This window comes from Sorex araneus, chromosome 2, assembly GCF_027595985.1.
Source record: "Sorex araneus isolate mSorAra2 chromosome 2, mSorAra2.pri, whole genome shotgun sequence".
NCBI classification, from domain to species: Eukaryota; Metazoa; Chordata; class Mammalia; order Eulipotyphla; family Soricidae; genus Sorex; species Sorex araneus.
The window spans coordinates 225,055,736-225,116,321 of NC_073303.1; the positions used below are offsets into that span (position 1 = coordinate 225,055,736).

Below are 60,586 nucleotides of genomic sequence, written 5' to 3' on the forward strand. Positions count from 1 at the left end.
TACCTGATGTGTTCTAACTGTTCTCTACAATGTGGACAGTCTCTCCCCATGGAAACTCTTCACTCCTTACCCAGAACTTTCCTGCAAGAGGCAGGTGAGTTCTGAAATCTAAACTCACTGATTATTTATTTCCTATGTACCAAGGAGAAAAAACGGACATAAAACAACTGACTGGAAAATTATTATGGGGGACTGAAGAGACAGTATAATGAGTAGAGTGCTTGCGTTACGTGTAGCCAACCTGGATTCAGGCCCTAGCACCCAATGTGGCCCCACAAGGCCACCAGGAGTGATGTCTGGGTACAGAGCCTTACAGAGTAGTAAGCCTGAGAACTGCTGAGTGTGGCACAAAATAATAAGAAGACAGGGTGCAAAACAGTATTCAAATATTTCAGCTAAATCTGGGGCAGGTTGCAATGGAAGACAAAAAAGAAACTCCAAACCCGGCATCAAAATCATTGTAAAAACGTCAGAATCTATCCAAATTTTGCAGGAGCCATGAAAAACAGCCAAATATTTAGTTTACAACAACCAAGCAACCACCTAATCAAGAAAATTCATGTCTAAAGTTACAAACTTTGAAAATGCTTTTTCAACAGTTGCCCTATCCTCAACCAAATGTAGTTGTGGTCTCAAATAGAATTCTGCCTAGTTTCTACTCTATCCCCCAATACCCATCACACCCACCCACCCCTCAGTCTACCCTCTCCCCCAGCACATGAGCCTTGAACTAAAAGACATTAGCTGCTGATCCAATTTGCAGGTTATTGTGTAAGTCTTTTCTAACATGCCTGGGAAGTCTTGATAGGCTTATGCAAGTTTTTCCTTTTCGTTTTGCGCAAGTACAAATACAGGCAAGAGAAGCAGCGGGCACAGCTAGTAAAAACTACAAGGCAGACTACAAACCCACAGAGAGAGGCCTGAGGCAAGATATTGTAGGAAAAGACCATCTGGACATCTAAGGTCTAGAGGCTAAATGCGGGTAAGACTCTTTGGGAAATGAGAACATCCCCAAACACCTGCGTATCCAAGAGAATTTAGAAACCCATGTATCTGTCCAGGCAAGACACATGCTCATAAAAGTCTTGAGAAGATCTTAAGCATTCACCTTAAGATGACCTCTAAGTTCAGAGCAAGCCCTGCTAAGTGGAAGGGGTATAACAAGGACAATATACAAACACAGGGAGAGGTAGTTGTTTCTGTCTTGCTATTTTGCTGTTGATGTAATTTCAGCTCTTGGCATACCATACTTTTCTGTCAAAACAATTGCTGAATACAAGCTAAAAGAGCAGACTAACATTAAAGTTTCACTGAACACAAGGTACCACTGATTCATCTGATACCATTGAATCAATGCAAATGGCAAGTTTTCCTGTGCAAATTCAAGAGCATTTTGCTAGTAGTAGTCAGAACTTGGAGTGTGACCCTCTTAGGCAGATCCAAATCTGTCGGGAAAGTTCAGAAATTCAAGATAATTATTCAGAATGCCTATTAGCCTATTTGTAATCCCCATCACACTCACCTCCATCACCACCCACCATCAAAATACCTTCTGCAAATGGCCAAGTTAAAAAAAATTTACCACATTCTAAGATATGAAAAGATCAGAAAGGAACCATTCCAGAACCCATAAAAATAATAGACACCTAAAAATAAAATTAATAAGAAACAAAAGGCAGATAATAATTATACATCAGAATAGTCACCATTAAATGTTGCCAAGAAATTAATACAAATCCTCTATAAAATTAGAGCAAAGCATAATAAGACATCTTCTTGACGTCTATTCCAATACATACTTATTTACAGAAGTGAGGCATGAGGCAGACAAAGCAATATAAAGCCAACATGGATATAAAGGTCAACTATTATCAGTACAAAAACCAATCGGTATTCTTAGTGTAATTAAGAGCAGGCAAGAAACGGCAGAAAGCAACATGAAGTGGAGGTCATATGGCCTTAAGTAAAGGCAAAAATATCTATAAATAAAGAAGATCCAACACCAGCATAATTGGAACCCCTAAAGGACGTGTGTAGATAATCCCTCCCACATAAATGCACATAAACAATTCTCACAAAGCATAAAGCCTAATCCCAAACATTTGACAGATAAACATGCACTACTTATTCATTTTTAATATTAAGATATTATCTCCGCAATATGAAGGTATCATCTCATACCAGTGAAAATGGCATATATCAAAAAGTGGGGATGTGATGAGACAAGCACCCTCATTCACTGTTGGGGAAATATTGTCTGGCTCAACCTCAACAAAGTAAGAATAGAGCTCCCACATGACCCAGTGAAACCACTTCTTGTCATCTATCCCCCAAACACAAAAACATTAATTTGAAAGAATATATACACACCAATGTTTGTTGCAGCACTTAGTACTATAACCAAGATATGGAAACAATCCAGATGCCCAAAAATTAATGGATCAAGAAGTAGTATAATATATATATGTATATATATATGTACATATATATACACACACAATGGAATACTATGCAGCTGTAATAAAGTATGAAAGCATGCAATTTGTTCCCACATAGATGAAACTAGGAGAAATTGTACTGAGTTAAGTCAGTTAGAAGGCAAAGGATATACACAAAATGAACTCTCTCATACAAGGAATATAAAGATACACAGTAAGAGAGCATCAAAATCTAAAAGTAACAGAACTGTAGAGCTTGTCCATAGAATTGAGCAAAGGGGTGTCAGGGAGTGAATGGGAGGGGCCTTTGTGACTTTGGTGGAGGGAAGTGAGCACCCTGGTGTGGGTGTGGTGTTGGAACAAAACATCATTATGGTATTGTACATCACAATATCTCATTATGTTGCGAAAATTCTCCCTGAACCAGAAAAAAACCAAGTGGAGTTCTCTGAGAAGTGAGAGGATTCAGTTTTAATTATTCTGGCACTGGCAGACCTAGCAGAATTCCCGCGTGATAGACTGGGTCCTTCACAAAGGCAAAAGCTCTCACTGATGGTGGGTGTAGTATTCGTAGGCAGCTGGCAGGAGAGGATAGAGACAGAAATTTCCAAGCATGTTATTTTGCAAAAGAGGTTCTGGACCACCTCAAGGACGTGAGCACATTAGAGGCCATCCCCAGGTTACCAAGGGTACAGAGGGAGGCTAGGACCATCTCAGGACGTCCAGAATGCACTCCATGGTTCTCTCACCTTGTCCACATTCAGCTGCCCCTTGAAAGCTCCCACTCTCTGGTGCTGGCCAGCTTAAAATTACCCAGTCCCAGTTTCAAATGTGATCCAATTGGATTTTCCTCATCAAATACAGATGGGAGGGGGTGAAACCACAAAAAAGTGATTTAAGTAACAAGATACAGTCATATAAAGTTTCATTCCAACTACTGATAAAGTTTAAATACACAAAATGCTCTTACTTTACTACTTGATTTAAATAGCAGTGTATAGGAATACAAAGGGAAGAATAATAAATGACACCAGGAAATGCGATCATAAAAGCAAAAGGGGGAAATCTACAAAACAATTAGCTCAGTTTATTTAAGAAATTTAAATAAATCAAGTTTAAATTTTAGTTTATTTAAGAAATGCATTTTAAGTGGGAAGAAATGAAGACATGAAGAGGGATATAATTTAAAGGAAATAGTATGGACATTATTTGGATCCATATTTGAACAAATTGCAAAAGAAACTAGGGTAAATTGGATTTTCACTCGACACTTAATGAAGCTAAGGAATTACTATTAAGTTTTTGAGATATAAAATAATATTTGGTGATTTTTTTAAAGAGGCTATCATCTTGACATTAATATTATATCACTTGCTAATGAAATTTTATGGTCTTCTAGAATTTCCTTCCCAAAGACTTTGAGAAAGTAAGTGTATAAAATAAAGCTGGCCTTGACATAATTAATACTTGCAAAATCTGGGTGACAGCCATTGAAGGGTCTATTATGATACTTTCATATTTTATCGGTTCAAGATTTTACATGAAAGGTAAGACAAGACAACATGTGTGCAGTCATTGGGGAAATGTCAACATTTCTATTATGACATGTGCAGTAGACTTCCTTTCCATTTCAAATTTTATTTTAGCTGGTAAAAGAATCAGGGTGGAGAGGAGCAGTCTGAGATACAAGCAAGACCTATTAAACTTAGGTCTGAGACAATGACTAACACCTATCTCAGTGAATTGAAAATAGTCTTATTGTAATGGGCACATTGGGTGGTGGTGAGATACAGTAACTATACGTCAAAACCTCACCACCATATTATTGTATATTATTATTATTGTAAATATGTTACCTGAACAACAATAATTTTTAAGAAGAAAATAAAATGATTTTATTAAGATCAATTAGATAGGAAAGGTGCATTTTTCCCTGCCTAAAAGAAGCTCCAAATAGAATAATCATATTTCATTCCCTTTCTATCAACCTGCATATGTTCTCACTGTTTTAATTTTTTTATTTATTTTTTGCTTATTTATTTGTTTGTTTGGGGAACACACCTAGCAATCCTCAGGGCTTACTTCTTTTTAATTTTAAATTTATTTATTTTTAATTAGAGAATCACCGTGAGGGTACAGTTACAGATTTATACACTTTTGTGCTTATACTTCCCTCATACAAAGTTTGGGAACCCATCCCTTCACCAGTGCCCATTCTCCACCACCTGTAAACCCAGTGTCCCTCCCACCCTCCCCAATCCCATCTCCCCCCCACCCCACCCTGCCACTGTGGCAAGGCATTCCCTTCTGTTTTCTCTCTCTAATTAGCTGTTGTGGTTTGCAATAAAGGTGTTGAGTGGCCGCTGTGCTCAGTCTCTAGCCCTCATTCAGCCCGCAACTCCCTTCCCCCACATGGCCTTCGACTACAATGTAGTTGGTGATCGATTCTCTGTGTTGACCTTTCCCCGGAACGTGAGGGCAGCCTCGAAGGCTTACTTCTTTTTTTAATTTAATTTTATTTTTATAAAGTTGTTCGTAATAATTTAGTACATTCAATATGCCAACACCAGTCCCACCACTATTACACCTTCCCACCACCATTATTTCTAATTTTCCCACCACCACCCTAGCCTGCCCCCAAAGCTGGTCTTAAATCATTTATTTTGTATTGCTTTTTATGAATAATCTGCTAAAAATGATCCCCAAAATTTTCCTTAGTGGAAAATGAGTGAAGATTGTTGTATCTCACCCTGGAGCCATTATAAGAGATTACTAACATGTTATTTCCGGTTGAGCCTTGTAATATTTTTTGCTAACATACATCTTCTTTTTTATTGAGATTGGTTGCCTTCTACTTTATACCCCCTCAAATTTGGTGTGCTACTCTTGACACATCAGTGGCATAGAGTATGAGAAATTCTAAATTTTAAATAGGGCTATACAGCTAGAGTTAAATTTTTAACTGGATGGTGACTTTGGGGTCCAGAGGCATCTCTGCAGCTTGTTGTTCTCTTCCAAGATTTTTTTTTGTGAGTCTCTGGGTCATGTCCATTGATGAGCTTACATGGTACCAGAGGCAGTTTGTGGGCATGACTGCCAGGTTCCCAGAAGAACAGGGAGGTGGAGGGAGGTCACCAATTCCTAACTCTGTGAGAGCCTGGAGATTTTGGTCACAAAACCTGCTACCTGGGTTTTTCAATAGATTCGTTCCGACAGGTGGGACTCGTTCAGAGCCTGTGGAAATGGACTTTGAGCATGGTGGCAGTTGGGTTCTGGAGCTTTTCAGCATCTTCTCTTTGTCTGGATACTCCTTCTCCTCTCACTCTCAGAACTAGAGCTGGAGTTGTCTTGTCTTTATTTTCTCTGTCTTCCCCTGCTGAACTTGTGCTTCCTCTGCTCAGGATGTCAGTCAAGTGACAGACATTCTTTTGACAACCCTCTAGGAAGGAAACTGTCCTGAGAAGAAAATGACCTATTCCCTTCGGAAACCTGAAGGTGGGTCTGGATCATTTGTAGGGTGGGGGAATCTTCCCTTCAATGTCTAGTTGTCCTGCCCATTAAAGAAGTCCTTAAGAATTCCTCCAAAGTTTGACTGTCACTGTCACTGTCATCTCATTGCTCATCGATTTGCTCAAGCGGGCAACAGTAATGTCTCCATTGTGAGACTTGTTGTTACTATTTTTGGCATATCAAATATGCCATGGGTAGCTTGCCAGGCTCTGCCATGTGGCAAGAAACTCTTGGTAGCTTGCTGGGCTCTCCAAGAGGGAAGAAGGAATCGAACCTGGGTCGGCCATGTGCCAAGCAAACGCCCTACCCGCTGTGCTATGACAAATCATCCTATTCCTATTCAGCGGCCCTGGGTGATGGCTGATACCATCCACTCTACAGTTACATCGGTTGATGGTTTCTTCTGCTCTCTGCTTTCTTTTGTTGAGCCAATTAAAGTCAATGTTAAACAGAAAGGTTTTCTGTTTGATGGTATTTCCAGTAGTGGTGTGTTGGTTCTAAAACTGTCTCATCCCACACACTGTTCCTCATCTTTGGAGAATCATCTCTCAGCCCCTCTGACGACATCCTCTGCTTCATTCCCAACCATATCAGTCAACACGATGTGATTCTTAGTTATTCTGTGGGTGGATGACTGCCAACAGCTATTCAGCCCTCTTAAACCCAGGGCTCTTTCTCAGAACAAAGTCTTCTTCAGAACAGTTGGAAAGAAAGGGGGTGAGAGACCTGGAGGCTGGTGAGCAGAATCTAATCATCGAGCATTGATTCTTTCAGCACCCCCATGATTTCTGAGATTCCCTCAGAGATTCTGTCCTCAGCTCCCCCAGTCGTCAACACAGTGTGCAACACTGATCCAGCTGCAGAAAGGGAAGTCGGGAGGAAGGGGAATACTTAATTCCTCTCTGTTACGGTTCAGACTTTGGGGGGGGGGGTTGTTTCTTTTTGTTTGTTTGTTTTGGTTTTTGAGTCATGCCTGGTGATGCTCAGGGGTTACTCCTGGCTCTGCACTCAGAGATCACTCCTGGCAGAACTCTGCATTCCATGTGGGATGCCAGGAATCAAACCTCAGTCAGCCACATGCTAGGAAAACCCCCTTTCCAGTGTACTATCTCTTCAACCCCAAAACAGTTTTGTTGTTGTTGTGTGCGTTTGGTTGGTTTTTTATGGGGGGTGGAGGGGCATAGGGGGTGGGAAACACTTGTCATGCTCGGCACTTACACCTGGCTCTGTATTCATGGATCACTCCTGGTAAACTCAGGAGACCATATGGATGCAGGGGATCCAACCCAGGCTGGCTACATGCAAAGCAAGTGCCCTACTCACCGTACTATTTCTCCAGCCCTGTAGTTTAGGCTTTTGCTATCGAATTATTGCTTTGATCCAATTATCTGATATTTGCCATTGGAATAAATTGAGAATTTCGTGGCTGTATTTAAAGCCACAAGTCCTAAATGAGTTGAAATTGATTCTCTTTGTACCCACAGATGCTTGAGCTCCAGTGAAGAAATTCTCTCGACCAAGGATGGCCAAATTTCACAGAACCATACACTCACAAACATAAAGCCTTTGACAACCTATTTCACATTTCAAAGTGAAGTTCTCATAAAAGTCAATAAAATGAATAAATAAAACCTCCAAGTTGCCTAGAGTGGGATTTTAAATGATGGTGCAAAAAAGGTGAGACTGAGGTTGTCCAGGTCACAGAAGACATCTAGGTCAGCTTGGAGGTTGTTCTGGCAGGAAATATTCTCTTTTTGTGTGATAAAATATACAAAAGAAAGTTTCTGAGGGCATGTGTATGAAAATTTTGAAAAGAAAAAGTCTATGTTGGAGGTTCATTCAAATCTTCTGTTATCAATATCAGATCGCTCCATCTTATAGAATCTACGTAGGCATATACTCCGTCCTTCAGGACACACTTCATCTTCATCATCATCATCATCATCATCATCATCATCATCATCATCATCATCATCATCATCTCCTCATCTCATTGATCGTCGAATTTCTCGAGCGGTCTCAGTAATGTCTCTATTCATTATAGCCCTGAGATTTTAGAAGCCTCTTTTTACTCGTCCTTCCCAACAGTGCCGCATTGGAGGCTCTTTCAGGGTCAGGGGAATGAGACCCAGCATCATTGTTACTGGTTTGGGCATATGAATACGCCACCGGGAGCTTGCAAGGCTCTCCATGTGGGCAGGAAACTCTTGGTAGCTTGCCAGGTTCTCCCAGAGGGAGAACTAGGCTATAAGATGTCTTCCGGGAGTTTGGTTTTAAGACTCTGGATGTTGGCCGTTGGTGGGATTACATGGTGCTGGGGGCAGTCCCTGGGTGTGACCACCTAGCTACTGGAAAATGGGAAATCTGGGCACAAGAGGACACACTTACACAAGTTTATTCTCGAATCTGGCTGATCTGACATTCCATACAGGTTTCTATTTGTGTGTGAAGGAATAAGAAGCTGGAAACTTGCTTGGGAACAACAGTGACGGCTCGGTTGCCACTATATGTGGCTAATGTGCAGCCTGCCAGAAGCTCTCCCCTGGGTCCCGGAGCAGGTGAAGATCTGGTGTTCCCCACAGCTGCCTGTCTGTGGACACCCAAGGGTATTGCTGCTCAACAAGTGCCTGGGCAGAGCTGGGAGATGTCTAAGGACCGGGAGCCTCCTGTCTTCTAATGCAGATCTAGAAAGGAAAGTTGAGGGCAGGGTGGGATCCAGCTTAGAATTTTCAAAGTCTTGGGTTGAAGAGACAGCACAGCAGCTTCCTTGCACGTGGCAGACCCAGGTTTGATTCCCAGCATCCCATATGGTTCCCTGAGCACCACCAGGAAGGATCCCTGAGTGCAGAGCCAGGAGTAAGTAAGACCTGAGAATTGCCACGTGTGCCAGCCTCCTCATCCCCTTTGGAAAGAACTTCCAGAGTCCCAGAAGCTGACAGAGAAACTTCGCCTGTGAGAAGCTCCCTGCTGACAGGTTGTCACCAGGCCCCTCATCACTCTAGACTGAGGGCCAGATGAGGCACAGAGAGACCCTTCCTCTCACCCATCAGCATGGCCACCATGATGAAACTGAGGATGTGCAGTTCAATTTGCATGTCTTACTGTGTCTTGAACATTGCTCGTGCTAAAAAATATATATATTTATTTATCTGGAATTTGAATTGAATTGCATAGTTTGTCTTTTCTTTGCTAAACTAGGAAATCCTACCTGTGAAATGCATCAGTTCTCACACTGAACTACAGACAAAGGCCTTGGGGGTCAGCCTGGACCCCTGGTCTCTATGATAGAGGGGAAGACAAGAGATTGGGGCCAAAGGTAAGATCCTTTCCTGCTTCCTTGGGCCTCAGTTCCAGGCTGCGGCTACACAGCAACCCCACACAAACCAAGTCACATAGCCTAGAGCTCCCCTGGGTCTTCCCACAGTTCCCGTGCTCGGTGTCTCCTGCCCCCAAGCCTGGTATGTGTTTCTATGGTTTCTCAGGTTGATCTATAGGAAAGGAGACAGCAGTAGTAGCTGACGTGCCATCATCACTGGAATTTGAACCATGGGTTGCTTGTAAATGATTGTGTTTATCGTTGTTAGTGTGACTTATGAAGAGACGTGAATATCTCCAAGAGTGATGCTGGCATACCACTTGTATTGCATTTGAACCCATCCGTCTTCTCTTGGTTCATTCTCTTTTTTGTGCCATAACATCATCGCAATTGCTACACTTTCTCCTCCTTGAATGTTTCTGACACAGCAACTCCTCTCGGTGTCTATTTGCCAACACTCTTTGTTTAACACTCTTGTTTAGGTCTTATTGCTGCAACTCGGTATCATTCTCATAGATAACTTGAGTGAGGAAACTAGACACTTTTCAGTCCTACTTTCTAATTACTTTGAGGAAGTACCGGATAATTATCAATTTGTTCCCAACCGCCTTGCCAAACCTTAGCCGGGTTATGGCGATGCAGCCAAGTGATCCGAGGTGAGGCAGAGGCAGGCCTGTGTCCTCGCAGAATCCAGACTCTTGCCCAGCCGGGGGCTGTGGTCCTGCCCACTGACTGGCTCTGTCACTTGCCCTCTGGCCTTGGGACAAGGTGCAGGTGCCGGGTGAGGAGGGACTGCCTGGCCTTCCCACCACCCCGTTCAGTCCTAGCTTCGCTTGCCCCCTGCTGGAACTGCCACTTCCCTGGGGTGGGCTCCGCACCCCAGCGGAGCATCTCTGGACGATGACATCAGCTGGTGACACACTCGCTCCGAGGGTAAACACCCAGCAGAGTTGTCCTTCGGCTTGAGAACTGCAGCCCACACGGGAGTAGCAGGAGGGCAGCTCTGCCTGGGCTGGCACAGGGCCCTGCTCTCTCCTCCCCCAGCTCTGGGCTCCATCCAGCATCATCGCGCCTCTCCTCTTCCCTAGAGCCTGACCAGTCTCCGGAGCCGAGTTCTCCCACTCGGACTTCTCTCTTCGCATCCCCGATGGTGGAGGAATGTGTGGAATGGGACTGTCTTGCCCTGCCTTCCCTTCATCTCAAAACGTGTCTTTAAAAGGTTATTTGTTTATCTGTGCCCTCTGTCCCTTTTCGAGCTGCAAAGCCACTCAACAAGGCGGGGTGGAGGGGGCACACTCTAGCACAGTGGGGTCCAGACACAGCAATGAGTGTGAAGAAACATGTCTCACCTGCATGCTTCGGTGTATGTTTCAACTGGGTAATGTGCGGACTTGAAAACAGCCCTCTGGCTGCTAGACACACACACACACACACACACACACACACGCACACATGCACACGCACACATGCACACTCACACACATATACACATGCATGAGTTTGCATACACACATACAGGTAAATCATCATATTCAGCATGAAAATCTATGAGCAATGGCAGGTCCCACTTGAGAGCTAAGCAAATGTCGTTTCATTTTATTTTATGTATGTTTTGGTTCTGGAGCCACACCCAGCAGTGATCAGGGCTTACTCCTGGCTCTGCACTCAAGAATCACTCCTGGTGGGGCAGCGGAGACTGTATGTGGTGTTAAGAATAGAACGCAGGTCAGCTGCAGGCAAATGAAAGCCCTACCCTCTGTACTATTGCATTCTCTAGTCCCAAGGTGTTAAAATTATTTGTTTAGTACTAAACCCACAAAATAGCATGATGCCTAAACAACTTTGGTGTAGGAAATGCAGGCACCTACCTCACAGAGGATTAAACGGGAAACAAAACAAAACACAATCTATTGCAAACCACATGCCCTGAAACAGTCGGGAAAGAATCTACAGAAATCTCACAACTTCTCTGCAGAGAGGGTTTTCCCGGAGGGGCACAGAAGCCCTTTTGATCCCAAATTGAGTTCCTCTCTCTGTGGTCCGCATGACTTCCACGGGGCTATGACTGTGGAGAAACCACCTGGGTCCAGGTGACACGCTCCCTTTCCTCATACCTCCTCTTTCTCAACCCACTCGGCACGTCATTAGGCTCTGGGCTCTCTCCAGGCTTTGTATTTTGCTCCATGAAGCAGCTTGGGGAAAGAGGAGAGCCCTTTGAAGCATCCCTTTGAAAGGAGCTAGTGGTTCCGAAATCCAGAGTAAGCCTGGTGGGCCTGGCCCACGGCACAGTGGAGACCGCCAAGCCCTCCAATCCTGGTCTGTCCAGGAGTCCAGAGCTGTGTCTGCATAGGGCCCCCTGTACAGTCTCAAGAGATTCCAAGGGGGCCACCGGTGAAAATGGCATAAGGGAAGGGGATAGGTATGGCATGAGACTCGGGGACCCCAGAAGGAAGTGAGCGTGAAGAAAATACTGAAGTGACCAAGGAAAGAATACAGTTGAGAGGTAGGGTAACCCACAGAGCCACACGCCGGCACCACACATCCAGCCAGAGTCCAGTGCTCGCCCTCCAAGAGAAATCTTGGGCACTTGCCAGCACACTGCCCCTATTTGCAGCCTTCTGAGCTCAAGGCACCGAGAGTCAGCCATCTGCCTCGTACCTCAAGCCACTCACTCGCTCTCAGCTGAGTGGTTCCCAGTTGGTTCCCCAACGCCAAGGTCATCGCCACCCTTGGTATCGTCAGTGTCACTGCTGTGTGTTCAGGCAGCCCGGCGTGAGGCCTGGGCTCTGAGACTGTGGGGCTGTCCGGTAGCTCCTGACCCAAGACTCCCAGGGCGCGTCACTGCCGGCTCAGCCCAGGTGGGCGTATGCACGGCCCCGCGAGAACCCACCTGGAGTATCTGCCCAGGGTCACTTAACCCTGAGAAATGCTGAGCCACGCAGCTGCCCTGGCCGCCCACTGCACCGTGTCCTCGTGAGCACTGCAGCCGTGGGCTGCGATCGGGAGAGAGGGCTCACCCTCGGCACCCCTTGTGATTCCCCACTCACTCACACGCCACTCGCTGACTGTATTTCCCGCCAGTGGCTCTGCCCTAGGCCTCGGGATTCCGCTTCAGCCACTCTAACAGGCCTGTCCCACCGGCCCTGTGGCCCCTCAGGCCCTGGGGAGGAGGGGAGTGGGGAGCATAGAGAAAAATCGCTTTACTTCAAGCACCGGGGGTGGGGGGACGACCCTGCGACCCCAGCACAGCCAGGAGATGAGCTTCATAGTTCCCAGGCCAACTTCCGGGGCTCTGGGCCTCACTCTCCAAAACAAGCCCCAAATGGCTCTGACAAGACACAGGGGACCCTCACACACACATATCCCCCGGCCTTTCTCCGGGACTCAGGCTGAGGTGGGTATCCAGGCCCTGGAACTCAGACCCCAACACCATGGTGCAAGAGCCAGGCCTCCAAGGAGGAGGTACTCTGCCAGGTGTCTCGGTGACGCCCTGGTGCCCCCACACCTCAATGTCCCCTACTACCCGCCTCTGCCCCCCCTTATCCAGCACCTCCTATGCCGACTCCTGTCCACACAGTGATACCCTGTGGCAATGGCTGTTTCCTCGACGCGGAGCTGCTGACGGGGCCTCCTTCCCTGCCATAAGCCCAGGGTGTGACACTTCCGAGGTCCCAACCAGCATTTGTAGAAGGAACAAAGGAACAATAAACAAATGCCTCTTGTTGGAAGGCTGAGGTCAGACGTGCCTCGCAGACTATGGCGAGGGTAAGAGATGAGATTAGAAAGCAAGACGGAGGAAGGGCGGGTACGTCCCCATGCATGAGCTGCTGAGCCGGTGCCAAGAGCAGCGGGAGATGGGGCTTCTGCTTCCGTGGGTCACTCCCTGCAGGTGACATCCCCTCCCCACCCTCGACAGCAGCCCCAGGCCAGCATTTAAGGCCGTGAGCTGGTGTAAACAGCCTCCTGCCGTGTGCCCCTCTCCCAGCCCACCCAGCCTGCACCCGCAGGCGGTGGCCTCATGCCATGCCCACCTGCTGGGGCCCTCAGGGTGTGCGCCTCGGTTCCCATGGGCCCTGTGAGGCCCTGCCACCCAGGAGGCGCTGCAGGTGCGTTTCACACTCCGGGGACTCAGCTTGGCAGCTCCCTCTCTGCAGGGAACCGGGGAAACTTGGCAAAGCATCTCTGGGAACACTGCTGGGAACAAGGAAGTCAGCAACGCCCCGGGCTGAATGTCCAGGACACCCTGCCATCCCTTCAGATGCCCTCTCTGGGCACACTGTGGGGGCCCAGGATGTTGGCATCACCTCCTCCCTCTTGGGATACGAGGCGTTTCTCCCAGGCTGGGCTCGCCGCTGCTCCCGCCCTGGTTTTCTCCTCACTAAGGTTCCATCCGTGCTCCAAAGGCTGAGCTCCTGCGCTTCATCTCTCTACCCAGACGTGGCTGGCTCCGGGGACGGAGCTTGGGCAGCTGGGACAATGCGTCTGCATGTCTGGGCTGTGCAGGTGCGTGTCAGAGGTCTTGGTCGCAGAGGGAAGGGGATGCTCCCACTTGCTTCTCTAACGCACCAGTTTCAAGTGGCCTGCTGGGGCGGGGGACACGGCTGACCCTGCACAACTCTGTCCCTCCTACTGGGCCTGGGGCTGAGGGCAATGCCCAGCTACTTTGGGCAGGGGTGGGAGTAGAGGAGGAAGGTTTACCCCATGCACACAGTGGTCCAAGTCCTGAATGGGCTGGACTCTGGAACACACACACACACACACACACACACACACACACACACACACACACACACACACACACACCTACCCCCCCACACAGAGTGCCTACAAAGCATGACCATGGTCACCTCAACAAGCGCAAAGGGCAGGTGGCGTGGGGAGGCCCCATGCGTGGGGAGCTTTGGCTGTCCTGAGCAGGGGGTGTTGGAACTGAGGAACGCCACACAGCTACCTCCCCCACTGGGAGCCCCGCTTCTATCCCCCACTCCCACCCTGCAGGGCCACCAGCTTCCTCTCTTCCAGGGCTCACACCAGGAAGCGTGAGGCAGCGTCTGCTCACTGTTTTCCCATCCTGGAACCATGAACACCGGGCAGTGGGGCTCATCACAGCTGTTAACTAAGATAGGGTCCCCCAGAGAGGAGGAGAGGCCCACAGCTGGGCTGTGTGTGGAGCCACTGGGGAAAAAGGGGCCCAGGGGAGCACTGTTGCTTGGGCCCTCAGACACGTGCCCAGGAGCCGATTCTAGGCTCTAGGTCAGTCTGCTCTAGAGCATCCCTTAATCTCCTGTGTCCCCAGCTGCCCTGCTGTCTAGCCTGCACCTCTCTGGGCCACCTGGTTGGAAGACAAAGCTGACGGTACATCCTGTCTCGTGGCCACAGGGGGGAGCATGCCTTTGACCCCCCTCCCCAATCCTCCTGGCCTCCTTCACTGCCCTGACTGTGCCCAGTGGGGTCTCCTTGGCATCCTTGAAAGCCTCCCCATTCCTCTGAAGATGGTTAGGCCCCTCCCTGAGCAGGGAAACTGAGGCATTCACCACCACCCCCCCCCGCAGCCTTGGTCACCTATGCACAGATAGGCCTTAATTCTTGAATCAACGACACCCCCAAACCTCAAGAAAATTCCTCCAGAAACACCCAGTCTTCCAGAATCAGAGAGATTGTGGATATTTGGGGAACAGAACGGCTCTAAATGGCTCTTCTTTCCGTTACACGTCCCATGTCAGGGGGAAATAGGCCACGATACTGTGTAGCAAGTGTGGTGGGGGGCATCCCTGGGCCTCAAAGGAACACTAAGCCCAGGAAACGTATCACCATGGGAGCCACACGTGGGTGGGCTCAGGGAAACGCCAAAGGGTAGGTACCTGGCCACGGTTTATTTGACTGAACTTCTTGGGGTGAGGCCCGGGCAGAATTAAAAAGCGGGCAAAAGCCAAAACAGACTTTTCCCTTGGTTTCTGAGAAGAAAGAAGGAAAGACCAGGATAATAATGTCTGTGTTCCGAGGTTCTGAAGGGGAGGTGTCATTGGCTGGATGTGGCAAACAGTCATGTGGTCATTGTCCACCAGGGTCAAGGTCACAGTGAAGGTGAAGATCCCAGAAAAGGAAGCGAAGGGGGAAGAGAGGTGGACGCCTTCTCTCCCCCATCTCTCTCACCCAAGGCCAAGCAAGCCTCACGAACCAGCAGCCAGGCCAGGAGCTGGAGGTGGCAGGAGGGAAGGCACTGACCACCGGTGGACAGGGGCTACGGCTGAGGGAAATGGACATCTAAAAAGGATGAGAGACCCAACAGGGTCTGGGCTCCCCAAAGAGCACGTGGGGGATTAGGGAGCAATGCTGAGGGGAGGCTAGTTCAGCAAAGTGTGTGCAGCCGAGTGAGAAGAACCTGCAGGGTCGGGAGTGGCTGTGGGGTGGGCGGAGACATTCCCAGGGGTACCCAGCTCAGATGCCCCCCGGCCTGGACCCTCCACCTGCCTTTGCTCCTTGGAAACCCCGGTGCGCTTTGCTTAGCCTGGCTCAGGAAACAAGTGTCCCTTCTTCTGGGAGAAAATGACCTTGCCCAGAGAGCAGAAGACAAAGGCAGCGATTGCTCCCACCCGACGCCCGCTAGGGCCTGGGCGAGCTGGCCACAGGTGAGACTCCCCGAGCACCGCTGGGTCAACAACGCCCGTGACTCACAGGTTCCTGGGCAAACTGAGACTCTAGCAGCCTCTCCAGAGAGGAGAGGTTCTGCCCCCGGACGCCGCTTCAAGGAGGAAGGAACTCTGAGAACAGAGCAGCCTAGATGCTGGCAGCAGGCAAGGTGACCGTGACCCTCAGGAAGGGCACCCGCGGGACAGAGTCTGGGCTCTGGCTGTGCCTCCCCACAGCCCGGCAGCGCCGAGTCCTCCTCTGCCACATGGACACGGCACCTGCATCCCTCTGCTCGCGTGCTCCTTTCCTCCGAGTCCCTGTCAGGAGCTAGAAGTCAGGGGCCAGGGAGATGGCTCAGAGCACTGGGCGTGCCAGCTTTGCATGCAGGAGCCCTGGGTTCCATCCCCGGCACCACACATTCCCTGAGAGACCCCCCAAGTTCTGCTCTGGGAGTAGCCCCCAGCACCGCTGAGTGTACCCCTTCCCCCAAAAGACAAGGGAGCTAGAAGCCAGCAAGGTAGAAGGACCTCTCACAGCTGATGCCCCCTGCATGGCGGAGAGGGGAGCAGAGATGCAGGAAAGGGGGCGTGAGCAGCCTTGCAGACTCCCGGTTAGTTTGTCAGTGGATGTGCATGGTCCACGGGTCCAATAGAGGAAGAAAGAATCTTAGCCTCACACAAGCCAAGAACTATGTGGAAGGTTAAGGCCCAGGAGCTCTGGTCTCCATGGGAGGAGAGGCTGGCCTGGGAGACTCAGGGGGTATGGCAGCCCCAGGCCAAGTGAGCCCAAGTCAGCCCACCTTATGCAGTTAGAGGCTCCCACTGGTCCTCCCACCGGGACTGAGAGTCTGTTATTGAAGCGACAGAATGTAGGCACAGCACCTCTCCAACCCTGCTTGCAGGCCCTTCCTGAATGGTCACCTCGACTGTGAGGAGACACGGCAAACTCAGCACCCAGAGCCCTGCAAGTGGTACCCACCCCGCTCCACAGGGTGGGCTCCAACCCCAGACCTCGCAGCATTTACAGAGGAGCCAGGGCCCACATGCACACACGCACGCTCACACTCCAGATGTGTGCACAGAGGATTCGGAAGAAGCTCAGGAGTGAAATGAAGGGGCAGTGAGAGCCAGGTGGATTTCCCAGGAAGAGGCAGGCAGAGCTGGATTTTCAAGATCTGGAAGAACGGTTTGGGGGTAGTGTGGTGGTGGCGCGGGAGGGGAGGGGGACGCGGGATGCTGCTGGGAAATCATTGCTGAGAAAATGCTCAGGATAAGAAGCAACAGGAAGGAACAGGAAATGGTGGCCCTCCGGCCCTCATTCTGACACAAACTGTTTGGACAGGAGGGAGTCGGTCCCAGGCCTGGGGAAGCGGTTTGGAGATGAGGCAGTGTTTTTGCGTCTACGAAAAGATGCATGATTAGGCCATGACTGAAAGCAATTAACGTGCTTCTCATTCGTCTGCTGATCAAGTTGCAACTAGAAAGGAGTTTCCACGTGGGGGAGGGCGGCCCGGGCACCAACACCAACCGGTAGCGCTTTTTTTTCAGCCCATTTCCAGAGTGGAGCTGATGTGAGCTCAGGGCTGGTGAATGCCTGGGGAATGCCATCAGAGGCTGCCACCCGCCTGCTCCGCCCCTCCCCGGGGCCCATAAAAGCTCGGGGGGCCTGGGGCTGTCCAGATGCCCCATCTCCTCCGGCCCCCTCCACCAGCCGCGACAGGAGCGCGTCCCAGCCGCCTCTCTCAGCCACCATGTCCAGGCAGTCGACCGTCACCTTCCACACTGGCAGCCGTCGGGGCTTCAGCGCGGCCTCAGCCACCACCCCCGCCCATGGACGATCCAGATTCAGCTCCGTCTCCATGGTCCGGCCCGCGGGGGCCGGTGGAGGACTGGGGAGGGTCAGCGGGCACGGCGCTGCCTTTGGAAGCCGCAGCCTCTACAACCTGGGGGGCACCAAGCGGGTTTCCGTGGGTGGGTGTGGAAGCAGCTTCCGGAGTGGCTTTGGCGGTAGGGTGGGCAGCGGGTTTGGGGTCAGCAGTGGGTTTGGGTGTGGTGGTGGGGGCTTTGGCAGCCCTGGCTTCCCCGCCTGCCCCTCTGGGGGCATCCAAGAGGTGACCGTCAACCAGAGCCTCCTGACGCCCCTCAACCTGCAAATCGACCCCACCATCCAGCGCGTGCGGAAGGAGGAGAAGGAGCAGATCAAGACCCTCAACAACAAGTTCGCCTCCTTCATCGACAAGGTGAGAGGAAGTCGTGTCTATTCCGTGGAATAAGCCGCCTGAACTCTGGGTGGGACCCCGGCCCCCAGCAAGAGCAGTGGTGGGGCGTCCTTCCTCGACCCCGGCCCCACAGGACCTCTGAGGAGAATGAGGCATCCCCTGGCGAGACCAGCTCGCTCCTCAGAATCTTCTAGAAATTTTCCCTGGTTCTTCTGAGGAGCTTCACGGACTGGTCCAGTAACCATCACTCAGGAAGCGTGAACGTGGTCTCTACGGGAGGGCTCTCCACTGAGCAGACCAGAGAGGCCATTGCTAAGGCTCTCAAGTGGGAATGGACCCCCACCCCTGCCCCCAGCCCACAGACTCCCTATTTATTCCCGAGATTCTAGTTCAGTGGAAGCCCCCAGAATGCTGGGGGAGCAGCTGGGGCTTCTCATTGGGAGCTGGGGGTGTCTATTTGTGGTCGGTAGGGGGCTGCCGGCTGGAGCTTGTGCGTCTCTTCTTTCACTTATTCGTGGGCTTGTGGGGCTCAGCGTCCCCCCGCACCGAGCCCCTCAGATTTCACCCTCCTCGCCCCCCTCCACCCAGGTGCGCTTCCTGGAGCAGCAGAACAAGGTCCTGGAGACCAAGTGGAGCCTGCTGCAGGAGCAGGGCACCCGGACCGTGAGGCAGAACCTGGAGCCTCTCTTCGATGCCTACATCAACGACCTCCGGCGGCAGCTGGACAGCATCACCAACGAGCGGGGCCGGCTGGATGCTGAGCTGAGGAACATGCAGGACGTTGTTGAAGATTTCAAAGTCAGGTGAGAGACAGGCAGGCTGTGGGCTGTGGGCCTACTCGGGTGTCCCGGGAGGTGATGGCAGGTGGCAGAGAGGCACCTGGCGGCGTCAGCCGGACGCCCGCACACTGGGCAGGTGAAAACGCTGCCGTGTGGGGAAACGAAGGGACAGTCCGCTCAGGCTGTTTGCAAGAGGTGTGTTCTCTGCCACTGGCCTGCGCGGGATCTCTGTGGCCTCTCTCCAAGTGGAAAGGAAGGACATTCTCTCATGGCCAGCATGTGGTTTAGTTCCACTGGACATGGCTCTGTTACATGCACAGACGATCAGAGTCCCAATAGGCAAGTGTGGAAGGGCCCCTGTCCCCAAGGCAGCATGAAGCCTGCCCAGGAGTAGAGGGCCAGTCGAGCCCTTAGCTGCTTGCCCTGGGCTACTCTGAATTTGCACTATTGCACTACACCTAGTTTCTAGAAGCACACTTCTCAGAAGAACCCCCCCCCCTTCCTGAGGTTCATCGAGGGGAGGGGGCGGGCCTGCAAAATCTCTTGGGAATTGTGCCCAATAGACAAAGATCCCCTCCACCTGCCCACCCCCAGTTCCAGCAGGCACTGCCAGCAGCAAAACTCTCTCAAGACTGGAATTGGGCCGCTCGAAGAAGCTGGAGTTACGTCAGCACCTCTGGCTCCCCTCATGAGTTCTGTGCCCACCCTCTAGTCTGACAGAAACCGGGCAGGAGAGATTACCCCTTTTATAGAGGAGGAGAGAGAGGTTACGTGAGTCACGGGAGTCACACACAGGTCAGCAGGAGAGACAGAGCAGATTCGAGGTGTCTGAACTCTTGCTCCTGTGGCAGCACAGTCCCCGGCCCCCGGGAAGGCTTCCCCAACACCCGCCCCCTCTTTCCTGCGCTCTCAGGTACGAGGATGAAATTAACAAGCGCACAGCAGCGGAGAACGAGTTTGTGGCCCTGAAGAAGGTGGGTGGAAGTCTCCCTCAAGAGAGAAGACTCAGGGGGCTGGAGCGATAGCACAGCGGGTAGGGCGTTTGCCTTGCACGCGGCCAACCCGGGTTCGATTCCCAGCATCCCATATGGTCCCCTGAGCACCACCAGGGGTGATTCCTGAGTGCAAAGCCAAGAGTGACCCCTGTGAATCACCAGCTGTAACCCAAAAAGCAAAAAGAGAGAGAGAGAGAGAGAGAGAGAGAGAGAGAGAGAGAGAGAGAGAGAGAGAGAGAAGACTCGGACTGTGGGGTAATCCAACACGTAGGTCTCTCCAGAAACGTGCCCGCGCCCTCGGCACTCTGAGAAGAGCACAGATCTGCCCAAGTTCCCTGCAGAGTTCCGGCCTCGAGACCCCTGGCTGGGTCTCTGTTCACTCGGGAACTTGAGCCCCCAGTTCTCAGCCATCGCTCACCCTGAGCGCTGAACCCCAGCTACTGTGTGTGCTAAAACCCAGCCCAGAAGGGGTGGGCAGGGAGTTGGACATGCCCCACTCTTTTTGGATTGCCGCTCGGGGCCAGGGTCTCAGAGCCCCTCTCCTTCAAGGATGTGGACGCCACCTACATGAACAAGATTGAGTTGGAAGCCAAGGTCCACTCTCTGACCGACGAGACCAACTTCTTCCGGATGCTCTTCGAGGCGGTAGGAGCTCGTGGGTGTGTTTGTTCCTCTAGGTCTGAAGCTGGGAAGGATGGGATGCTGCAGAAACCGGCATCCACCACGCCCCTGCCGGGCTCCGGGCCCCAGATTCTCCAGGGGGATAGGGGGGATTGGGAACCCAAGAGTGGTGCCTGAAATCTGGCCACACTGAAGCCTACTGCAGCTCTGAGCTTCTGACCCTGCCCGTAACCAGCTGGAAAAGATCTCTCATCCCAGATCATGGGGTACCACCCCCAAAGGATCCAGACTCACTTCCTCCCGCTCCCAGGACAGCTCAGCAGGGCAGGATGTACTCAGCCCCTGGTCAGGGTGCTTCTTGCCCTCTGAGATGCATTTTCCTGAGCACTGGGACCTGAGTCTGGGGAAATGGAAGGAAGGAGGGATGGGGTCACATTGCGAGGGGCAGCAGCACCCTGAGACCACCTGAAGAATTCTGACCTGCTGGCATATGAACCAGCCCGACTCCTTTTCAACTCCCAGGGATTTAGACTCAGAGAAAACTCACACTTCAGCCCAGTGTTTTCCAAAGTGATTGACTTTTACCCCCTGCCCCGCCTTACCGGGATGCTAGAACAATCCAGGAAAGGCCGTGGTAACCAAGAATGCAACTGGGGATGCAGTTTTGTTGTTCATTTTAAAAAGGTGAATTTTCAGGGCAACACTGATTTTTCTTCTTTGAAAAGTTGGTGAGAGGTCAACTAGATTTGGGCACCTCTGCTCTATCCTTGGTGAAGTTACCAGGACAGGAGCCTGGAGAAGCGCTGCTGGGCTCACACTCCGACTGCCTTGCTCCCGAATTGCCAGCGGACCCCTCTCTGGGCAGATGTGGGCAGGAGGGGGCCTCCGCAGGGCTGCCAGGGCGGGGGCCCTGCCCTAGATGAGTGGTGTGTCCCAGGGTTCCCGGGTTGCCTCTTCTCTGCCACAGTGACCTTGGGTTTGCTGTCCCTGCAGGAGCTGGCCCAGATGCAGACCCAGGTCAGCGACACGTCCGTGGTCCTGTCCATGGACAACAACCGCTCCCTGGACCTGGACAGCATCATCGCCGAGGTCAAGGCCCAGTACGAGGACATCGCCAACCGCAGCCGGGCCGAGGCCGAGTCCTGGTACCAGACCAAGGTGGGCACCGTGGGCGCTTCCATGATCTGCTCTGGGGCGAGTGCTCACTGCAGTCCCGACCCATCCTTCAGCAAGTAGCCACAGGCCTCAGGGCATGTGTAGGGTTTTATCCCTTTTCATTTGGCAGAAGAATTTTTGAGGCTGCAGAAACTTCGCTTGTAAAGCATGCGGAAACCCGTCCCCATACGTACCAGCGTGTGGCCAGGCGTGCTGAGGGCTCATCGCCATATCCCTTGCAATCCGTTTGGGTGCTGGGCGAGACCCCAAAACAGCCGGCCGGCAGCCTTAAGGCTGTGACTAAAAGGCTTATTGATTCAAGGCACTCGTAGCTCCCCATCCGGGCCCAGGGAGTTCTACGGGGCTGGGAATGGATTAAGTACAGACAGAGCTCCGTGTCTGGGAGGTGTGAGGGGAGCGGGCAGAGAACAGGAAGGGAAGAGGCAGCATGATAAAGTGCTTCCAAGAAGAGGCGGGATTTCAGTCCACTCTGAGAACCAAGAGGACTGAAGGAGGCCGGGGAGAGGGGAAGGGGTTCAGGACCAGCCTGTGGGGGCGACAGGCAGAATGAACACCAGGTGGAACAAGACACAAGGCAGAGGAGGAGAGAATGAGTGACCATCGCTGGAGAAGCCTTTGGAGGGGTGTGGAGGGCTGGGGAACCCCACCCGAGGGGTCACCCACCTGTGGAGATTTGCACCTTTAGATGAGAGCTGTCTGAGAGACAGGATCTGTTAGAACCTTCCAGACTGGGCTCCCTCCAGCCTCGCTCCATCCCCTGCCCTCTGCCCTCTCCATTACTCCTCCGACTTCTCCCACTCTGGGGCTTAGAGGGCTTCTAAAATATCTGGACCTTGTTGGTGTGGATGTCCGTCCCTCGGCCAGGAACTCCCCAAGGACCGTGTCCAGCTCACTCTTAGGGCCGTGTTCCTTAGTGCTACTTCACAGAAACCGTCTTCCCTGTCTGGAAAGCTCTAGATGCCCCCCTCCACGCCCAAGCCAGACACTCAGATCACTCTCTCTCACACCCAGGCACAGCAGGAGCCCCGCTGCTTTCTGGAAGCACCCCCTTGACCCCCGCTGCCCCTCACCCCTCTCTCATACCCTTGCTCCCTTGGAGAGGGCCCAGTTCACTTGAGGCACTTCCAGCATTAGGACCTCTAAGTTCCGTAACTTCCCACACCTGTGACAGGCAGAATGCACTGTGACAAGGACGTGAGCAGGTGCGTCTGCCCTGTGATAGTCCCAGGGCCGCATCCGTCTCTGGGAAGTAGGGGTGCTCCGGAAAGCTCAGCCGAGTGAATGCACCCAGGGGTGCGGGAGTGATGTCCACAGACGGGGCTTCTGAGACACCGAGGCACAGAGTCGTCTCTGCCCTCGGGGTGCCCGGGCCGCTGACCCTGCTCTGGCCCTTTCAGTACGAGGAGCTGCAGGTGTCCGCGGGCCGGCACGGCGACGACCTCCGAAACACCAAGCAGGAGATCTCGGAGATGAACCGCATGATCCAGAGGCTGAGAGCCGAGATCGACAACGTCAAGAAGCAGGTAGTGCTTGGGGGGCCCGGGAATGCACCCAGCTCTTCCAGGTGGTTCTGGATGTCTGGGGCACACATCCCCACAAAGCCACACAGCCTCCAGGGGCTGCGGGTTCAAGCTCCCGGCTTCTTCCCTTTCTCCCAGTGCGGCAGCCTGCAGACGGCCATCGCCGACGCGGAGCAGCGCGGGGAGCTGGCCCTCAAGGACGCGCGGGCCAAGCTGGTAGACCTGGAGGAGGCCCTGCAGAAGGCCAAGCAGGACATGGCCCGGCTGCTGCGCGAGTACCAGGAGCTGATGAACGTCAAGCTGGCCCTGGACGTGGAGATCGCCACCTACAGGAAGCTGCTGGAGGGCGAGGAGTGCCGGTGAGGGCCGAGCACCGGGCGTGTCTGGTCGGGAAGAGGGGGCCAGGTGCAGCTGCAGTTGGGCTATGGCGGGCGGGCTATGCTCTTTCTCTAGCCAATCATTGCCGGCCTCCTGTGTTTGAGCTGTAAAACTCTAGGACCCCACGAAAGTAAATTCTACCTCACGGAGGCAGGTCTGGACAAGTGATAGGAATAGCTTGGACTGGGAATAGACAAAGATTTGGACTTAGGGTTCTATCACTAACAAGCCAAGGAACCGTAGGTAAAGCTGTTCCCACCTGTTGTCCTCAATTTCTTCGGTGGTAGGATAGGGACCAAGCATCCTGACCCCCGGTCACAGTGGGAGTTTTGTGCTCTCTGGCAAGACCAGCCGTGTGACTCCAGCTGAATGTCTCCCTGACTCGGAGACCTCTCCTGTAAACCAGACATAACGATAGTGTTAGTTGGAAGAAAATGTGTGAAGCTCTCAGAACATTTCTGGGCACATGTATGTTTCACCAGTGTTAGCAGTCACTCAGCTTCCTGACACACAGCACACACGGGCTTCGGCATCTAAAGAATCTGGCTTTACATCCAGTTTTGTGGCAAACGTGAAACAATCTCTCTGCGTGACAGTTTCCCTTCTTGTCAGAGTGAGAGACAAATGCCAGCTCACTGGGTCATGGGGAGAATGAAATAGCATCGGGTAGATAACAGGTACAGCGTGAACAGAAGCTCTTAGTCACCTAAGTGCCTGTGCGGGAATGAGTGAGTGTCCCTCCTTCCTCGGGATGCTAACTGAAAATACTCTCGTTGCTACAACAAAAGCAGGCAGATTTTTGTTGTTCTTGCATTGTGTGATTCAGACCTCACCACACCAACCGCGCAGCACTGCCCGGTGCACAGGAATTCGTTGTGGAGGGAGAGATTTTCTCATTCCGTGCCCAGTCCTGCCTTTCTGTTCACCTTGGTGCATGATTAGCTTTCCTTTCCGGGAGTCTAAAGCTCCCTAGTTTAAATCTAATTCTAAAATGACTGGTTTGGCTCCTCTGAACTTCCAACTCTACAGTATACCCTTCATTACCGTTTTAGGTTTTGTTTTATTTTGTTTTGTTTGCCAGGTGAGTGGTGGGTGTCTCTCAAGAGGTACTCAGGAGTGCCTGGGGCCCTTCCCAGCAAACCTCAGAACATTGTGGGGGCCCAAGGATGTGGTACTGCTCAGATGCTGTGGTGGATTACCCTGGTGGTATACTCAGCGGTATCCAGGGTTACACCGGGGGAGGCACCAGGAGGTACCAGGGTCAGTCATATGCTAAGGCATATACCTTAAACCCTGTAATATCTCTCTGGCCCTCAGTTACAAATGTGTAGTACTATATTTAATATCGACGTGGAAGCAAATTCAGCCTCCATTACTTCCATAATAAAGTATTAAGGGGTTTTGAAATACACTTAGATCAATTGCACATTCCCCCCTTACCTGGCTGGTAACCTGCTCTCTCCCCTCCTCCCTCCAGGCTGAGTGGAGAAGGCGTTTCTCCCGTTAACATCTGTGAGTATGACCCACCCCCTTGGAGTGGCCTTTGCTGCATGTGTGGGAGAGGATTGGGGGGTGGACAGGGAGGGGACAGGCATGTGGGAGGCAGGACGGCATGAGGCCTGAATCCCAAGAAGGAGAGCCGTATTAGGGAGAGTGTCATTCAGGGCAGGATTCTTTTTTTTTTTTTAAGTAAACAGATTTTATTTGGAGGTTTTTTGGCGGGAAGGAGAAGAGAAAGTGAGAGAGTGGAGAGTAAGAGAGACAGAGCAATGCTCTCAAGAGAGAACACGGGCTTCCCCAAGGGCGTTCTGCACACATCCCAGCATTAGACATGAAAGCATGAACGTACCCATCTCAAGAGGGGAGATGCGGGCGACACATGTGCTCAGACATCACATGTGCTTGGCCACGCAGGCACAAGCAGCACACGGGCTCGGGCAACATATGCGCCTCGGGGCAGGATTCTTGACTCTTTGCAGGCACCGAGGGGCGAGGAGGGGTTTTCTGGGACCCTCCTGCCTGCATTTGGTTCTCAACCCGCTTACACCCGCAGAGCCTACACATGGCCAAGCACAGCTGTAGAAAACCCACAAGCCGAACCTCCTCCAGCACAAGAATCCGCACTGATCTGCTTTCAGGACTAGCTCGAGATGGGAATTCCAGACAGACAGGATTTGTAGAAACTCCAGGCCTCTCAGCCTTCCGAGGGCACCTTTCCGCCGGATCCGAGGGCACTGTCCACAAGGCAGCCCTCCCGGAGACAACTGGGGAGCCTCTGCAGAGGGTATCTGCAGAAGGGGACCCCAGGTTGCCAAGGCAGTGAGAGCACCCAAAGGGGAGCAGTTGGGGGCGTCCCCTCGGAAGCAGCAGAGGGGCTAGCCAGCTGCCAAGGCCCTGGGCCCCGGGCTGCCGCTGGGAGCAGGGCTTTGCTCCCGAGCTCGGTGCTGGCCTCTGGAGGTGAGAGAAGGGCCTTGCTCCTGAAACCAGGTACAGGCGCAGTCTGATGCAGGAGGCGCCAAAGCATTGCTTCGGGTACCCTGAGCCCTCAGACGCCCCCTCCTCTGTATCCCCTCCCATGGCCTCTTGTCTCATTTTGGGGACTGAAGCCTAGCTGCCAACGCTTCCTTTCTCCCTGTCTCTGGAAACCCCCGAAACAACTCGGGGCACAAAGCCCCGTACGCGCGGTTACTGTGAGATGCGTTGTCTCACAGTTCTGGGAGCAAGGAAGTCAAAACCGAGGTGTCTGTGGGGAAAGTTTCTTCCTTGCCTCTCCCTGCTACCCGGCCTCTGGTCTCCCCAACTTACACCCCCTTCTGCCTCTGACAATACGATCTTTTCCCTGTCTGTCTCTCCTTTTTTGTTTTTCTCTCTCTCTTTTTTTTTTTTTTTTTTTGCTTCTTGGGTCACACCTGGAGATGCCCAGATGTTACTCCTGGCTCTGCACTCAGGAATTACTCCTGGTGGTGCTTGGGGATCATATGGAATGCTGGAAATCGAACCTTGGTTGGCCATGTGCAAGGCAAACGCCCTACCCCCTGTGTCGCTCCAGCCCCCCTGCCTGTCTGTCCTTAAAAAGACATCTCCCCTCTCCTTAGAGGGACACTAGTCACCCTTACCTTTATCTCAGCTGGATTACATCTGCCAGGGCCTAATTCCAAACAGGGTCTCAGTCACACTGCGGGTGGGGAGAAAATGTCTGTTAGACTTTCTATGTATTTTAAGGAGGAAACAGTTCATTCAAAATGGAACCTAGGGGCTGGAGTGATAGTACAGCAGGTAAGGCATTTGCCTTGCACAGAGTCGACCCGGGTTCGATCCTGGCATCCTATATGGTTCCCCAAACACCACCAGGAGTAATTCCTGAGTTCAGGGCCAGGCGTAACCCCTGAACATCACCGGGTGTGGCTCAAAAACCAAAACAAACAAACAAAAATGGGAGTCCATTTCTCTAACGTCAGTGTGGCCCTGAAGAGCCCAAGGGTTGTGACTTGTTTGAGGGGACGGTGGTTTTCAAAGTTGGTGGGGGGTGGGGGGGAGGGATGTTGCGGGGAGCACATAGACCCACTGGGCTATGGGTCTCTTGTTCAATCAGGAAGATTCCAGCCCCTCTGGAGTTCTGAGTGGGAGTCCGGGGGCCACGAGGAGAAGCCCCGAGACCCGCTGGAGGCTTTCAGAGGGAAGGCAGACCCCAGCCTCGGCCCAGAGGAAAGTGGGCCAGAATAGCAGGGCCTGGGGCAGTGGAGTCCAGGGAAAGGAGGGTACCCCAAACAGCCCCTAGGAGGGCCTTGTGCCCAGTGAGTTGTGGAGGCGCAGGTCAGGGACCCCACAATGACAGCCCTGGGGTAGCGGGCGGGAGCGGCCCAAGCAGACCCCAGGACCCCCCACCCCCACCCCGGCCTCTCCTGGCGTGACCCCGCTCCTCTCCTCCTCCGCCAGCCGTGGTCACCTCCACCATGTCCAGCGGCTACAGCGGTGGCAGCAGCCTGGGAGGGCCCGGCCTGGGTCTCTGCGGAGGCAGCAGCTACTCCTTTGCGCCCGGCAGCCACAGCAGCCACAGCCTGAGCGCGGGCCTGGCAGGCCCCGGCTTTAGCGCCAGCAGCTGCCGCAGCCTTGGGGGCGGCGGCTCCAGCGTCAAGTTCGTGTCCACCACGTCGTCCAGCCGGAAGAGCTTCAAGCACTGAGGAGCAGCCCTCAGCCCCGCTGGCTCGCCCTGCCGGAAGCAGGGGCATCGCCGAGCCCCGCCCCTGGACATCCTGCCCTCCACATGGCCGCGAATCCCCCTCCCTGGCCCGGGCCAGACTGCCCGGGGTGCCCCTCTGTGCCAGAGTCCACCCCTCCCCGAATTTCCCTCCTGGCGCCTCTTAGGACCCCTCCCTCAGTGCCGCCCTGCATCCGTCTGGGGAGTCTCCCCAGCCGCCCCCCCACCCCAGTGTCTATTAAATGCAATGGAATGTGCTTGGTGCTGCCTCTGTCTGGCAGGGGGGCGTGGGGGGGAGGCCCCCTCCTCTGCAGGCCCCCTCCAGCTCAGCAACCCACGGCCAAAGGGCCAGACCAGCAGATACCGCCGCCTTCCTCCCCACTACCTCACAGGACCCGGCCTGCAGCGGGCACCCTCCCGCTCTGCCCACTCCTCCTACCTCTCCTGGGGATGCCTCTTCCGAGAAGCGCGGCCCCTGGGCAGAGCCTCTGCCCTGCCTCCCACTCCATTGTCCAGTCCCTCTGGGCCCGCTCTGCCCTCCCCAGAGCAGACTGGGAGGTGGACCCCACCCCACCCACCTAAGGACTCTGTGTTCCCTGCAGCTTCAGACTTGCAGGCCCAGCGGAGAAATGACAGGCCAGGCGAGGAGTTAAAAGCCCGCCCGCGGGGCAGCCTTTCCCCAAGCCCAGAGCCAGGAGCGAGTCAGGGTAATTGCAGGCCAGTGAGACATCCTGAAGCTCCCACATTCCTGGTTTGTAAGGTCGAGGGCCCCCTCCCATCAGGGTGCCGCCCAGCATGGAGACCCGCACGGGCTTGGAGGCAGACCGGGGGAGGGGGGGGAGAGCAAGCTAGGGTCTGGGCTGGGACTGCTGCGACTGGGGACCAGGGCTCAGAACCCCCATTCCCACCCACACCAGCAGGGGAAGGAGTCAGAGTTAAGTGCAGCCCAGGAGAGATGAGGGAAATCTCAGGGTGATGGGTGGGGAGACTGGGGAGGCAGGACAGGGAGGACATCAGGAAAGAGAGTGGCAGGGTTGGACCATCTCTCCAGCCCCTAAGGAGGATGGCGGTGTGGCTCAGCGGCCAAACACGTGCCCGGCCATGTGAGCCCTGGGTTCGATGAAGCTCTGGATTTGGTCTCTAGTGCCAAAAAAATACATACATGCATACATACATATGAAAACAAAGAAGCAGCCTATTTAGGTCATAGGGGTGGTTCAACAGTCAGAGTGCATGTTTTGTATACTGTAGACCTAAGGTTAGAGCTGTATTGTCCCCAAGGCACCAGTGGGAATTACCCTGGTAACCACCCAGTGGGAAGGAAGGAAGGAAGGAAGGAAGGAAGGAAGGAAGGAAGGAAGGAAGGAAGGAAGGAAGGAAGGAAGGAAGGAAGGAAGGAAGGAAGGAAGGAAGGAAGGAAGGAAGGAGAAAGGGAGGGAGGGAGAGAGGGAGGGAGGAAGGAAGGAAGGAAGGAAGGAAGGAAGGAAGGAAGGAAGGAAGGAAGGAAGGAAGGAAGGAAGGAAGGAAGGAAGGAAGGAAGGAAGGAAGGAAGGAAGGAAGGGAGGGAGGGAGGGAGGAAGGAAGGGAGGGAGGGAGGAAACACTGGGGCCACTGAGACAGTGGACAGGAGTGGGAGAGTAAGTTAAGACCCTGGACCAGAGCATGAAAGGGAGTGGCCAGGACCTGGCCATGAGAACCCGCAGTTCCCTTGGGCAAGCTACTGTCCTCTGCAGCAAGAGTCCGTGACCCTGCCCAGGTGACCTGTGCCCGGCACCAGCCCAGCCCTCCCCAGCCGTGAGGCCTCAGTCCCTTTAGGCACGGGGCTGCTCCCTGTACAAAACAAGAATAAGAACAGTGATCGCCCCCAGCCTGGAGCCATAGGAAGCTTCCAGAAGCAGGTATAAAGTCACTACCCAGGGCTGCTGCTCAGTGAGGTGACAATGGTGACACTCACGTCTGCCCTGGCAGCCCCAGTCTCAAGCATGAGCATCAAAGGGCAGGGGGCACACAAATCCCAGCTCCGTGGCGGGACCAAGAGGACTTTTCTCCCCAAGGAAGAGGGAGAGCATCATCAGGTGTAGGGCTCAGGGCCGGCCACGGGACAGACCGGAGGCCCAGAGAAGGGGTGGGGGTGTCCCAGCACGTGGCTGAGAAGCAGGTGGGTGGGGGGCCCGGGAGACAGACCTGCCCCGGGCCCAACTCCCCAGGTCCAGTCCTGCCCTGGCGAGGGTGTTCCACGGGATGATTAGTGGGGCAGGGAGACGGGCTGGGGCCAGACATGCCACCGGGGTGAGCTCAGCGAAGTGGTCTTTGATCTCCTCCGGCCAAGCCCAGTTCCCGCACAGGATAAAAGTCAAGGAGAGCGGGCAGAGCCAGGCTCCGGTGACGGCTGACCCCTCGGACGTCTCGATCCTCTCTCGGAGAGCCACTCCCACCATGAGCCAGCGATCGTCCGTCACCATCAAGTCCGGTGGCACCCGGAACTTCAGCGCGTCCTCGGCCAGCCTCATGCCCGGCTGCCGGACCAGCTTCACCTCCTCCTCCGTCTGCCAAGGCGGGAAGAGCTTTGGGGGCGGCTTCGGCACCCGGAGCCTCCACGGCCTCGCGGGCGGCAAGAGAATCTCTGTCAGCGGGGGCTACCACTCCAGCCGGGCCAGCTTTGGGGGTGCTGGATATGGGCTGGGCCTGGGGAGCAGGATGGGGGGCGCCTTCGGTGGCTATGGCATGGGGAATGGGGCAATGTGTGGACCTGGGGGCATCCAGGAGGTGACCGTCAACCAGAGCCTCCTGACGCCCCTGCACCTGGAGATCGACCCCTCGCTCCAGCGGGTGCGGAAGGAGGAGAAGGAGCAGATCAAGACTCTCAACAACAAGTTCGCCTCCTTCATCGACAAGGTGAGCGGTCGGTGGGGTCCCACCCACCAGGCAGCCGAGTCTCAGGGGGGGGGGGGTCAAGGCCTCTATGCTTCGCTGAGGTCCAGGCTGCCACTTACCCGGCCAGCAGTGGTCCTCCAGCTCGCCGGGTGGACAGGGGTTTCCACCCTGTCACAGTAGAAGCAGGAAGAGGTCCAACTTCAGGACTCAGAGGCTTCTGACCCTCTGTAGGGACGTGGCCTTCTCACAGATGGACAGATGTAGAATTAGAACAGTAGGGCGGGCGCAGGTAGGGGAAAGGCGGAGAGACGTGAAAGGCTGTGGGTCAGCTCCCAGGAGAGGGCTGGGCCACTTTCTCCTGCTCTGTCCACCTTCCGCACCAGCCTCCTTAGTCACTTGGGTCTGGCAAGGGGGTGCCCAGCCTTTTCTTTGGACGAGAAGAAAGCTGTGGTTTCAGCTGAGTTCCCACCCATTGCGGGTGGTCCTGCAATGATAAGAAGGACCTTGTGGGGGAGGAAAGTGTCTCCCATGGACCAGCACGGGCCATCTGCCTGGAAAGAGCCAGTTTCAGGGTCTGGGCACCCAGACATTCAGACTGGAGCTCGATGGAGTGACCAGTTACCCGGGCTCTACGTTGGCTCAGGTGCTGGGTGTCACCTCAAGGCTCTGGACGCTGAGGTGTCTGCAGGCCTAGAAGCCCCTCCTGAGACCCAGAACTCAAACTTGCCCAGGAAGACCCAGAGGTGGCAGCTCTTCCCCTCTTCACCCTGTGTCATCCCACTTGGCCTGGGGTTTGCACCATCAGACATGAGGGTGCCAGGAGCCTGGCTCTGGGGTCTTTATCTCTCTTGGCGCACGCGCAGGAGACGGGGCAGCCCAGGGCTGGGATGAGAGCAGGCCTGGGGCCAGCACTGCCAGCCTCCCTCTGGTGATGGGAGACTCCCTGGGCGGGGAGAGTGGCAGATGCCGGGAAGGAGGATAAGGAGCACTGTTCTGGCTCCCTGTTCTCAGAGGCCGCGTGTGTCCAGACACCTCCGAGTGGAGGGCACGGGGGTAGGGAGAGCGTTCGCACACCCAGCCGCTGCCCCGGCAATGAGGGGAAACCCAAGGAGTCGCTCACCACAGCAACGGGAGCAGGGCGCGTGGGAGGTTGCCCAGCTGGCAGGGCACATGATGGAATCAGGCGTCGGTGACTTCCAAGGGGACCACACAGTGACCTGTTCCGGGCAGCCCCGGAGGGTGGGCCACCAAATCCCAATTTGAGGTCTAGAGAAATCACATCCGGGAGAAAGTAAATATATAACATTTTCTCCCAAGAACTCCCGCCCCCTCCTTGGGAGTCGCACTCACGCCTTCGTGAACTAGGTGCCTTCCTGCCAGGCATCCTCTGGGTGTCCTGGGGCCACTGCACAGCACCGGCTTAGCCCCCTGTGCTCCGGCTCTTCTGACGAGGAAGGTGGGGAGCCTGCCACAGGGCCCGGGCACGTCATGGGCTGGGAGGTGTGCAGGGGGGGATCTGTCTCCCTCCAAGGCCTGAGCCCCCCACCACTGCAAGACTACTTGGAAGCCCTCACAGCCTCCCTCTCTGGCCGGGCCAGGTGCGCTTCCTGGAGCAGCAGAACAAGGTCCTGGAGACGAAATGGAGCCTCCTGCAGGAGCACAAAACCACCAGGGCCAACTTGGAGCCCATGTTCGAGTCTTACATCAGCACCCTGCGGCGGCAGCTGGACTGCCTGGGCGGAGAGCGCTCCAGGCTGGAGACGGAGCTGAAGAACACGCAGGACGTGGTGGAGGACTTCAAGAACAAGTGAGTGCACCCAGGCCTTCCCCAGGGCTCCCCGAGAGGGCCCCGGCCGAGGGGGGCAGCACACGTGCTGAAGCAGGATACGAACCAGACTTAGAAGTGGAAGGGGGGGGCTGGAGCGATAGCACAGTGGGTAGGGCATTTGCCTTGCACACAGACTATCCGGGTTCGATTCCCAGCATCCCATATGGTCCCCCGAGCACCGCCAGGAGTAATTTCTGAGTGCTTGAGCCCAGATTAACCCCTGTGCATCGCTGGGTGTGACCCAAAAAGGAATAAAGAGTGGAAGGAGACAGGGTCCCTGCAGTGCAGAGGCACCAGGGTTATGGATGGGAGTGAAGAACACACAGGAGAGAGGACGATGCACCAAGCAACCACCACACAGACCAGGCATGCAAAGCACAGCCTGTGAAATGGGGACTCCCCACCCCCCACTGGCTCAACCCACGCCCATTGCTGATTTACCGGAGGCTCAGGCAGCCACTCAGCCCTGGCCAAGAGATGTGCAGAAAGCCAATAGAGATATATCTGCTGCAGTCTCAGGGACACACACACACACACACACACACACACACACACACACTGCTAAACATAATGGTACGCCTGTGCCTCTTGGCACATTTAATTTTTTATTTCATTGTTCTGATTTCATCCAAATCATCTCGTTCCAGACCAAGTAAGTGACTTGATAGGGAGCTTCGGATTCTGTTTGTCTGTGGCAGGGAGCTTCAGGCTGGAAAGTTCCATCTGTAGCTAATCACGTTCAAACTGATTGAGATGGAACCATATGTAGAATTCAATTCCTTGGTCCCGTTAGCCACCATTGAGTGCGTTTCAAGTGTTCAGCAGTCACACACTGCAAATGGGTCCCTCGGTAAGCACAGGTGCAGAGCATTTCCATAGCACAGAAAGGCCTCATGGAAGCATTTAAAATTTGAAGTCGGGGGCTAGAGCGATAGCACAGCGGGTAGGGCGTTTGCCTTGCTCGCAGCCAACCCAGGTTCGATTCCCAACATCCCATATGGTCCCCCGAGCACCACCAGGGGTGATTCCTAAGTGCATGAACTAGGACTAACCCCTGTGCATCGTCGGGTGTGACCCAAAGAGAAAAAAAAAATCTCATAAATTGATGGAGTTAGAATGTGGACTCAGTTGACCTCAAGAGAACAAATCTCTCTGAGCCCCCAGCTCCTTGCCCTGTTAAAAAAAGATATTGATAGTGCCACATCACAAAGGTTGGGGTTGAGAATTAAGTCAAAACTTGTACATAAAATGCTTGGTAGGATCCCTGAAGCGTGGCGTGTAGCATAGAATTGGCAATTTGGGCATCTTTGTGCAAAAACAAACAAAAGAAACAAGTGCAAATGGATCATTTGTGATACGTACGCAAATATGGGATAACAGTGTTTCAGTCTAAGAGGGCTTCCTGAAGGAGGAGACTAATGTTCGATATTGAGAAGGGAGGCGGCCCAGGGGAGGAGTGTGGGTTCTGTTGGCATGTGCTGCTGGTGAGTCACTGTGCTGCTCTGTGGCAGACACATAAAGGTCCTGCCTGGGGCTGAGGGATGCCTGCCCTCTGGCAAAGACAGTACACAGGGAACGGGTGGCATGGCTCTAGAGCAAGGGAAAAGAGGAAAGGAGACCGTGTTCAGTCCCCAGGGCACCCCGGTGGGGGCACTCGGGCCCCACAGACAGCACGGGCACCGGGCAGCACGGGCTGGACAGCTCCTGTCTTTCCTTGTGAGGTACTGGACTCAGTCCCGGGTACTGTGTTACCCGCCTTCCAGACCCTTGAGACCTGCCAGGAGTGGCCCTGGTTGACCCCAAACACGGCAGGAGGCAACCACAATAGCAAATGGAAGGAGGTGGGGGGTCTCCCTGGCCACACACACTATGTAGTACCCTACTTTGTGGTCTTGCAAGAACAAGTATTGAGGCAGAGAGGATCAGGCGGGGAGTGGGTCACCTAAAGACTTCCTGGAGGTCCGTGGGTGAGGGGCACCCCACCTGCCTCTCGGGGACAGGTGGGCAGTGGGGTTGCCATTCAGAGGCAACGTAAAGCAGCAGTGAGCTGAAAGGGGCTCCTGTTGGCCTAAAGATGCTCCCGGCCTGCTGCTCCTGAGGCTGTGACCTGTGCGGCTCTGGGAGGGCACGGGGGTCTGGGAGAGCCACCTGAACCCTTCTCTCAGCCCTCCCCTCAGGGGCCAGTGTGGCTTATAGAGGAGGTGTGCCTGCCCCTCGCTGGCCCCAGAATTCATGCTAGGGAGCCACAGTGCCGTAAAGCCACCTCAGCAGGAACAGGGGTCACTCTGTGCTTTGGGGGCCCAGGGTTGGGGTTTGTGGAGCAGAAGGGGTTGGAAGAAGGACTTGGAAAGGGGAGGGGGACACCACCTGTTCAACAAGCAGGTGATGCGGTAGCAGCAGTTTTCCGGGTCAGCCCCGAGACCCACCCAGCCTGCCTGCTTCCACCCCACCAGCCCCCATGCCCGGCTCCCCTCACTTCTGGACCCTTCCTGCAGGTACGAAGAGGAAATCAACAGACGCACGGCGGCAGAGAATGAATTTGTGATGCTCAAGAAGGTAAGGCCACAGAGGTGCTCCCTCCTTACCCCAGGGCCGGCCAGCGCCTCTGGGCGTGCCAGCTGCCACGTTAGCCAGGGACCCTGCCCTCAGGGCTTGGGCTAAGCTGGGCGGCCAGTCTGGAAGAAGATTTCACCACAAAGGTGTAGAAAGGTGGGTTCAGGGAGGTTTAGTTGCCCAGTTACCCAGATCACCGGGGGTCCAGGGGTCCAGACCCCACCTGGAAATCTCCACCTGGAAATCTCCATGCACCCTTGCGCCATGAAGGTGGGTGTGGGGGAGGGGATGGGTCTCTGGGACAGGAAGTTGGGTTCAGGAAGGGCGGCACAAATAGGGGTCAGCTGCCAGGGCCTAGAAGCCTGGAACACCGCCAAGCGAGAGCAGAGAGCAGAGAAGTGGCACTGAGCTATGGAGGCAGATCTCGGGGAGAGGCAAAGGCGGGCACAGAGGGGCCCGGGGTGGCGGAGCTTTCGGACCTCTTCCAGCTGGTAGCGGCTCATGAGCCCGGGGGTCTTCCTTGAGAGCCGGGTCCTCACCCAGTGTGGACCCGGACCACAGTCAGGGCCCGAGCTTGTTCTGGGAGCTGAAGTTCTCCCCAGACTCGCGGGCAGAGGAGCCGGCAGCCAGGGCAGGGCGGCACTCACAGAACGTTCTCTGTCCAGGACGTGGACGCCGCCTACATGAACAAGGTGGAGCTGGAGGCCAAGGTGGATGCCCTGATGGACGAGATCAACTTCCTGAGGGCTTTCTTCGAGGCGGTAAGTGATGCCTGAGACCCCCTCCAAAGAGCTGGAGCTGGGGGGTCTCATACTGGCCTCAGAGACTGAGCCCTAACTGAGCCCTCTTTGTCGTCCCTCACCCCACCCTTCCTGGTCGGGCTTCACGGAGCAGCTGCTGCTGCTCCCGCCAAAGGAGAAAACAGGACAGCTGCTAGGTCAAGGCTAGGTCAAGGTCACAGGAGACATTCAGCCTGGACTGACCTGGTAGTTTCTGTCAAAGAGACAACCGAACTGCTGGCCACTGCGTTAGGTGGGACTTCTGCATCCATTCCTGAGCTGGACTGGGGGGTACAGCTCAGGTGTCCCGAGAAGCACAGGACACAACTGCCCATCTCCCCTGCAGACAGGCTTTGTCCCCTTTGTCGTACTTGTTCCCGTCCTGCGGTTAAGAAGGTGGGACACAATTCCACCTCAAAATTACTGGAGTTTCTAATACGTGGAGGAGACAGCATGAAATGAGTCAAAGAATGAACTGTACCCTTTTAGCCCCCTTAGGGACAGCGGAGAAGGCAGATCAGAGGTGGGTGACCCTTGAAGAGGCTCTGGAAGGATTGAGGATGTGAGCCAGGTTTGGGAGAAGCGGGGAGGTACTAGCCAGCCTGATGGGGAAGCAGAAATGCTCCTGTTAAGGGTTTAAGCCCAAGGAGGCCCAGGGGGCTAGAGCCTTTATTAGAGGGCATCAACTGTGCCAGGCACACGTTTTCTGCCAGGTAGCCTACAAAGATGATAGTCTTATTGGATCTATTTCGTCACTGCCACTGTCATCCCATTGTTGGTCGATTTATTCGAGCGGGCACCAGTAACGTCTCTATTACACTCAGCCCTGAGATTTTAGCAGCCTCTCCTTACTCCTCTTTCCCAACCATTGGAGGCTGTTTTAGGGTCAGGGGAATGAGACCTATCATTACTGTTTTTGGCATATCGAATACGCCACGGGTAGCTTAGTAGCTTGCCAGGCTTTCCTAGAGGTATGCATATATATTTTACTGTATTTTGGGATATGAATACGCCATGGGGAGCTTGCAAGTCTCTTATTTCATACCTAATAGAATTTTTGTCAAGAATCGAAGCTGGGTTCTGGGCCTTCAGGTGGGTTGTTTGACCATCCCAATTCCCACAAGGGACCAAGAGACCCCATTTTCTTGTTATGTTTTTGTTTGGAGGCCATACCTGGCAGTGCTCAGGGTTGACTCCTGACTCTGTGCTCAGGGATCCCTCCTGGTGGGTTCTGGGGATCGTATGTGGTGTCGGGGATCAAACCCGGGTCAGCCGCATGTGAGGCAAGTTCCCTACCTCCTGTACTATCTCTCTGGTCAGGAAAGCTCCCATTTTTTCTGCTACTTCAAGACTAACACCTGCTGAGGTGACGGCTTCTAATTCTGAATTAGCCAGGAGCCTACCAATCCCCAGGGCAGAGACCCTCCTGCAAATGGACAGGGTAAAGCAATGGTTCATAAAGACAAGAAATTTGACTTAGATTTGTGCTTTGAGTCAGTGACTCTTGAATTTTACAGATCCTCAGAATATTCTAAATGCCAATTTTGATTTGATGTCTAAGGCGATATCCCAAGTATTACATTTCCAACCTGCCAATGCTGCTAGACTGGGTCACATTTTGAGGATATAAACTCCAGTTTAGGGCTGCTGAAACTTCTCCCAGCCATGACCTCTTTTTGCCTGAGATGACCCCACAGGAACAGCACTGCCACAAAGCCCTCAGGATTACTACAGGGTTGGTTTAGAATTCATTTTTGGTCTGATTTTTGGTCACTGGGCTTTCAGAAACCTTTCATTGTTGCCAAATTGTTCACGAACTTCCCCACTCCCTCACCTATTTAGATCCTATAGTGGGTCTTGACCTATAGTTTAAGAAGGCAGGTTCTAGAAAATTCTGAAGAGTGACCACTAATAGATGAATTGCGGATTCACTATCTCACAGTTCATTGTATGTTGACATGTGAACAGTAATCTCACAGAGGAGGCACTAGAACCCCCACTGAGATACATGTCAAACCTTCTCACAGATTCCAGAAGCGGCCTGAGGCCCTTTCTACAGTTTGGGGTGATTTCCGTTTTCCATCCAGAGTTTCTCCACCCTGTCCTGAGATGCAGGGTGAAGTCACCATGGAACACAGAAGAATGTGCTGTCTCCTTCTGCCTCCATTTCCTTCACAAGATGATTTCTTTATTTGGTGTGAAATAGTGCATTTTCTTAGAACATGGGACACTGCTACAGTGACAGGTCATAGCAGACACGAGGCCACCTTGACAGTGGGGTGCCTTCTGCAGAGCCTAGTCGAGCCCCCCTTTCAGCTGCTCCTTTCCTGCAGATAAGCACATGATGCAGAATGGGTGTCAACTCGGAGACCCCCGAATGGCCTTCCCAGCCTTCTCATACTTAAGCACAATGCTCCACCACATGTGTGGGTCCTGAGGATCTGGTCACAGAGCCTAAATATGATGGTGGGCACATACATGTAAATACACATATAGTACACACACACACACACACACACACACTGCTCTAGTTATCCCTTTTTGTACCCATCACAGGAGCTGTCTCAGCTGCAGGCCCAGATCTCAGAAACCTCCGTGGTCTTGTCCATGGACAACAACCGCAAGCTGGACCTGGACAGCATCATCTCTGAGGTCAAGGCCCAGTATGAGGACATCGCCAACCGCAGCAGGGCCGAGGCTGAGTCCTGGTACCAGACCAAGGTGAGAGCTCGAGGTCAATTCATGAAACGGTCTGGCCAAGCTGGGATTGCTAAGGCCAATTCCTTGAGAGTCTTGTCTGTGGATAACGCAGTCTGATGGGCTCAACAGGATTGGAGTATGGATTGAGACTGACCCTCCAACCTGAGCACTCCCTAGAGAGCACCAGCAGAACTTGGGGAAATGCAAGACAGGAGATAATCAGGCCATCTCTCAGGGCGAGGATGGACACTCTTCTAGTGGCCTGAAAGCAAGTCTGAAAGTAGAGTTCTGGCCCCCGGGACCAACGGGAGAGAAAGGGTGGGCCCAAGGCACATTTAACCTCCTGGATCCAGATGAAAGAAGTAAATTGACTGAGGGTGCGAGATTTCAGTGGGGTTGGAGGGGCAAAGATTGAACATGGGCCATAGAATGAGATTGTCCAGGTTGGAGTAATCACTCAGTTAAAGCCATTGGGGACAGGGGGTGTGGAGCCAAGAGAAGCAAACTCTAAGGGACTGAAAAATTAGGATGTTGGGGATGGGAGCAGATGCTGAGTTTGTGACGGTGAGAGTGTGGGTCTGGGAGGAAACTGAGGAAGAGGAGAGAAAGCCCAGATCCAGGAAAAAAGAGGTCACAGTGGGTGGAGAGTGCGAGGCTCCGCCAAGGGGCACCGTGGCTGGATTCAGGGGAGAACCGTGGGTGGGGGCCAGGGATGCGACTCCAGGCCCAGCCACGTGACTGCCCGCTCTCCTTTGCCCGTCCTGCCCCGCCCCTGCCTCCTGCATCTCCTTCCCCAGTACGAGGAGCTGCAGCGGTCGGCCGGCCAGCACGGGGACGACCTTCGCACCACCAAGATGGAGATCTCGGAGCTGAACAGGATGATGCAGAGACTGCGCTCCGAGATCGACAACCTGAAGAAGCAGGTGAGGCCACGCTGCCCTGACCAGCCCGCACAGAGGGCACCCTGGCTGAAAGAGGGACATCCAGGAACACAGACATGCGGCCAATTCCTCGAGGCTCTTGTCTGTGGACAATGCAGCCTGATGGGCTCCAAGGGATCAGAATACAGTGCTCTCCAACCTGAGCACTCCCTAGAGAGTACCAGCGGAACCCAGGGGTATGGCAAGGCAGGAGGGGGTCAGGCCATCTCTCAGGGTGAGGATGGACACTCCTCTAGTAGCCTGAAAGCAGGACCCAGAGGCCAGGACCTTCTTCTAAGGTTTGGCCAGTATCTGTTCCACCAGCAAAGTTCTGTTCCTGGGAGGCAAGTGAGCAAAAGCTTGACTTGCTTTGCTCACCTCGTAGCCAGAGAAGCCCCCCTCTCCCCATGCCCCGAATCAAGCTCTCCAACCTGAACACCTCCCAGAATATCTAAGGGAAATGGAGAACCACTTGGTTGTTAAATTTAGTTGCTGAATCTCCGACCTCTGGCATGAAATCCATTTCGGGAAATGCTCGCCTGTTCCTGCCCTAAAGCCCATGTCTTCCGGCATTCTCTGTGGACCATATCGCAAACCCCCACGTCCCCCTGCAGTGCTCCACCCTCCAGAATGCCATCGCCGACGCAGAGCAGCGCGGGGAGCTGGCCCTCAAGGATGCCAGGAACAAGCTGGCCGAGCTGGAGGAGGCGCTGCAGAAGGCCAAGCAGGACATGGCACGGCAGCTGCGCGAGTACCAGGAGCTAATGAACGTCAAGCTGGCCCTGGACATGGAGATCGCCACCTACCGCAAGCTGCTGGAGGGAGAGGAGTGCAGGTGGGCAGCCGTCCCCCTCCGCGGCACAGGGACACCAGCAGAGCCAGAGAGCAAGAGCCCCACCATGCCAGGCCCAGAGAGACTTCCCAGGCAGCTGGCCAGGAGACAGTACAGTGGTCAGGGCACGTGTCTGACCCACATACAACCCCCAGCACCCTGGCTTCAAAGGACCCAGTCCCTGGCTTCCCAGGACCCAAGCACATCGAACACCCTTCGCCCCCACAGTTGGCAGAATATCAGCAGGTGGCCCCAGGCTCCCTGAACACCATTTGGGGGTCCAAAATTCCAGGGCAGAAAGACGCCTGGTAAGAGTCTCATCCACAGCTCCTGTTGGGTACAGAGCAGGGGCCAGGGGCCAACGGTGTCAGGGGAGGTGGGCGGAGCTTACTGGACAGTCATTGCCGACCCTGGGACAAGTGAAGCCATCCTTGGGATAAGCCTCAGGGATCTTCAATCTGCCTCTCTTCTTGGATAGCACGACCCCCTCTCTCCCTTGCTCCCCATTTCTCTCTATTTTGTCCTGCCTCCTTCCAGCCGTGTCTGCACCACCTCACATTACCCCCAAAGCCAATAAGATGAACAAAGCTGCTGGTGGCACCCATGGGCAAGCTAGTGGGCATGCCAGGGGACCCATGGGCGTGCTGGTGGCACCCGTGGTGTGTTGGTGGTACCCTGTGGACATGCTCGTGGCACCCATGGGTGTGCCGACATCCATGAATGTGCTGGTGGTTGAATACAAAGACCAGGACCCTTCAGTCCTCAGCAAACCAAATCTCTCTCTCTCCCCACCACCACAGACTCACTGGAGAAGGCGTCGGGCCTGTGAACATCTGTGAGTAAACGTCTTGGGGTGATGGGAAAGTGGGAGACAAAGTGGATGCTGACGCCTCACTAATGAGCAAAAAATGAACTCGCTGGGGCCAGGATGTCATTGAGATCCTCCAAGGGGTCCCTCCGAGACCCTTTCCCCCACCCCCTGCACAGTCAGGAGAGACTGTGGGGTCCCACCTTCCCCGCTGCGACAGACCCAGTGAGGGGGCCCTGGAGAAGCGGGTGTCTGTCTGCACCTCTGAGTGCTCAGTCGGCTCTGGTAGGAACCCAGACTGAGGAGGGACCTTAGGCCAGCCGTGAACTGACCGCCAGGGACTCAGTTCCCAGGAGCCAGCCTGGGAGGAACCAGCAGGGCTGTGGGGGTCTCAGAATTTGGGGAGAGGGGGCGGGGTGGCACCCAGCAGCCCTAGTCCCACATGAGCAGTGAGAGCTTCTGGGGTGGGGGAGGGGAGGGAAGCTGCAGTAGCTTGAAACCCACCCACAGTAGCAGCAGCTTCCTCTGGGGCGCTGGAGGGGAGGAGGAGGAGGCATATGTGGGTGGTCTCCCCCCCCCCCCCCCCCCCCCCCCCCCGCTCAAAGGAGAGGGGACTTCCAACCCCAACCAAGTAGTTCCTTTAGATGCCTCCCCGGCCATTCTGGGCTGGCAGGGAAGAGAAGAAGGAGCACAGAGTGGGGGAGTTCGTTTCCGCCAGGTGTACCCGGGGGGTGGGGGGTTGGGGGCCTCCATTCGTTCCTGCGGAAAGTGGGGGAGGTGGGCTAGGAAGTCCCTCAGGCCCACACAGGTCCTGCGGGGAAACCTCGGCAAAGTGTCCTGGGCAGAAGGGAGGTGCACGGGGAGGGGAGCCTGCCCCTGGCCCCCGGGGAGTGGGGAGATTCTTACCCCACTCCAGGGAGCCACCCCAGCTCTGGCAGGAACCGCGCCGCGCGCTGCCCCGTGTCTCCCCGGGACTCGCATTGCGCTATGCCCTGCGTCTCCTGGGACCCCGCAGCGCGCTGTGCCGTGCATCTCCCGGGGACCCCGCAGCGTGCTGTCCTGTGCGTCTCCCGGAACCCCGCAGCGCGCTGTGCCGTGCGTCTCCCGGGGACCCGCAGCGCGCTGTGCCGTGCGTCTCCCCGGGACCCGCAGCGCGCTGTCCCGTGCGTCTCCCGGGACCCCGCAGCGCGCTGTGCCGTGCGTCTCCCGGGGACCCGCAGGGCGCTGTGCCGTGCGTCTCCCGGGACCCCGCAGCGCGCTGTGCCGTGCGTCTCCCGGGACCCCGCAGCGCGCTGTGCCGTGCGTCTCCCGGGACCCCGCAGCGCGCTGTGCCGTGCGTCTCCCGGGGACCCGCAGCGCTCTCCTGTGTGTCTCCCGCAGCCGTGGTCTCCTCCTCGTGCGGCAGCAGCGGCTACAGCGCGGGCGGCAGCGGCTACAGCGCGGGCGGCGGCCTCTGTGCGGGCGGCGGCGGCTTCAGCAGCGGCTTCGGCGGCGGCATGTGCGGCGGCGGCGGCTTCAGCTCCAACAGCAGCCGCAGCAGCATGGGCAGCAGCTCCAGCATGCGCGTCGTGACCAAGACGTCGTCCACCAAGAAGAGTTACCGGAGCTAAAGAGCACCCCGCACCGCGCTCTTCCCCACGCTGGCTGCTCCCAGCCCGTCTGGGACACCCCCAGTTCCTCAGATCTGCGCTTTCTTTGCCTGACCGACACCTGCATGCACAACCCCGCCGCAGAGGGTCCCGGGGCAGGTGGCCTGGCGTGTCCCTCTTGCTCCACACAGGGCCCCAAGGAGGAGCCCCATCCACCGCGAATCCCAGAGTTCAGCCGAGGCTGCTGACACTGGCCTCGCTGCGCAGGTCCAGACCTGGCTGGGTAGGGCTCGGACCCTCGGAGCGTCCTTCACCTCCTTTGGGACCCGGGTCTCTCTGTGTGACTCCAGGCCTTCCGTGGGGCTTAGAAGGAGCATGGTGCTTCGGGGAGGCTGAGAGCGGGGCAGGCCAGAGATGTCCATGTCCCAGAGATGTCCAGGGCTGTCCTTTCTCCCCCACACAGGGGGTGACTGAAGGCCCCACGCAGGCCCCCCATGCCCCCCGGAAAGGTGGCCGGCCTTGCCCACACCTTGCCTCCTTCCTCCTCATCCTTACCCCAGGCTCCCGCCCCCTACACACGCTCCTCAATAGGAAGTGTGAGTGAGAAATCCATCTTCTTGAGAATAGCCAACCAACTCTTGATTGAGTCATTCTGGAATGGAAGGATTTTATCCAGGAGCCCCAAAGTTCTTCGTGGCCTGGGGACACAGGAAATGTTAGTTCGGAGCCCACCTTGCCCGTCTGCGTTATTGAAGGCAAGGCTAGAATGGCAGACCCCAGAAAGGTTCATGTGATGATTGGGGAGGATGGGCAGGGACCCCCAAAACTGGAGCAGAGGCGGGAGGACCCATCCGAAGTCCAGGTCATACTGGCTCTTCCCCCGGGTCTCCAGGGCACTTTTCTGGAAACTTTCCTTCCTTCCCACCTCTTCCTTTGCTTATTCCTTCTCTTTCTCACCCTCCTCCATTTCACCTGTTTCTCCTCTCAACCCACCTGCTCGCCAACCCTACCCTTCTGCCTAGCCCCCCCACCCCAATTCTTCCTGCTCAGCTAGTTTATATTCCATCCTCTCTCCTGACTCTCCCTGTCTCTCTTCCCATGCCTGCAAGGCCTGAGACACAGGTTTGCCTGGCCCCAGCCGAGGTGGACCCCAAGACAGTGCACCTACTGCCCTGCCCCGGGCAAGCCTGGGAGAGCTGAGGGGGGTGGACTAGAGCTAACAAGTGTCTTTGTGCCTGCCCTGGCCACTTCGTCCTGCCTGCCTGTTCCTGAGACAGCTTCAATAAAATGCCACCAAGCACTCTCGGTCTGGACTGAGCCTGTGTCCTGTCTCACAGCTGTGACGCTGATGTTTTCGGGAGGAGACATGAATCCAAGCACTCCCCCTCCCAGTTCTGATCCCGAGCATGGGTTCCACTCTGAGAAGCCCAGCAGGGTCCCTGACACCACCCTCTGGCACAGATGTGGTGGCACTGTCCACGGGATCCCCCAGGTCACCTGCAGTTCCCTTTTCCACCTGGCAGGCTTTGCACTGGCTTCCCAGCCCCGGGGCCCAGCTCGTGGCAGGATGACGGTTCTCCTGGCATCCAAAATGGGACCCCATCCACCTCTGCTTCCCACCGGGGCCCAAAGCTTCAACTCTCACCTCCCACGGCCCACCCTTACCTCCCAGAATGCAGGACCCAGGGACAGGGAAAAGAAGAGAGGACATCTCCCCACTCGACTGAGAACTCCGAGAGCAAGGAACAATGATGCCTCGTGTCTTCTCCCAGGAAAGGGTGTGGGAGCAGGGAAGGCCTCAGTGCATGGGGGCAGCCCTGGATTCCCGACCTGCCGTCCCCCTGGGATGGTCACACAGCTGATGCCACCTGCCACAGGCAGGACTCATGGCTCTAGAGCTCCTTCACAGTCCCCACTTGCCTCTCCTGTCTAGTCTGAAGGACTCCTCAGTCATCAGAATCAAAGCGACTGTCCAGGTCGAGATCTCGGGGGACAGGGCAGGAGGAGGGTCACGGTCCCAAAATGTCACTGTTGCCATTTTTGTGGGCTCGGGTGTGGGCCCCGGAAACTGGAAAGGGTGGACCCCTGGGCCTCACAAAGGCCGCACACACTGGGGGGCGGGGCAGGGACATTGGAGCATCCCCAAAGGATAGTGACCTGTGAGCAGGGCAGAAGCCGGTCCCAGCATGCACCTGAATAATTCCCACGTTCAACAACTGCCCGCGAGCTCTCGTCAGACCAGAGCAGGCCTGGGGCAGGGGAAAGGGAGGGGAATAGCCTGGAAGACCTGCAGACACACAAGGGGGGGCTCCAGAGATTCCCCCACCCCGCCTCGCTATCTCCCCTCTGGATAGACAGCGCAGCTCCTGCCGCCCCCCTGCTCTGAGCAGGCCCCGCCAACGAGGGCTGGAGTCCTGGAGAACGGGCCACAGCCGAGCAGGCCCCGGCCTGGCCTGAGGGACGACACTTCCACCCCCCAAACGCTCCTTCCTGAGCGTGGCTGGGCCACCTCAGAGCCTGCGCAGAGCTCCTGGGCCTGGAGCCTCAACAGAAAAACGTGGGGGAGTCGAGGGCCCTCGGCGCTAGTCCAGCCCCGTACCCGGCCCCTCTGCTCTGACTCCCAAGGCCCGAGCCTCCCGTTCCTCGAGGCTGTGCCTCCCCGAGCACCCAGCCTCGCGTCTTCTCCGCTCCTCTCATCGCCCCATAAACACGGAAGGAGGACAAATGAGCCTTTTACGGGCCTGCCCCCACTGACCATTGGCTCCTTCTCCTTGCTCTCTGCTACCCTAATTATCTGCCTGAGCAGCTGCCAATATCCCAAGCTCATAAAGCTGATTAAATGGTGATTTGGGGTTTGACCCAGCTCCGCCTTCCAGCACCCCCCGACCAGATAAAAGGGCGGAGGCCGAGCTGGCCGCTGACTTCCAGCCCCACCTCTGCCCGGCCACGGCCCTGTCCTGCTGCGTCCCTCTCCGGCCATGTCGAGCCACTCTTTCCAGCAGGGCCCCAGGTGTGGCGGCCGGAGCTTCAGCTCCTGCTCGGCCGTGCTCCCCCGGACGGTCACCTACTCGGCAGTGAGCAAAGGGTCCTGCCGGGCAGGCGGCGGCGGGGGGCTCCGTGCCCTGGGCTGCCTGGGCTCCCGGAGCCTGTGCAACGTGGGCTACGGGAGACCCCGCGTGGCCTCCCGCTGTGGCCTGGCTGGCTTCGGGTACCGGGTGGGCGCTGCCTGCGGGCCGTCCCCCTGCATCACCCCCGTCACCATCAACGAGAGCCTGCTGGTGCCTCTCGACCTGGAGATCGACCCCACTGTGCAGAGGGTGAAGAGAGACGAGAAGGAGCAGATCAAGAGTCTCAACAACCGTTTCGTGTCCTTCATCAACAAGGTAAGAAGGAGACCAGGAGCCAGCGGCCGAGCGAGGCCTTGGGGTGGGCCTGGAGGAGAGGAAGGTACGGGCCCTAGAGAGGCCGTGCCGAACCCACCCACACCCTGGTCGGGGCTTCTCCCGGACCCGACCACCATCACCAGTGACTGGAGCACGGAACTCCAAACTCCAAAGCAGCAAGCGATCCTGAAAGGATCCCCCAGTTGTGCAGAGCATGACCCGTCTTGATACGGCGTCAGCAGCAGAGCCGTCTCCCGGGGGTCTGCATGAGACCCCAGGTCTGGAGGCGGGGATGGGCTGCGACCTAGAACTTTCTGTCAGCTCAGATCTCTGCGGAGCAGTTAGAGCTAGAGATGCAGGGTGGCACAGCCAAGGTCTGTCCGATCCACCACTCTGAAGGGCTCCAGCAGAGTGGCCTGCGGCTTTGGCACAGGGAACCAGCCTGTCCCCTCAGCAGGCGGGGGTGAGGTCTGTCCCCACAACCTGGGAGGCCCTTAGAAGGGCCAGGACTGGGACTCTGAGGTTGAGGGCAGAGTAGTGACCAGAAACCAGGAGATTCTGGGTCCTGGTCCTGGATCCGCTCACCTTACCCCAAGGCCCTGTGCCACTAGCGGTGGCCGGCCTCGGGGGTCCGCTGCCCAGAGGGGAAGAAGCAGAGGCGCTCTGAGGGTTAAAGCAGGAATGCGGTGCGTGCAGGGAATCCAGAGGCACTGCTTCAGCACACAGCGGTCAATCCCTTACTGCCTCATTTTTCTTTATTTGGTTATTTGCCTCTTTGTTTTTTACTTTGGGGTCATACTCAGGGTGCTCCCAGCTCTGTGCTCAGGGATGACTCCCAGCCAGTTCAAGGAGCCATATGTGGTGCAGGGGGATGGAACCGGGGTCAGCTGCATGCAAGGCGAGCGCCCTACCCACTGTACCATCACTCTGGCCCTTGAATTTCCTTTCTACGCTTTATTTTAATCAGTGTAGTTTACAAAACTGTTGTTGGTACGGCTTCATACATGAAACTTCCAGCACTGGGGTCAGAGAGATGGATTGACCCAGGTTCAATCCCCAGCACCACAGCCTGCGAGGTGTGATTCCTGAATGCAGATCCAGGTGTAAGTAAGTCCTGAACACTCCTGGGTGTGGCCAAAAAATAAAACAATGATTTTTTTTTTCAATTCCAGCACCAAACCCTCCCTCCACCATCATCCCCATGTGCCCCCTTAGCCCCCCACCCTTCTCCCCTGCAGTAAGCTTCCTCCTGGGAGCCAGCTTTCTGTTTCTATTTCCTTTGTGCATCTGTCATTCCGTTCTTGCCTTTCTCTATGTCCCTCACATGAAAGAGATCATTTGCAGTTCGTTCCTCTCCTTCTGGCTAACCTCTCTCAGCCTGGTATGCTCCAGATCTATGCAAGTAGCTACAAATTATATGATTTTATCTCCTTTCAAAGTCAAGCAGCGTTCCATCCTGTACGTGTACCATAGGTGGTTTTTTTTTTTTTTTTTTTTTTTTTTTTTTTATCCAGTCCTTCGTTCCCGGTCATGAGCTGTGTCCGGGCTACTGTGACTAGTGCTATGATGAACTTGGAGCTGCCTCACTTTTCACTCTCATTAGATTCTGGTGATCCCCCACTCCAGCCTCATGGTGTGGGTCATGAGCTGGGCCACACCACACCCGGGAGTCTGGGGACCTCGGGCCATGTGGACATTCACTAGAGGTGGGGTACCATTATTTCCTCCCCAGCTTTCTTGAGCATGAGGACACACTCGGACACCCCCTGCCCCATGCCAGACAAGGCCTGGAGCTGGCTCCCTTGGGCCATAGCGGGGTGGCCGCCACCCACTGACTCTTGCAGCTTCTCCTACTCTTGGTTTCCAACCAAACCGCGAAGATGGAGGTGCCTGGGCTCTCCTCCGCAGGGCACAGAGACTTCCTGGATGTGCCCACTGGGCAAGGGGAAGAGCTCAGCATGCACAGGCCTGCAGCCCACCTTCTGCCCTGAGAGCCCCTGAGCTGGCACAGAACAAAACCCAACTCCCAGCACAAGGGTTTACGTCGATCTGGGGTTTCCAAAGTGTTTCCGAGGCACCAGCTCAAACAGGGACTTTAGAATCCCACAGCAGGGGGTGGGGCTGATGTCTGGGGATGGCCTGGCTAAGGTGACAAGGCCACCGAGACCCAGAGAGGCCAGCCTGGAGGTGGCTCTTGCCCAGGCATCTTGGAGCAACACCTCCCCCTATAGCACACCCCCCGAGTGAAAGGTGGGGGGGGCACAGACAGAGGAAATACAGAGACACATTCCCGGGTGCCAGTCCACACCGAGCCGCTGATCTCTGCAAAGTTTAGCACGTCCGCAGCAGGTGCAAAGAGAGAACCATCCTGACCCACTGCTCCCGCCCCCACCAACCCTTCCCATGCCACGTCCCCCCCGTTCTCAACCGCAGGTCCGGTTCCTGGAGCAGAAGAACAAGCTGCTGGAGACCAAGTGGAACTTCATGCAGCAGCAGAGGTGCTGCCAGAGCAACATGGAGCCCATCTTCGAGACGTACATCTGCGCGCTGCGCCGGCAGCTGGAGTGCGTGGCTGGGGACCGCGCCAAGCTGGAGGCGGAGCTCTGCAGCCTGCAGAACGCGCTGGAGGGCTACAAGAAGAAGTGAGTCCCCTGGGCGCTCGCCCCCCGCCCCCGCCCCCGAGTCGCCGGCCATCTGGGCTTCTGTTTTCTGGCCTATAAAAACGGGGACCCTAAAATTAGCTCCTCCGGCAGCAGGTCAATTAGGCAGGGGAGCGTAGGCGGGGCGCGCCCGAGTCTGCCCCGGAAGCGCCCACACTGAGCGCTGGTCTCCTTTTCCCACCCACCCCCACATGGTGCCCGCCTGCTCCTCCCCGCCCCCCCCAGCTCCCAGCGGGAAGCTTCTTCCTCCTTCCTGCCATCCACTGGGCTCCGGGGCTGCAGGGCTCAGCTCCGGGCTCCCGTCCTGCCCCTTCCTCCCTCCATCCCTGAGCCACATATTAGTCCGCAGACCTCCTCCCTCTGAGCCTTTGCTCCTGCCGCTCCTGCTGACCTTCATCAGCACCTTTGACCCGCACCTGGGCTAATAGCGCCCCCTTCTCCCCCACACCCCGATCTGGACTTCAGCTTCCCTCCTGTCCCTGCTCTCACTCTTCCCCTTGTCCCAGGTCCAGTTCTTTGTGGTCAGGGTCTGCTGCCAGCTTGACCTGCCCACCCTGTGGCACCCTGTACCCGAGCCCCCACAGAAGGGGGGTGTTAAAGTTGAACTAGCAGACTTGTGCGTCCTGTGCTTGCAGGAGGCCAGACGTCAGGGGGCTCCTGATCTGCCTGGGTTCAGGGTCTCAGGAAAGCGTGTGTGTTTGTGTGTGTGTGTGTGTGTGTGTGTGTGTGTGTGGTGGGGGGGGGGTTGAGAGAGACTCGTGTCTATGGGCAAGGAACAATGTGGATCAGCAAAGAGCAAGAAAGAGGTCCAAAGGGAGAGGGTCCATGAATAGAGCCTCAGGGCAGGCATCCACACCCCGGGGCTAACCCCGGGCCAGATGCCATGCGGGATAGTGTGGGCCTTGCAGAGAGATGGAGAAGCCTAGCTCCTTTTCCCCAAATGCCCCCTTCCAGTAAGATAAGATGTCACAGGGAAGAAAGAGTGAGAGAATAGAAGGAACCCAGGAAGCCTTCCTGAAGGAGGTGATGTTTTCTCGGGGCCTGGAAGGATAACTATCGGCAGAGTTGCTTCTCGCAGTGTAGACCCTAGCAAAGGGGACCGCATGGGAACAGGTGACAAAGAAAAGTCAGCGAGAGGGAACCACTCAAACAGACTGCGTCAGGTGAAAGGCAGCACACAGCAGGAACAACACCTTCCAGGGGCCTGAGGTGCAACACGGGCAGGAGACACGCTTTGCATTCATGATGACGAAGTGGGATTTGGAAGTGAAGCCGGAGGAGAAGGAGGAGGTCAAGGGGTGCTGCGACACGAGCTCGCACAACACACACCCGTGGCAGGCACCGACCTGTGCTTTGCCGGTAGTCACTCCCGTGCTATGTCAACTCACAATCACCCTGCGTGGCAGGACCAGCTTCTCCCCGCTGGGCTGAGAACAAAGCTGAGACAGAGAGACTGAGGGACAGACTGAACCCGTGGCAGAGCCAAGATTCAAACCCAGACCCCCCAAAGGGGAAACTTCGCAGGACTTTAGACTTCAAGGGCTCCCTCTGGTAGCCATGTACAAGGCCTTGCTCTTGCCACGCCCTCTGATTGGAGATGCTCCCTAAGTTTTCTGTCAGTTTTTACGTCTGTCGAGAATAGCTCAGCAGTCGGGAACCCAGAGGTGTGGTGACTAAAGGGCCAGCCCCTGTGACACTGATGGTTGCCCAAGCAGCTCTAAAAGAAATAAAATAAAATAAAAGTGCAGGCCCTTCCTCTCGAGGAGGAAGGCTGAGCATAGGGAAGCTCAGTGGCACTTCCAATGGCACTGTGTCGGCCACACGCTGAGTCATCCCACCAGGCTCCACCCCCGGACCCCCGTGCTGCCGCCTTGGGGAGCAGCGCGTGGGCGCGGAGCTCCCAGAGGCTCGAGGAAACTGGGCTGTCTTTACGGGCCGGACGAGGCGTAATTGCTACCTCTGCACCCCGCACCGGGGCCAGGGACAGAGCACTAGGTGTGGAGGGGCTCGGGCAGCTGGAGTCCCCGTGGCACAGCCAACTCAGTGGTCTGCCCGAAGACAGACGTGCCAGCAGCGGGCCGCCGTCTCTCTCCGTCTGCCCAGGGGAAAGTACTAGAAGGAATGAGCATCCTGGCAGCAGGTCCGCAGGACGGAGGGGGCTCCCTCCCAGCTATGGGGGGCAAGGGGTGTGATGTAGCTTCTGTGAGACCCTGAGTCTCTTCTTTTTTTTTTTAATTTTCTTTTTAAGCTTTTTATTTTTATTGAAGCGACAAGCTTTGCATTGTGTCCATATGCTTCAGGTGTGCAAAGTCACTGCCCCCTCCCCGCCCCAGAGTGCCAGTACTCTTCACCACTGCTCCTAACTCCCACCTTTCACCTCTCCGCTCTCTCACCGGAACTTCCTGAGCTTGGCTCTGTTATCAGAACTGAAGGGTTTGCTTTCCTTAAACATTATTCACTCCCCGGCGTTGTTTTCTTATGCACCCGATGTGAGAGAGGTGGTCTGGCATTTATCTCTCTGCTTCTGGCGTGTTTCACTGAACGTGACTCCGCGTCCGCTGGGCCATTCCCACAATCCCTAGGTGTCTCTGGGCTCAGTGGCGGAAGATGGAAGGGCCCGCGCCAGGCTGGCTTGCTGATTCCTGAGGACGTTCACTTGGGGCAGGCGTTTTGGCCTCAGACCCGACACCAAAGCCCCTTCCCGATCCCACAGGCCTAACGCAAAGATTCCTCCTCCTGCCCCCCCACCAGGTACGAGGAGGAGCTCTCCCTGCGGCCCTCCGCTGAGAATGAGTTTGTGGCACTAAAGAAGGTGAGCGAGGGTGGCACGGGCGGGGAACGGGCCCTGAGGGGGCCAGCGGCCTCGGGACACTCCGGCCCTGCAGTGTCCAAAGGTGCCTGTCGAGTGACCACCCACAGGGAAGTCTCGCTGTCAGTCTCCCTGTGGGCCCCAGGCGGGCGTCTGTCCCCCACGCATGGGGCGGTGGCCCGGCCTCCACTTTGGAGCAAAGGTGGCCCAGGCTGTGCCTACCCGGGCACCAGAGCTGGGGCGGTGACCAACACCACCTCGAAAGGTGACAGATTCAACCCCCAGCCGGTGAGAATAGTTGCTCAGCAGATGGCGATGGCCAGATGGCCTGAAGGCCACAGAGGGGCCCCTTTGAGGGTGGACCCGGCTCCTTACCCCCCCCCCCGCGCCCTCCACATCAGGCTGCCCGGCCTGCGCATGGGGCCCACCCTCCGTCCTGGCTTTTCCACCCCTCACTCCCACAAGGACCGAAGTGAGGAAAGCCCAGCTCCATGCCTGTCCCCTGGCCAGGTGGCTGCCGCCTCCCGCCAGCCCCCAGGTTTCGCTCTCTCACTGCTCTGCAGGACGTGGACACGGCCTTCCTGATGAAGGCTGACCTGGAGACCAACGTGGAGGCGCTGGTCCAGGAGATCGACTTCCTGAAGGGCCTGTATGAAGAGGTACCAGGGCCCCACAGCCCACCTGTCCTGCAGGGCCCCTGGGGTGGGAGTCCCCCAGGGCAGTGGCAGCATCTATCTCCGGGTACGTGGGCCGGGAGACTCCCAGACCCCAGGGCTGTGGTGGTGAGGGGAGAGCCGGGACAGCCGTGGTGACGTCCCGCCACATCTACCCCGGGAAGGCCCAAGCAGAGCCTCCCTCCCCGCTCCCCATCCCCCAGCCACCTTGCAGGGCTCACCTGTCCCCTCCTGGCCTCTCCCCAGGAGATCTGCCTGCTCCAGTCTCAGATCTCAGAGACCTCGGTCATTGTCAAGATGGACAACAGCCGGGAGCTGGACGTGGATGGCATCATAGCCGAGATCAAGGCCCAGTATGACGAAATCGCCAGCCGCAGCAAGGCGGAAGCTGAAGCCTGGTACCAGTGCCGGGTGAGGCCCGGGGTGGCGGGGCCCAGGCCCACTCTCCCACAGGAGGCGGCCGAGGAGGCAATGACAGCCGTGAAACAGGGAAACAGGGAACCTCATAAACCCCCGAGCCGGTTGTTTGCTCCGTGTCTCTGCAGAGCAAAAGCCACAGAGGGGGCCCACAGACCAGCCTGGCTGTCCTCGGGGTACGGGGTGCCCCAGCTTTATGCGCCCATAGACTCACTGGAAGTGCTTATCTAAGTAGCATTCAAGGAATACTAATTGGTGATGATGGCAAGGAAAAATCCGGGCGTGGGAGGAGGCGAATGTCACCGAGTAGTTGCTAATGGTGGAGCCAAAACGGTGATTAGAGTGACCTAGACTGTGGTAATTAGGACCTTGCTGGGAGGGTTGTTGGTGCCCTTAAGGGCAACTCGATTGGACAGATATTATCATCTTAGTGTTCCCTGCCTCGTCCGTGATGGGCACCAGGCATCCATCCCCTCTCTCATCCCCTCAGCACCAGCCACCGCCAGGCTCAGCCGCAGGTGCTGGAGACGCGTCAGGGGGCAGGAGGGCCAGGAAGCCCTGCCTCTGCGGGTCCTCCTGCCAGAGGCAGGTGCAGGGGAAGGACTTGGCCACACGCAGGGCAAGTCAGCACCTCGGGTATAGGGTCCAGGGGGCTCCTAGGGAGGAACTGAATCATGAGAAAGCACAGGGAGCACCCGGGGAGTGGAGTTTTCAACCAGGTGGCCTAGGAAGGATGCCTTTACGATCCCAGTGCTCTAGGAGAACCCCATCCAGGGAGAGAGAAGCGTGGGAGACCACCAACCCAGGGCAGCAGAAAGTGGGGACGGAGTGGGGCTGTGGGCTTCCCGGGAGCAGCGGGAGGGAAAGACAGGCCTGGCTTCGGCTCTGCGCCCTGACGACCAAGTGTGACCAGCAGGGGCTGGGCCGTGTCCGGCTAAAAGATGCAGGCAACAGAAAAGGAGGTGCCTGTCTGAGAGAGCTGGGGGCGGGGGCTAGGGGGGCGCTGGGGCCGTAGAGCTGTGCTGGGCACTTTGACTTTGTCACTGGAAGCAATGGGTACAACTGTCCAGGGTACCCCAGTGAGCTGCTGCCCATCTTCTAGTGATGCTCCCTGCTGGGGTCTAAGAACAGTGACCCCTCCATGACCAGCTTCCCCAGCTGTCTCCTCCCATCAGTCAAGGGCCCTCTGGGAAAACAGCATCATCCTTCAGAAAGGAGAGAAAACCCTGTCATGGTAGTACAGCATCTAGCTGTGAGGCTCAGAGAGAGACAGAGTTGAGTCTGACAGATAATACAGCAGGTAGGGCATTTGCCTTGCATGCGGCCGACCCGGGTTCGATCCCCGGCACCCCATATGGTCCCCCAAGCACCACCAGGAGTGATTCCTGTGTGCAAAGTCAGGAGTAAAACCCTGAGCACTGCTGGGTGTGGCCCAACAACAAAAAAGAAAATAAAAGAGAGAAAGAGACATATATGTGGTTAAAGTAAATTCATCTCTTTTCATTACTTTTCTTAGTTGAATCACCACAAATTACAAATCTACAAAGATATTTGTGATTGAGTTTAGGGGTACAATGTTCCAACGCCAGTCCCTTCACAGGGGCCTCCTACACCCCACCAGTGCCTCTGTGGCAGGCACACTTCCTCTCCCCCACCATCCTCGAGTTCTTGTCCCTAACTTACCCCCACCCTGCCCCACTGGCAAACTTCCTACGGAAGACCAGTTATTCTGCTCTTTGGTTCACTGCCTTTGGGCATTTGATATACCCCTACGAAGTTTCTTCATGTCCACATATGAGAGAGATCATTCTGAGTCTGCTCCTTGGCCTCTGACTTCAGCATTTACTTCTCAGTATTTACTTTTCAGTATTTTTCAGTATTTTTTTTTCAGGTTGTTTTTTTTTTTCAGTATTTTCAGTATTTACTTGAAGTACAGCACAGACTGGCCAGGAGGGGTGGGGAGGGGACTTCCTGTATTGTGGTCAGGAACTCAGGTTTCTCCTGCCTCTGTTCTACCACCCTAAACACATAGTGTTAGACCAGTGGCCGCCTGGGTTCCCAAGATGGCTGCCATTTGCCTCCTTGTAGACAGCAAGAAGAAGGGGGTAGAAAGAAACGTGCCAGTTGAGTGAGTCAGACCCCACTTTAAAGGGCTTTCCTGGAAGCCCTCCCCAGCCGTGCCCGTAGCTCTCACTGGGAGGCTTCCCTGGGCTCACTGCCATTCCAGACAAAAGCAGAGTTCTAGCTGAAGAAGAGGAACGAAAACATGGATTGGCAATGACAACCTTTCCCGTAATAATAACTAATCAAGCTGAGGTGCTTCTTGCTTGTCCTGAATTAACTGTGTAAAAGGCTCCCACCTACTGCGGGCAGGAAACCTAAAGTTGGCCAATATGTTTCATCTATGTGTGTGATCTAGAACAAACGAGTGATCGACCACAAACAAGAGATGCGGCAGGCAGAGGTTTTGTAAAAAGAGTTAAGCCAAGAGAACATTGGTTGTTTTTTTATTATTATTATTCGATTGTTTGAAAGGGGCCTACATGAACTTTCTCACCCTGATGGGCAGACCTGAGTTCTTAGTCTCTGAGATGGCCCCAGCCCAGCTCAGAAGCCCCTTCCGGCATCTGGAGGGGTGATGGGACAAAAGGGAGGGGACCCTCCAACACCCTTTTCTCCCTGCACAAACCTATAACAGAGACGCTTGGAAGCTTGGAGGAGAACTTCACAGCTGAAAGGCTCAGGGCCAAAAGGCGAGCGAGTATCAGGAGGGCCCACTGAGGGGAGGGCTGGGGGCAGAGAGGGGCAAAGACACAGAGGGTAAGAACACACCTGCGTCACGGGGGCAGAGGCGGCAGGGGAAGGGGCCCAGCGGCACTCACGTCGGCCCCTGGGCTCTGACCTCTCCGTCCGGCAGTACGAGGAGCTGAGGATGACGGCCGGAAACCACTGCGACAGCCTCCGCAACCGCAAGAACGAGATCCTGGAAATGAACAAGCTGATCCAGCGGCTGCAGCAAGATATCGAGAACGTCAAAGCCCAGGTGAGACCGGCCCATGCTGATACGCTGTCTGGGGCTGCTCCGGGCTACTCCCCCCGCTTGGTACGGGGCAGAGGGGTGGGGAGTTATGGAGTTATGCTTGGGGAATTACGGCGTCTCAGTGCTTCAATGCGCAGGAATCACTCCTGGCGGTGCTCAGGGAACCCTATGGGCGTGCCAGGGATCGAACTGGGGTCAGCCACATGCAAGGCAAACGCCCTTCCTGCCATGCCATCTCTCAGGCCCCCGTCTCGGTGCTTCTTGCACACAAAGGAGGCGAGAGCACTTTGAGCCGTGTTCCCGGTCTCACCTTTGGGGATTTCGGTGGCACTTCCGTCGCTGAGGCACAGCTGGCCTGTTCCCAGCCCCTCGGAGGCTGGAGGCTGGAAGGCGAGCTGGGCCTCACGGGCTTCTCACCCTGGGGGCCAGCCCCACCAGGGGGCATCACCCAGTGGAGCACAGGGAACTTGGGCCCCTGCAGAAAATGGCACAGGGCCCTGTGTGTCCAAAGAGCCAAGTCCTGATGGCGCGGGAAAGGGCGAAGGCCTGGGGGCCCGGGAGGGCAGGGCCAGAGACCAGACACGCCGTCCGCTCTGAGCCCACAACGGCCACATGCTCTCTGCTCTTCTGAGGCCCCCGAGAGACCCCCATAATGCCTTTCTGTGCCCTGGCCCAGCGCTGCAAGCTGGAGGCTGCCGTGGCGGAGGCGGAGCAGCAGGGCGAGGCGGCCCTCTCCGACGCCAAGTGCAAGCTGGCCGGCCTGGAGGAGGCTCTGCAGAAGGCCAAGCAGGACATGGCGTGCCTGCTCAAGGAGTACCAGGAGGTGATGAACTCCAAGCTGGGCCTGGACATCGAGATCGCCACCTACCGGCGCCTGCTGGAGGGCGAGGAGCACAGGTGAGTGGGAGGGGCTGGGCCGGGCCATGCTGGGGGGGGGGGGTCTCCTGCCCTCCGTGCCGCAGCCTCCACTGCCCACCCCGCAGTGGCATTCCAGCACTAGAGCCACGGCACCACCACGTGCCTGGCACATGCACGGCCGGGAACGGGCGCCCAGCATTCTCGGCTAGCAGTGCTCTCATGCAGTGATCTGTTCTTCCTCCCTCTCGCCCCCAGGCTGTGCGAAGGCATTGGACCTGTGAACATCTGTGAGTACGGGAACATTTCCTGCGGGCTCTGGGGCCAGGCCAGGGTCAGGGTCATGCAGATCGGTCCCACCTGCCCATTTCCCGTAGGCCTCCCCTAGCCCAGACCGAGGGGAGGGGGGAGGGAGAGTCTGTTCAAGGGTGAGGCTCTTCCTGGGGCCTTTCCAAGTTTGGGACAGGAAGATGGGGGCCAGGCAGGCAGCCTGGTCTCAGTTCAGGACTCCCCTGACACGGAGGTGTGTGCGCCTAGAAAAGGATTCGCGGCCGGGACGAGCCCGGCAGAGACTGGCAAAGGGGCAGCAGGTGCCAGGGCTGACTGGGGGGGGGGGAGGTGGAGCCATGGTCCGGGGGAGCAGATGCCCAAGTACTTCTCGCGGGTGTGAGGGAGACACAGGTGGGGCGTCCGTCACGGCGAGCGGCAGCAAGGGGAGGGCAGGGCCCTTGGCCGTCAGAGCCTTGAGCGTCTCTCCTGCTCCCACAGCCGTGAGCAGCTCCAAAGGCGCCGTCCTGTACGAACCGTGCATGGTCAACACGCCTGTGCTGAGGACCGAGTACTGCCCGGGGACCAGCAGCGTCCTCAAGAGCGCTGGGGGCTGCAGCGTGGTGGGCACGGGCGAGCTCTACATTCCCTGGGAGCCGCAGGGGCTCGTGAGCTGTGGGAGCGGGCGCAGCTCCAGCATGAAGCTGGGGGCAGGGGGCAGCTCCTCCTGCCACAAGTGTTAGCCCCGCCCACCCGGCGGGAGGAAGCCCGGGCACCAGCCGCCAGCCTGCAGACGAGGGCACTGCAAACCTCCTCCGCCCGGACTTCATGCTCCCTCGGGCTTCCGCTGGAAGCTGCCCTCAGGTCCGGCTCGGGTGCCACCTTTCCCGGGCCGTGTGCAGAGCCCAAGCCAAGCACTGGGGCAGGGGGGCAGGAGGGCAGGGGCAGGCAGAGGGAGGGAAGGCAAGGCCCGTGTCCCCGGTGTGCCCGAGAAAGTGGCGGCAGCCCCCGGCTCCTTCCCTAGGAGAGATGACCAAGGGCGTGCTCTGTTCTAGCTGGGGGACGTCCCGGGGGAGTCTCCCCACAAAACCAGCCCTGACCTCTGACCTCTGGCTCTCATGCCCCTGAGAAAAATAGACTTCTTTTCCCATCACATACACTCTTGCAAATGTCCATAGGAAACGTGCAAAAAAAAAAAAAAGCAAAAAATACCCAACCTTCCTAATTCCAGAGGCAAGTGCCAGTGTCTCTGGATGGCCTGGTTCTGTCCTGGGCCTCCTGGTCAGTGCACAGACCCCCGAGGTGCTCTTTGGGCAGTAGCTTTTCCTGCCTGCCTGGGTTGAACCCACATTATGCAAATACAGACTTTCCTGGGCTTTGTGTAGGCAGCTGAGCGCTGCCAGGAGGCGGCTGGGAGCAAGGCAAGAGGACGTGGATTATTTTCTGGACAGAAGGACAGCCAAAGCCGACCTAATTTGCTCAGTGGAATCAGTGCCCCCTCCCATAATCATCCTTTCCGGCTCACACTCCCTTTAGCTCCTCTTGTGCTGGGTCAGATAGGAGTGTGTTTCCTGGCAATGGTGATGTTAGGGGGTTGCCCCGGCTCTGGCCTCGCTGCCCTGAGGCCCCGCCCCCGGCAGAAGCCACGCCCACTCGCCCTGGTTCCCCGGGCCGGGCGGGCCGGGCGCGTCTGTTCCCAATAAACTAACTGTTCAGAGGTTCCGGGAATCGGATTATTCACCCGCTCTGCGGGCTATGGCGTGGCTGAGGGAGGACCCAAGAGCAGCCTTTGAGAGCTGGAAAAGGAAGATTATTACACAGGGGGGAAAACTACTGGAAGGATTTGTAAGCAGCCTGTGAAATAAATGTGGATTCAAACAAACCGTACTTAAACCCTATACAAAGCAACCGCATCGGTTGCAAGTCGCTTGCCACATTGAAAACAAGGACAGAGTGATAGTTCGGCAGGTAGGACACTTGCCTAGCACACAGCTGACTCGGATTTGCTGCTCCCTGCTGCTACATATGGTTCCACAAGCCCCACCAGGACGGACCCCTGAGCACAGAGCCAGGAGTAAGCTGTGAGCACCACCAGGTGTGTCCAAAAGAAAAAAAAAAACACCAAATCTATGGGCTGGAGAGATAGCACAGCGGGTAAGGCGTTTGCCTTGCACGCGGCCGACCCAGGTTCAAATCCCAGCATCCCATATGGTCCCCTGAGCACAGCCAGGGGTAATTCCTGAGTGCAGAGCCAGGAGTAATCCCTGTGCATCGCCAGGTGTGACCCAAAAAGCAAAAAAAAAAAAAAAAAAAAAAAAAAAACACCAAATCTATTGCACAGAGCCCCCTCACCACATGAGTGAGTCACGGGGCCCCTAACAGGTCCAGACTCGGCACCCTCAAACCCTGGGCTCGCCTCCACACCCCGCCCCACAGAACCTGACAGCCCACTGGGGCAGTATGGTAAAGATGGACAGCAGCCATCCCGGAGGCGGGGGGACCCTCTAGTCTCCTCTCCCTCTTGGGGAGCCCCCAGCACTGCAGTTGAGATTGGGGAACTGCAGGCCACTGGGGTGAGGGTCCCACTGCCCTGGTTTTGGGTCTTGTGGCTTGGGGCACTTTTGTGGGGCCAGGGAGGGAGGGAATCAGGGCCCCGCCCTCTCCAGGCAAATTCTCAAGCGCTGAGACATCTCCCCAGCCCCACACGCCCTGTCGTGTTGTCTCAGCGACCCACACGCTCCCCCTGGCGGCCCCCTGCTCCTAAGTGCCCAGTGCTCCCCTGCCCTGAGCCGAAGCTGACTCAGATGCCCCCTGAGCCCTGCAGGGCCCTTGGACTCACTCGGAGTTCTGAATCACGAGAGCGAGCAACAGGGAAAAGCAGGCGACCCCTGACAGGGGTCGGGAGGGGCTTCCGAGACGGTGGCGGCAGAACAGAGGCCCACGCGAGGCCACCTCCCCGTCGTTCTTCTCCTTTCACTCGGAGTCCACTAGCCAAGCAAGCACCTGTGGGCCGGGACACGGAGACACACACAGAAGGTAGCCAGGGCAGGGCGCCTGACCCAGGGGCAGAGCAGACACGGTGCCCAAAGGTGGCGGTGTCTCCCGGTATCACTGGCAGCAACTCGAAGGGTTCAGTCTCGGACATATGATCTGACTATTCCGTTCCCGGATACAGACCCCGAGGAACAGAGCACTTGTCCTCACAGAAACTTGGGTGCAGAGCTCCCGGCAACACTATCCACCCTGGCCCTAAGATCCAAACAACCCAGGGTCCATCTGTGGCCACCTGGAATAACCCAAGTGTGGCCTCTGGACACTGGACGTTGCTTGGTCCCAGCAAGGAGGGAGCCCAGTTCATGGAGGAATGTGGAAACAGTAAGGCAGGTCAAAGGGGAGGTCCTTCCCGAGAAAATTCTAGTAGGAAAATCTGCAGAGACAGAGGAGGTATTAGCACGTGTCTAGGGCTGGGGTGAGCAGTGGGGCCGGGGAGTGTCCGGTGGTGACAATTAAAGCTTTCTTTTGAGAAAGAAACATTCTTGACCAAAGACAGTTTTGATGAAAAGAACACTTGAGACGAAACTGTTCTAAAATGTATCGTCGTGGTGGTCCCCCCTATCTGTGGCTATATTTTAATTATTAAATTGTAGTTTGAGGGACGCTCCCCCAGCAGCTCCGGGGGCCCTGTTGGATGGGCCGGGTGGTTCTGTGCTCACTGGAAGCACCCCAGTGCCGCTGAACCCCCTGAGCTATGCTATTTGGCCACCAAGTAAGGCATGTGGAATGAGTGGAGTGTGTCATTGGTGCACACGGAGCAATTTA

The 60,586-nt window shown here is 55.8% G+C and overlaps 3 protein-coding genes across 3 annotated transcripts; all 3 read left to right on the plus strand.

Annotated features, from left to right (window-relative positions):
* Positions 1–17,644: 17,644 nt before the first annotated feature.
* LOC101543862 (keratin, type II cytoskeletal 75) lies at positions 17,645–27,762 on the plus strand. Its single transcript, XM_004601499.2, has 9 exons — positions 17,645–18,133; positions 18,701–18,915; positions 19,805–19,865; positions 20,436–20,531; positions 21,501–21,665; positions 23,081–23,206; positions 23,342–23,562; positions 25,059–25,093; positions 27,518–27,762. The coding sequence occupies exons 1-9, from the start codon at positions 17,645–17,647 to the stop codon at positions 27,760–27,762; spliced, it is 1,653 nt and encodes a 550-aa protein (XP_004601556.2).
* Positions 27,763–30,215: 2,453 nt separating this feature from the next.
* Positions 30,216–42,826, plus strand: LOC101542280 (keratin, type II cytoskeletal 5-like). The gene is made up of 9 exons (XM_055127121.1): positions 30,216–30,674; positions 32,252–32,460; positions 34,977–35,037; positions 35,700–35,795; positions 38,370–38,534; positions 39,311–39,436; positions 40,048–40,268; positions 41,066–41,100; positions 42,454–42,826. The coding sequence occupies exons 1-9, from the start codon at positions 30,216–30,218 to the stop codon at positions 42,681–42,683; spliced, it is 1,602 nt and encodes a 533-aa protein (XP_054983096.1). The 3' UTR covers positions 42,684–42,826.
* A 2,814-nt stretch (positions 42,827–45,640) lies between these two features.
* On the plus strand, positions 45,641–57,625 carry KRT82 (keratin 82). The gene is made up of 9 exons (XM_004601826.3): positions 45,641–46,045; positions 48,479–48,687; positions 51,457–51,517; positions 52,078–52,173; positions 52,435–52,599; positions 55,523–55,648; positions 56,322–56,542; positions 56,759–56,790; positions 57,269–57,625. Exons 1-9 carry the CDS (start codon positions 45,641–45,643, stop codon positions 57,508–57,510), a joined length of 1,557 nt encoding a protein of 518 aa, XP_004601883.1. The 3' UTR covers positions 57,511–57,625.
* Positions 57,626–60,586: the final 2,961 nt, after the last annotated feature.

Excerpts from the sequence above, each read along its gene's own strand:
- LOC101543862 (XM_004601499.2), top strand. The coding sequence starts at position 17,645 with ATGTCCAGGCAGTCGACCGTCACCTTCCACACTGGCAGCCGTCGGGGC. Across the intron at positions 23,563-25,058 it reads CTGGAGGGCGAGGAGTGCCG|GCTGAGTGGAGAAGGCGTTT; the intron begins GTGAGGGCCGAG and ends TCCTCCCTCCAG. Across the intron at positions 25,094-27,517 it reads CGTTTCTCCCGTTAACATCT|CCGTGGTCACCTCCACCATG; the intron begins GTGAGTATGACC and ends CTCCTCCGCCAG.
- LOC101542280 (XM_055127121.1), top strand. The coding sequence starts at position 30,216 with ATGAGCCAGCGATCGTCCGTCACCATCAAGTCCGGTGGCACCCGGAAC. Across the intron at positions 35,038-35,699 it reads AATTTGTGATGCTCAAGAAG|GACGTGGACGCCGCCTACAT; the intron begins GTAAGGCCACAG and ends TTCTCTGTCCAG. Across the intron at positions 40,269-41,065 it reads CTGGAGGGAGAGGAGTGCAG|ACTCACTGGAGAAGGCGTCG; the intron begins GTGGGCAGCCGT and ends CCACCACCACAG.
- KRT82 (XM_004601826.3), top strand. The coding sequence starts at position 45,641 with ATGTCGAGCCACTCTTTCCAGCAGGGCCCCAGGTGTGGCGGCCGGAGC. Across the intron at positions 52,600-55,522 it reads AAGCCTGGTACCAGTGCCGG|TACGAGGAGCTGAGGATGAC; the intron begins GTGAGGCCCGGG and ends TCCGTCCGGCAG. Across the intron at positions 55,649-56,321 it reads TCGAGAACGTCAAAGCCCAG|CGCTGCAAGCTGGAGGCTGC; the intron begins GTGAGACCGGCC and ends GCCCTGGCCCAG.